General features: G+C 38.4%; 2 protein-coding genes and 4 long non-coding RNA genes across 11 annotated transcripts; 5 read left to right on the forward strand and 1 right to left on the reverse strand.

The window, feature by feature from the left end:
• Positions 1 to 4,306: 4,306 nt before the first annotated feature.
• Positions 4,307 to 6,036, forward strand: LOC112181547 (pectin acetylesterase 10-like). Its single transcript, XM_024319917.2, has 4 exons — positions 4,307 to 4,612; positions 5,255 to 5,337; positions 5,536 to 5,665; positions 5,966 to 6,036. The coding sequence occupies exons 1-4, from the start codon at positions 4,426 to 4,428 to the stop codon at positions 6,019 to 6,021; spliced, it is 456 nt and encodes a 151-aa protein (XP_024175685.1). The 5' UTR covers positions 4,307 to 4,425; the 3' UTR covers positions 6,022 to 6,036.
• Positions 6,037 to 6,801: 765 nt separating this feature from the next.
• Positions 6,802 to 9,298, forward strand: LOC112182041. 3 transcript variants are annotated; one of them, XR_005804392.1, is made up of 4 exons: positions 6,805 to 6,879; positions 7,437 to 7,488; positions 7,571 to 7,713; positions 8,027 to 9,298. It is a non-coding gene; the product is annotated as an uncharacterized LOC112182041 (long non-coding RNA). The 3 variants fall into 3 exon arrangements; XR_005804393.1 differs by having other exon boundaries at positions 6,811 to 7,244; XR_002929255.2 differs by lacking the exon at positions 7,437 to 7,488 and having other exon boundaries at positions 6,802 to 6,879.
• A 1,544-nt stretch (positions 9,299 to 10,842) lies between these two features.
• Positions 10,843 to 11,872, reverse strand: LOC112189734. Its single transcript, XR_002932073.2, has 3 exons — positions 11,741 to 11,872; positions 11,492 to 11,604; positions 10,843 to 10,945 (listed from the first exon to the last, which is right to left on the reverse strand). It is a non-coding gene; the product is annotated as an uncharacterized LOC112189734 (long non-coding RNA).
• Positions 11,873 to 12,162: 290 nt separating this feature from the next.
• Positions 12,163 to 35,047, forward strand: LOC112186184 (cyclic nucleotide-gated ion channel 1). 3 transcript variants are annotated; one of them, XM_040514230.1, is made up of 8 exons: positions 12,163 to 12,336; positions 12,579 to 12,659; positions 21,526 to 21,889; positions 22,042 to 22,239; positions 33,549 to 33,672; positions 33,751 to 33,865; positions 33,975 to 34,250; positions 34,359 to 35,047. In XM_040514230.1, the coding sequence occupies exons 4-8, from the start codon at positions 22,191 to 22,193 to the stop codon at positions 34,926 to 34,928; spliced, it is 1,134 nt and encodes a 377-aa protein (XP_040370164.1). In that variant the 5' UTR covers positions 12,163 to 12,336; positions 12,579 to 12,659; positions 21,526 to 21,889; positions 22,042 to 22,190; the 3' UTR covers positions 34,929 to 35,047. The 3 variants fall into 3 exon arrangements, with proteins under 3 accessions (XP_040370164.1, XP_040370168.1, XP_040370171.1); XM_040514234.1 differs by lacking the exons at positions 33,549 to 33,672; positions 33,751 to 33,865; positions 33,975 to 34,250; positions 34,359 to 35,047 and adding an exon at positions 22,704 to 23,326; XM_040514237.1 differs by lacking the exons at positions 33,549 to 33,672; positions 33,751 to 33,865; positions 33,975 to 34,250; positions 34,359 to 35,047 and adding an exon at positions 22,734 to 23,325 and having other exon boundaries at positions 12,164 to 12,336.
• A 4,842-nt stretch (positions 35,048 to 39,889) lies between these two features.
• LOC121051040 lies at positions 39,890 to 42,276 on the forward strand. The gene is made up of 3 exons (XR_005804889.1): positions 39,890 to 40,586; positions 41,339 to 41,432; positions 42,120 to 42,276. It is a non-coding gene; the product is annotated as an uncharacterized LOC121051040 (long non-coding RNA).
• A 5,911-nt stretch (positions 42,277 to 48,187) lies between these two features.
• Positions 48,188 to 50,047, forward strand: LOC112181812. 2 transcript variants are annotated; one of them, XR_005804321.1, is made up of 4 exons: positions 48,188 to 48,370; positions 48,764 to 48,907; positions 49,377 to 49,666; positions 49,903 to 50,047. It is a non-coding gene; the product is annotated as an uncharacterized LOC112181812 (long non-coding RNA). The 2 variants fall into 2 exon arrangements; XR_005804322.1 differs by lacking the exons at positions 48,188 to 48,370; positions 48,764 to 48,907 and adding an exon at positions 49,101 to 49,170.
• The last annotated feature ends 22,042 nt before the right edge of the window (positions 50,048 to 72,089 follow it).

Below are 72,089 nucleotides of genomic sequence, written 5' to 3' on the forward strand. Positions count from 1 at the left end.
AGTTAAGGAAGGAGGCTAGCTTGGTGGAAGAGAAGACTGATCCAAGGCCTTTTGGATTCTGAGAAAAAGGTTTTGCTGGGGAAGGGAATATTTTGACCAAAAATGAATTTTATGAAGAGATTATTAATCTAGATTTTTTTTTTTTTCATTTAACGGAGTTGGCTCTGGTTATGTGAGATGACACGTGTCAAAGAAGTTTTGGGTGGGACAGAATGGGACAGGCGTATTCGGTGGAGGGGGCTGGAATACGCAGGCTGCAACTTACAGCCACTGACGGGGCGCGAGGAGAGCCGCTTAATGGGTCAATGTAAGGGCTCATGGTAATTTTGCAGTTGACGGTGCTGTTAGAGTAAAACATGTTTTACAGCCTCCTCGTTGGCGCATCAGCCACCACAATCGAATTTGTTCATCCCATCCTTTCCTCTCTTTTCTCAGACCCAAATCACTTCTGTTCTTTCTCTCCTCTCACCACTCGACTTCATAACCAAACCATTCCCTTTCGCTCTTTAACCAAAATCCAATCTTTGAACACAAACCAAGGCCATAATTTTCGTGGGTTTTCCGGGAAAGCAATTGGGTTTTTGTTTGAAAGGAAGTTAAGGGTCGTGTGAGTGCAAAAGAGGATGGCGTTGATGAAGCTGAGGAGCAAAGTAGAGAGGAGAGTACCACTAGGCCAATAACCTCAATATACAACACTTTTTACACAACGAAAATTTTTTTTCCGTTGTGTGTTGATGGAAATTGCTTCTTACAACACATTTAAGAAACTTTCGTTGTACAAAGATGCTACAGTTCAAAATTTTTCAGATAGAGCAATATTGCACAACAGTTATAAAGAATGTTATGTTGTCTGAATGAAAAAAAAATAGCGGGACATTTTCCCCCTACCTTTACTCATATTTGGCTCCAATTTCTGACTCAAATGCACTACCAAAGTACTACTTTGCACAACAGAATAATTATATGTGTTGTAGGATCGAAACTTGGAAATTGTCACACAACATGTATATTCATTGTGTTGTCCAATTGAGGGAGATAACATTGAAAAGATTAATGTGCCCCAAAATGAGTTTCATTCCCCCCAAAATGACCAAATTTTGGCAAATGATTTGCAAGCTCCTACAACGGAATGACATTTTTTCTGTTGTGTGAATGGGAAAGCCATCCGAGCGCCAAAAATGAGCTTGTGCTTACACATAGTAGGTGGGAGTTTTCATTTTGTGTCCCTCAGCTGAAAGTTTAAAGAGAAGACAATCAGACAACACACCATCATTTTTGTTGTCTGATTTTATGATAAAAAATAGAAGACAAACCATATCTCGCATCAGGGCAAACTCAATACACCTTGCCATTTTGTAAGACCATGTCTCTCCCAGTCTTCTTCTCTCCCCGAAACACAAGTCACTGATTACCTCTTCGTCCACAGCCAATCTTCGCGTCTGACTCAAAAGCTAATTCAGCATCCAACTGAAGCACCCAGCTCCTAGCCTGAGCGTCCAGTGGATTTCACCTTCTCTCCACTGAAACCTGCATCCCTCACATCCCTAATCATCAAACTCTCAACTCCCGCCCCCTACAATTTCTTCAATCATCAAAACCCTAACTCGCTCTCTCTAACTCATTCACGACCCCCTCGTACTCCACCATACTCTGAAGCTCGTCTCTGACTTGGCATCGGGACAGCCCACCTCTCCGGCCTCGTCTTCGCCTCTGTTCGCTCCGACTCAGTGAGTGAGCTTCTCAGAGATTGATTCAAACTCTCCACTATCTCTATCGCTGAAGCCGAAGGTATTACCGCAAATTCACTAATTAATTGACTTCGATTTCGTTTATGGTTTTCTCAGTTTTCAATTCTCGTTCTCCTAGCAGTGAAGAGAAGCATCTTCTTGGGCTATGAAGCCTCGAGTTGGGGAACGATTCTGAGTCGGCCTGAAGAACAGTAGTATCTCCAAGCTGTGGCATGAGGACTTTGAGCTGGGGGCCGATTACGGCAGTCAGGGCTTTGAGCCCAGAAGGGTCGTTACGAGAGCTCGATGATTCACCGGTTTCAGTGGAGCTCGCGCCCTTCTGCAGCGAAGCCCAGTTTGATCGTCTCGTCACTGAGGCTCAACAGCTCCAGCAGTTGTTCGTCATCATTTGGTGCGTTTCTGGATCTTAATGGGTTTTTCAATTTAGTTTTGGGTTTTTCATTTGTGATTAGAAATGATGTTCTTCATTGCAATTTTGTGTGGAATCAGAATGGTTGAGTGATTCTATGCTTTCCTTTTATATTATGCAGGGCAAGCATTACTCCTAGAACTGTCTTCATTATTTTGGCTGGAAGCTTCAAAAGCAACGAAATTATCTTTTTCAAGCACATAAATTGCAGTAAAGGAACAAGGACAATAAGGTCAGTGAGCCAGATTCAGATGTAAGGGAAGTGTTAAATCCCCACTCAATTTCATGTCTTGCATTGACATTATAGTTTCTAGTGGTTTGGTTGTGTGTGTTCTGAACTCTCTTGGTCATTTTGTATATAAACGTATTATAGGTCCTCCCTGCAATTCTATTTGTGAAAGCAAGCAATGCAGAGTTGTGGGAGAATATAGGTTTAAGAAGCTTGCTTACACTGACCCCTGCGACCAATTTGAAAAAGAAGAAAATGAAGGCACTTATTCCCCAGGTCACACAGATTATATATTTTGGAGGGTTTTCTATGCTGTGTGTTGGTCCAATGATGTTGTGTAGTAGTTCCATCAATATCTTTGGCATAGTTTCAATCCAATTCAGGTAATATTATCTGATGCTTTTTCTTTGTGTGTGTTAATGATATGGTATAAATTCAACTTTTTATAGTATTATTGAATGATTTGGTTCGTATACAGGTATTTGGGATTTTTAAATCCCTTGAGCTTTATTATATGTTCTTGAACTCACCTTTATTTTAGTATATATACAAATTCCTTTTGGGAATTATCAAGACCAGTGTCTTTTAACTAATTAGCTATTCAGTAAAAGGCCGTTTACTTGGCACTTGTAATTGATATTGGGATTCTGTCCTTGTTCTTCTTCTTCTGCTTGGTATTTGATTTCCAAAATTGAAATTTTATTTAACTGAAATTAGTCAACTACTTTGAGTTGATAACTTTTAGACTAATTTAATTGGTCTATTCAGCCATTATCATATACAATCTAGAAAAGGGAATTTGACCAAGTGTTATACGAAACAGTAATGGAGAGATTTGGTAGTCATGTAATTTCCATCAGGTTCCTATTGTAAGTGTAGGAGTTATGTAACCAGCTCTTTCCAACTTTTTTTCAGCTATCACAAGAACATTTTCAAGGTGATGTTGGAGTTATGAGTTTGGCAAATGGATACTCTGTCCTCAAAACTGTCGACTTGTGCAATTGTGTTCTTATAACAGGTATTTTGCAAACAATGTTGATAAGAAAATTTGCTGGTCGTATGGTTGGTTGTTGTAGCACATATAAGCGTTGATCTATAAATTGCAAAAGAATAGCTGCTGATATCATGACAAGTTGCTTATTGTTTAGTCTCTGTCATTATGTTTTTGAGTGATCTATCACTATGAGACTGTCCATTGTTGATCACTCTATGCTAGGTATGATCAATATCAAGATTTTATGAAACCAGAACATGACCAATATGTTTATCGCCACCCCAATGGGTAACAGCCCCATCTTTTTTTAAACTTTTTTGTTCTTTTGTTCTGTTGTGCTTGTTTGTTAATGTGTGAATGAAGAAGTTAGATCATTTTTCTTGAATTACTGCCTTATATATCAGATTGTGTGTGATTGGTTTGGCTGCAACACATGTGGCTCTTAAGGAAGAAGGGGATATCACAACCATTGATTTCAATGTTGGAAATTCGGATCGCAGTGGGCTTAAGGTTATTGGAAAGCGCAAGAAGGTATTTTCTTCTTTAATCCCAGAGAGAGTATTTAATCTCTTTCTCTCTTTCTCTCTCTCTCGGTTAGTAGCTTGTATTGTAGAACATGTCAGAAAATAAAAAGTAGAAGGATAATTTTTATATTGTTCTAGTTGTTTTCATTATCTTTTCTGCGAGATCTCTCCACCATTCTCTCTCTCTCTCTCTCTCTCTCTTCTCTCTCTCTCTCTCTCTCATTTTGAGCCTTTTTCCATTTTTTGGCTACACATTTTGAATTTGATTGCCTTTCCATACTTGCCACATTACTCATTTGTGGCCATGTACCCTTCTATCTTTAGCTGGATTTGCTATTGAATGTGACTAATTGCAGCCAGCTAAAACACTCACTATATATATATATATATATATATATATATATATTACAGCAAGAAACACAAATACACGAATGCAATATCAAAGTTTGCATCTTTCTGTTCTGAAGTTCAATTTTTCCATTTCTTAGGTGGTAGAGAGATTGAAACAGAGCAGACCCAAGATGAAGTTTTTGTGGGTTGGCATTGTTGTAGTGCTAGTTTTCACCAAATGGGCTAATGGGTTTGAGGAGCATAGTTTTAATGAAACAGAGCTGTCCTGGTTGGAGGGCTATGGAGAATCCAAGGCTGCTGTAACTGGGGTGATGGTAGGACTAACCCTTATTCCAGGAGCTGGTGCCAAAGGAGCAGGTACATTCACTCCTATAATTAGCTAACCATTACTGTGTTTTTCTTTATTTTTTTTATCCAAATTTTGGACTTTTTGCTTGGTCTTGGTAGATAAAGATTGTATCTTTTCTGTGTCTAGTATCATTTCTGGGTTTATTTGAGTTAATAGGATTGCATGTGGTTTGTGGTAATCTAAATCTGGATTGCTTTGTCCCTCCATCTATTTATTGTTTACTGTAAATTGCATTTACATGATAATAGTTGTCCTGGAAACATTAATTGCAGTCCTGCTTGTTACCTGAAATTCTGTTTCCTTTGCTTTTCTCCTTCCAATTCAAGTTTTCCTTAATTTGTAGTTCACTGTGTGAGACTGTGAGTAAGATTCTCTCTTCTGCCTGCTGGAATTGGTAGCATACTACTTTTCAGACGCTTTCATAAATTGTTGTTAGATGTGTTAATCTATGTGTGGCCTGACCTATCTTGTGATGTTGTTTTCATTGTAATTGTCAATCTATTGTTTTTGGGTTCATTTGGTAAATCCTCTCTTAATCACTGTTCAGTTGATCATTGAATTGACTTGACACGCTTGATGCTTTTGTATTTTGAGATCTGTTTCATTTTTTTTTTGTCCTAATTTACCTACTTTGCTTTTGACCCTTGCAGTCTGCCTCGATGGAACCTTACCCGGGTATCATTTGCATCGTGGGTACGGGTCAGGAGCAAATAGTTGGCTTATTCAATTGGAGGTGTGAGATAAATCTGAAACAGTGACATCATTTAGTTATGCACTTACGTATAGTTGTTGACTGTTACATAGCAATTCCTGATCATATCATTTAACATTTACATTTATGCTTAATGAACTTGTGATAAGAAATATCTTTAAGATGGTATTTTAAAATTCTGACTTTATAGAACTTGACTTGAATAAATATCTTGTGTAGGGGGGAGGATGGTGTAACACCATTAGAAATTGTGCTTACCGCAAAACAACAAGGCGGGGATCATCAAAATTTATGGAAAAACAGTTGCTATTTACCGGAATACTAAGCAATAAAGCTGAAGAAAATCCAGGTTCATTCCTCGAACTAAATTTTAAATTGGCACACACTGAAATCTTCTTATCCTGCGTGCTTGGGCTATATGTGGATTTAGCAGTCTTACAGTTATCTTATCATATGGTGATGCTTTAATTAATCATTTGTTTGATCAGATTGTATTATTTGTTTGTTATGCTTACACATATATTATAGCTCTGCTTCTCTTAGTGTACAAGGCTTGGTAATGTTACCTTGCAATGTTTTCTTCTATTTTAGCTTTAATTAGTTTGAATCATTCCTTCATAACCTTGAATTTTGCTTATTCTGTTTGCAGGTTTGGGAATATCTAGTGAAATGTTGCCTAAAGAGTCACTAAGTGATCAAGCATAGAATACCAAGCAATGAAGCAAAATATATTTTCTTTCATCATGTAAATTCAGCTAGCTAGGAAACTTTATAGCAATGACATGTTACTTGGATTCAATATTTGGTGGATATATTGGAATTTTATTGATGTATCACATTTCTTTTGGCGTAAATATTAATCATTGTTCATTGGATAATGATTTCAATCACTAATATAGTAAACTTCACACAATTAGTCACTGTTCATTAGGTAAAATGGAGCATTATTATCAATGCACAAAATCCAGAAAAGACGATTATCACACAATAGAATTTTTAATGTTAATAATGTTGTCTGAAGTAACAATTTGGATGTTCACACAATGAATCCTTATATAACATGCAACGGTTCTAACAAACATACGTTGTCTGATTTACAATCACACAACTGTAATAACTAGAATACGTTATCCAAAATTAACACACAACAATAAAATTTTCAAAAGTGAAGTGTGAGGATAACTCATACAACAGAGAAAATAAAATGCTGTTGTCTGATTCGCCTTTTATACAACGGCTCGGAAACAACTTTCGTTGTGTGAATGATGCCAATGACATGTGCAGCATGACTGCGAGGCAACTATAGCTGCCATCTGTCGAGAGAAGGCACAACAGTTTTAACCAAATAAGTGTTGACTGTTTGTGATTCACACAACGGGTTTCCACCTTTGTGCCATTTTTCATCACACAACGCTCCGATACACAACGGAGATCGTCCAAATCACACAACGAATTTGGTCCGTTGTCTGTTAGCTTTTTTGGCCTAGTGTACTATGCTGGAGCGGTTTAGGTACTTGACCGAAGAAGCTCCAGACCCTCATGTGAGGTGGCCTTGGTTTCTGGGTAAAATGCTTCACTATCTTTGTCTATCTTTTTTTGTGTTTTATGAGAAATTGGTGATGATTGGAAAAGTGAGCAAAATGAAAGATGGAATCTTTGGGCTTGTGTTGAATTGGGGTCTTGGTAGTGTGGAATCATTGTATTGTTAAAACTTGTACTGGGAATTTTCCATTTGGTATAGGCTCGGCATCCTTTGTAGCCCAATTTCAATTTGATAGATTTGAAAAAGAATTAGTAGAGAGTCTTGTAGATATTCCTTTAAAGAAGATGGTTTGAGTTTAAAAAGAGTTGTGCAATAGAGGTTAAGGACGCTATTAGGCAATTACAAGTGCTGGCAATGTGTAATGGATTGGAAGCAAATGGTTGTGGTATATGCCCTCCTTTTAGCATTCATGATTGTTAGTTTTGTTGAATTTCAGTGGACTATGATTTGTTTGTGGTCCTTTATTGCTCTAAGATTCTTGCAATTCATTATGTGATTGCCTAAAATGATAGTGTGAGCACTGATTGAAATTATTGATTAAGTACTTGGCTTATTAGGATTTCCATTTACTTCTCAGAAAAGCTTCTTGTGTTATTGCGAGATGGGCAAAAGGTGTCGGGATTACTACGGTATTTTTAGCAGTTTGGTAGTACTAATTTGTTCATCTTTTGTATTTAACCTTATGTGTGGTCTGATCCGAACATAAAACAGGTGAACTGGTGCGGTAAACGGTAGCAACAAGCAAACGGGTGGATGGAAGAGGCATGGAAAAGAGAGAGATGGACAACAGACATGTATAAAAGAGTTTGTGATGCAACCCCAAGCAAAAGTGGAAGTTCATGCAGTTCAAACGAGTAAGTAGTTTATGTCATAGAACATTGTTTATGTTAAAAAAAAATATGCAGTCATATGCAGTCAGATTTTGCATTCATAGTGAAGAGAGGATGTTACTATTAGACTGTCACTTGTTTCATCTGATTTGTAGTTGTGAAACATAGCCTTTTCTTTTTGCACAGACTGGGTATACACTGGCCAGATTCAACCAGATGCATGCTACTAGATTGGGAGAAGCATTCCAATATAATTGAAAGTCATTCATATAGATCTCAAATCTAGTAACATACTACTAAATGAAAATATGAACCAAAATTTCTGATTTTGGTACAGTAAGGAGTTTCATGCTTAAGTGACTCGTATTGGATAAGCCATCACTTATCACAAAACCAACACCAACAGAGCCCCATGTTTCATCTAGCCTTTGTAGAGCCCATATCAAGATTCAAGCGTGAAGGTCGCGGTCACTGAAATCAATATCGAGGAGCTGACGAAGGCTTAGCCTTCGCAGAAACCATACCAATGCCGATGGTGTAGGCGAAGACGATGAAGGCGTTGAGGACATGCTGTAAGATCTTCGGTTAGCGAATTTGAAGAATTATCTCATCCTATCTCCCATCATCTTGGCTGGTAAGTCCTTGTTATAATTACAAATATTTTTTATATCTAGATGTAAGATATCTGATATTGCTATGACAATTATTTTCTAGTAGAGGACGGTTACTGAGGCTGGTCTTTAATTGAAACTTGAAAGACATCGGGTTGAACTGGTATATGGTAATCAACTAGGTTAATAGGGTTTCTATGAATGGAGTATGCATGAATTTTTTCCTTCAATTTATTAAGTTTAAGAAGTTGTACTACTGTTCACTTGCAAGTAGCCAAAAACCAAATTTGAAATTGATCGTTGTTGTTGTTAGTAGATGTGTTAAGTAAGATCCTAGTAATGTAACGAAAATTAATCCTGGAAAATAACAGGAACGAAAGCAAAAAATTATTTTTCTTGTCATCAACTCCCAATTTGTGGTTGTACAAGATTGTCTCATTCACTATCCAAAACCCAAACAAAGACGATTGGGTGACCAAATCAGATTGACACCAAAGATAAATACAATGAAAGCATGTATAAACTAGTCATCCTATTAATTTGTACAGGATAGTATGATAACTTATTTGATCTGTAATGGAGATTAATCGGAAATGTTTAGGCTTTTCTTATTTTATTTTATTTTATTTTTTGCTGTTTTATAACAATGCTAGTTAATACTTCTGTCATTCTTATCCTGATGCAGGAGCATCCAAGAGGCTTTCCAATTTAGTTTAGGGTTACAGTAGTTCTTGTCAGGGTTTTGTTTCCTTTCCCAGTTCAGAGGGCTACGGTATAATATTTGGGCAGTTTTGGTTGGATGGGAGGTGGTACAGATGTGCCTACTAGAAAAATTCTCAGTTAGTTTTGATTGGATAGGGGAATATGTACCTACTAGACTAGGCTTGTTGAACCTTCAACTGTTATGCTATATTTTCCGAACGAAGTTATTGTATGTATACATATATTTAAGTATACTGTGGTTTTATGTCTAGCAGATTCCAAACTGATGCGGTTTAGATTATGTGTTTATTCTATATTATGGTTGTGATGGTTTGATGAAGTGCTATTAGAATATATGAAGTGTTAATGACCACCATGGTTGTAACATTGTTTGAATGAAATTTTGATGAGCATGACCAAGGTGTCATTGAAATGGTATAAAGCCCAGTTGTTGTCATACTTATACGAATTTGTTGTCCATGGTTGTGTTATGGGTACATATTAATAGCCATATGGTAAGCTGTATGTAATTGACATGTCCATGCAGAAGCAAAAGTAGCTTAAGCCTCTTTCCTGATTTGGAGCTCCCTGCATATATGAAGGAATGAATTTAATTTGAAGTAAATTATCTGTAGCTACAATAAAATGTAATTTGCTGCAGGTCATCCAGAGTCCAGACCTTGATCTTCTTATGCATTTACAAATGTTCTGTGGTGAATTTATATCATTATGCATTAGATTTTTTTTTTCCTGAGTGTGAGGTTTCATGTTCTTTTCTTGGTGAACTTCTATAATTAATTTTTCCTTGTATCTGCATTGTCTTGGGGGGAAGATTATATTCAACCAGTGTACCAAAAGACTGAAGAAAGATGCAAGTCAAAATATCTAAATTAGAATGCAACTAGCAAGTTTTCTAGGGAGTTTTGTCAACTTCTTTGCTTTTTATACCCAAGCTTTATATGCATGGAATCCTCACGTTAACAACACTTCAACCAGCATTCCGGATCAGTTGGGAGAGGATTGTTTTCGTGGTTTTTTTTTTTTTTTTTTGAGGAGAAAATGAAAATTACAAAGAAAACCCCCTCGGGCAACCGAAGCTAAACTTGTCTCAGTAAAGGGCAAGGAGAGCCATAACAGGGAGACACTGCAACCAAATTCTTGGAGAGGAGCCTGTACTTGTAGACGTAATAGCATCAACTAAGAAGTTCACTTCCCGAAAAACATGAGAGAAGGAGATGCTTGCGAATGAATTAGCAATTGAACCTATGTCTTTAAGGAGAGATTTTATCATCCAGGGAGCTTCACACTTGAGGTTGACACACTTGATAATTAGGGACGAGTCACCCTCCACTAAAATATGGTCCAGGTTGAACCGTTTAGTAGCTAACATGCCATCTTTAAGAGCCATACATTTTGCCATAGGAACCGTGGAAGATCCAATAGATCTTGAACCAGCAATAATGGGGTCACCGAAATGGTTTTTGATAACAAAGCCCGCAGCAGCCAAGTTTGATGAAGAAACCGACCCATCAAAGTTGAGCTTGATAGTTTTCAGGCGGAGGGTTATGGGTCCTGTGTCGTGGTTTTGTTTTGTAATTTTCTTATCATTATTGGAGAAAGAAAAAACCAACGACACTTTTGAAAATAACAAATTCTCCTTTCAAGCAGTCAAGAGGCCAACAAAAGGCCATTTTACATTTCTTCTGGGGCTTCTTCTGAATTAACACCCTGCTCATGATCCTTAAAAAATGTTTTTTTTTTATTTTTTTGATGACATAAAAAATGTTTTTTTTCAACATTCCACATTTTTTCACATCATTAACAAGTAGCTAAAAGTTTAGTCCACTTCAGATGATGCTAATATATTCTGCTTCATTGGTTAATGACGTACTCCATCTTAACTCGATAGGATGTGGTCCTCATTAGTTACATCCACAGCGAACCTGCAAAATCAACCAAGTCCCATCACAAAGTAATCAAATTCGAAGTTACATAAATGTAAGAATCACTGTGCCATTATAGAATCAAACAACCAGGGAACTTTCTCCCTCAATTTCTCCAGTTTAAATATAAAATCTCAGGTGTTTATCTTCCTTTTGTCTGAATCGAAAAATCTTGAAACTGTATTAAGTTTTGACTCATCATAAATAGATATCGGAAAGATCCATTTCTGAGTAATGGAGGTCATCTAAAGTACAACTCATATGCCAAAACCTTATTGTACAAAAATTGAAATTGCAATGCCATGTCTTCGAAAGTATCCAATAACACTAGCAAAACCTAGAGCACATCTGAAGTTCCCGTACACACCATTCTAATATTGAGGAGAATTAACACACTCAAATTTCCTTTCAAAGAGCAGATATCTGTCAGCAAATTGTATTACTAGTTTACCTAGCTTATATGAGTTCTTCCTAAAATAACTCGGTCAAGTGGCCCAGAGAAATATAGCTAGATCAAAACAATGTCCTCCGACACAAATTACTTACTCGTCTGAACTGCATGAACTTCCAGTAATGCTTGGAGTCGCATCGCGAACTCTTTTCCATGTCTTTTGCATCGTGCCTTTTGCTTGTTGCTGCCGTTTACAGCGCCGATTAACCTGTATTTAAGTTTGGACGGACCACGCATAATGTTAAATACAGAAGACAAATTTGAATCAACCACATAAATGCAAAACTAAATTACGCCCAGATCGAATACTGTGTTCAAACGGTTAAGAGGAAATTTTAACTTACACGGATTCCGGTTAAATTACATACGACGTTCCGACCCATAACACCGTCAACTGTTAAATTACATTCAGCCCCTACTTTGACCCATTATGTCGCTCTCCTCGCGCCACGTCGATCCCTGTCAGTGGCTGTAAGTTGCAGCCTGCGCATTCCAGAACTCTCCTTATTGGGTTAGTGATCTTACTAGTACCACTGCAAGTCTCCGTCCTTCCACAATCACCTTCATAAATGTTCACTTGATGAGCATTAAAATTCTGTTCTTACTAACCCTTCTCTTGTCCTTTTTGTGTATAGTGATCTTTACTGGTACCATTAATAACAAAAATATCTTGAATATGGAAGATAATGATTGAATTAACTGATAAATATTACGTGGTTGCCATTTAATGGAGGCTATGGAGACCTTTATACTTGGACAGTTGGACTCCGTGTGTGTGTGTATAATTATATCTCAGTGGAAGAATGAGCCTCACAGTAGCAGTGATCAAGTTAAGCTGAGTCAGCTAGCCTTTATTTTGCAATCATTCAACCAGTTTCTGCCTCCCTTCTTTTCTTCTATCTTCTGTAAAACATTTGCTCCTCTCAATCTGCACCATGCTGTAAGTTTCATCTGATGTGGTAAAACTAACTATCTCTCGTAAATGAATTATTGATCTATCCAGTGTCGACTGCAGGTTTAGTAAGGCTTAGTTCATGAATACGTACACATGGACTAGATTGGAGTTTGAGATATAATTCTCGGACTTTCTGTTTGATCACTATATATGTATATTTGCATGGAGTCGATATTATTTTGGGCGAATCAAGTAATAAGTTTAATCTCTTTGGGTGTTCTTGACAGTTAACACGGATACATGTATCATTAAAATCCGGACAATATGAATGAGTGGCCAACCAAAGATGCAGTGGCAATTGAGCTACGGTTAGTTCTTTTTAACCCTTAAAGGCCTTTAATCTTCGGGATGAAATCAGCTGTTTCAATTCTGTTCCCTCAACATGAATGGTCTACAGAGATTAAAAAATGGAAGAAAAAATTAAGAAAATATATTTTTTAATCTATGTGGACCAATCATGTTGAGGGAACAGAATTAAGATAGAATAATGGAGACAGCTGATTTCATCTTTTTAATCTTCCATCGTTCCAAAACAAGGGGATGTCTTGTATTTGGGTACGGTGATTGATTAATGAATTTATGCATGGCTGCAGGCCACCATATAAACGGTAATTGATTGTAGTCCGATGTAATTATTCAAATTTATCTACCATCGTTTTGGTATTGTAATATAAATGTAGGCATTTATTAGTTATTTCACTTATGATGATGATCATAGACACGTTGACTAAAACATAAAATGCAAAGAGATAGCGGCTATCGCTTTCATTGAGCTCTCAGATATGAGGTAATATTCTAGCAGATTTCTACTAGGGTTTTGGAAACGGCTCCATTCTCAGGGTCGTCTTGTCCTACCTAATCCATCCTTATGGATCTCTGGGTAGGCTTTGGCCTGCTGCAGGCCCCTTTGGTGAATTTAGAATTCGGGAAGCGGTCAAGCGGCTGCTTTTTCAATCGGGCGTGACATGATGGATTTTCTACAGAAGATTGCTGCTTCTGCAGATTCCAGTGATTGTGGATCTGGGATCATAGCAGGTGCGGCCGAAGTGGCAACGCCAAGATGTCGGACTTGTGTTTTTGGTGCGGGTCATGTCCAGACCTGAACCTAGAATCTGGGTGGGCTGTGGCTCCAATTGGGCTTCGGGCTTGGTTCTAGGCTTTGGGATGTTAGTCCTACAGCTCAAAGGGTATGTGTGTTAATGTCTGAGATTCCCCTACAGCGGAATTCTTGTTAACGCTGGTCCAAGTTCGGACCGCAACTGATGGAGTTGTAGCGCTAACGCCACTTGTCAAATGAAATACAAAGGGCGTCAGAGGGAGACCGCAGTTGGCGGTCTTCTCTACTCCAATGCCCAAGTCAGTTAATGTATTTATGTTGACAGAAAAATGTTAGGTAAAATAATGAATGCATAATCAATGAGGAGAGAGGAGTGAACCTTTTTATAGGTGAGGGAGAGACTAATCTTTCCCTTGTTTTCGATGTGGGACTGATGTGCTTCAGTCCCCAGCTACTGATGCTTCAACGAAGTGAACTTGGCGCGGCGCGTTAGTGGTAGTCTCGGGGTGAGCCGAAGTCTTGGTGATAGCCTGCTTGGCGTGTCTCCGTAAGTCACACCCTTGCCAGCGGTCAGCGCCACTGGCGGCAGCATGAGCGTGACTCATTGTAACTAATTATGCTTGGACAAACACTTATGTAAGTACAATGTGCTTATGGGGAAGCTCCCTTTATGTAGGGAGGTCCTAGAAGCTTTATGAATAAAGTGGGATTTGAACTTGGCTTGGTTCGGTTTATTTCTTGGTAGCGTCAAGGTTATTTGATTTTACTTGGTTTATATCCCTATCGAAGGTGTCTTTACTTAAGGTTCTAGACTTTCTAGGTCTCTAGGCAGTTGCTCAATTCAGACGAGCCCAAAATGGGTGGGTTATTGTGTATTGTATGCATTTCTCTACTTATTTAATGGATTGACACCTCCTTTTGATAAACAAAAAAAATCATAAAACTAAAAACATAGATGGAAATGCAACTAACCCATACATAAACAAGAAGTATACTATATTGACAAAGGTCATGACTAAGATCTACTTATACAAACAAGCATGCGGGCGCGCACACACACTTGGCCCTTCTAGTGAGAGATCCAATTTTTTTGCCATTTTAAAGAATTGATTATTTGACTAATTTTTCGATCACTTATCAATATCTCCACCATTCAGTTGTTAGGTATATATGAGTAGATCAATTATGTAAATTTTCAGCTAAATTAATAATCATTAATAAACATGATCGTTTCAGGTTTGTTGAGTTTGGTACGTTCATTGATTTAATCTAGTTCGATATCTTAACGGTCACCAATTTAGCTAAAAATTTACATAAGTGATCTATACACTAGGACCTAAAAACTGAAAGGTGGAGATGTCGAAATGCAATTGAAAAGTACATCCCACAAGGAATCCTTTAAAATAAAAAAAATAAAAAAAATAAAAAAAGATCTCTTAATAGAACAGCCCACTATATATATAATAGCTAAATTTCATCCATATATATATATTGCTTGAAATTTCCATTTGTCACAAGTACCCATTGATATTAGATGCACAACCTAATTATTTATGTTATGTTTTAGACTTTAGTACAATTTTAATTGATTCTATAATCTTTTTCTCAAAATATTAATTTAATATATGATACTGTTGTAGAGAAACTGAATTGGAGAGAAATTTTCTGTGTATTCTCATTGATAATAGGGGCCTCTTTATATAGAGGATTACAATGCATAGAATCTCAATCATACAAGGAAAGTAATTCTACATTGATTAGGATTCTAGATCCTTCTAATTAAATCCTATTACCACTAGGTCAAGTAACCTAGAGTTTGGGCTAAACACAAATTAGGTTTTCCTTCAACACTCCCCCTTGTGTTGCCCAAACGCGGTGCTTCTCTCGTTGCCTCGTTAAAAACCTTGCCGAGTAACAAAAACCCAGTGGGACAAAAATAACCTCGGTCGAAGGGGAAAAAGAGCACAACACACCCTTCACGATTCGAGACAAACATGTAGACATCTCCCCCTGATGTCTGCACCTCCCCCTGATGACTACGATCATGGGAGTTCAGATAATTTCCGCAAGCCAATTCTTGCCACATGTTTCTCGAACGTGGTATTGGGCAATGACTTAGTAAACAAGTCTGCCTCACTATCCTCAGATCGAACCTAGTTCACTTTGATCTCGAGGAGTGTCTGTTGTTGCTAATTATGCTTGGTGTTATCGCTTTTGATGTAGCCTTGCCTCATTTGTTCAAAACAAGTAGCATTATCTAAATGCTCGTAGGCTCATCTGTGGTAGACTTCAAACCACAATTGTTCGAACATGCGTAATTATGGATCCAATCCATATACATTCACGAACCACTTCGTGAAGAGCAATGATCTCTGCATTGTTCGAAGATATAGCGACTACGGTCTGTTTTGTAGACCTCCAAGATATCACGGTCTTTTCCCATGGTGAACACTTAACCGGATTGGGAATGACCATTGTGTGGGACAAACAGATACCCAACATCAGCAAAACCTTCCAAAACACATGTCGTTTTGGGATGGGGATAATGGACGCAAGCCAGGGTTGGCGACGTACCTGGTGTGCGATGGGTCCGAATCCATCATCTCTCTATAGGGATAGAACAAGCCCATATCATTCATACATCTCAATTATCAAAAGATATCTTTTACACCAATCCAATGGCGTCGCGTTGGCGCAGAGCTATATCTAGCTAACAAGTTTACAACATATGAGATGTCCGGCCTTGTGCATTGAACTAAGTACAATAATGCGCTTATTGTACTCTAGTAAGACACTTCTGCCTCTAGCACATCTTCGCCATCATCCTTCAGACGAAGAGGATCCTTTTCAGGATCAAGACTATGGATGATCATGGGGGTGCTTAAAGGCTTGACCTTGTCAAAATGCCTAAGCATCTATCGACACGATGCTCAAGTTCCAAACCGAGACATAATCGTGTTCTCCCAAAATCCTTCATCTCAAACTCAGATTTCAAGTGTTCAGCGGTTTCCCTTAACTCTTTAAGGGCTTCTAATGAAGATCATGTCCAACATGAACCGCGATGGAATCCGAAACTTGTCATAGAAACGCGTGGGCATATCCCTTCCCAATCAAGTAGTCACTTTAGTGAGCATTTCAACCTTATTGTAAATGCGCTCCATGGTCTAGAGCCACTTGACTTGGGTAAATGAAGTTCACCATGAACCTTCATGTATATTCCGTATCTAGATCCCTATAGAGATACGTAGTGACCATATTTGTAAGCTGCATGTTCAGTTATTCGGAAACTACCAAACTGACAGGGTAGTGGAGTGTAATGACATCCATTACGAGAGAATATGTCTCATCGTAGTCGATTCCAGGGCGTTTTGTGAGAAGCCTTGCGCCATAAGGCGAGATTACCATCTCTTTTTCTCATTACGCTTTCTAACGAAGACCCATTAGTCAACAGGTTTTATGTTAGGAGATGTTGGCATCTCTAGCTCGAAAACCTTCCTCTTCGTTAGAGAATCCCTCTTAACCTGGATCGCATCTTTCCATTTAGGCCAAAAACTCTCTACGTTGGCATTCATTCATCAACGGAGCGTGGTTCGATATCATCTGACTCAACAAACTCATGCGCAACAAAATACGCAACTACATCATCAATTATGATAGAGTTTCTATCCCACGTCTCATGTACACTAGTGTAAGTTTCATAGAGCTCTATATTCTCAGGAATAGGGTTTGACGTTAAGGCGTCCCCCAACGATAACCATAACCCGGAAGATTCTCATGAGACGGATTTTGAGTGTCAATGATCGAGGATTGGTTTGTGCCAATGTATCCTTCGAACCCATGGGCCTCCCACGCATCCTAGCTGGGGCCATGGCCTGTAACGCCAGAGTGCCACTCTCTTTGGCATTGGTGCCATGCCTACCTCCGTGTAGGGTGGCGCAACGTCCTCTCGTAGGGACGTCCTTCCTTGCAGGCATGTTTGCAGCATATTTGTGTGATCTCGTCACTGTAATAGGGATCGAGATGAGACATAGTGGGGACAGGCCACGACAATTCCTGTCGTTCCTGTTGAACATCCGTGTTCTTATCTCCCCCTAACGACGGGAAGACTGTCTCATCAAAGTGACAACCCGCAAATCTAGCGGCAAAAAGATCGCCTTGCAAGGGCATTAAGTGGCGGACGATTGTTGGAGTCTCAAATCCAACGTAGTTGCCCATTCGTCTGTAAGGACCCACCATAGGGCGCTGTGGCGGCGCAATTGGCACAAAAACGGCTCACTCAAATGTGCGTAAGTACAAAAGATGTGTACCCAGTCACTAGCTGTAACGCAGAGGTACATTGAGTGGCGGTAGGTCGTAGACGAATTAGCATAGCTGCATGCGATATCGCATCACCCCAAGCGGATGTAAGAAGATTGGTGCGCATTACCAAAGTTCGGACTACCATCGTAGTCGTTTCCGCGAGACCAATTGGGTGTGTACATGGGAATGTGATGTCCAACATCAAGCCCATTGCAATATCCATCGAAAGTCTTCGATGTAAACTCACTAGCATAGTCAAATCAAATTGACTGAATAGGATGATATGGGGAGTGAGCCCATTGTCATATGATATGTGCTAGGAGTGTAGCGTAAGCAGCATTTATATGTGGACAATGGCACAACACGTGACCAGCGTGTTTGCGTGTCAACCAACATCATAAAATATTTAAGCGTCCGCAAGTTGATTGAATCAATCCACAAAATCCCTACGGATTCTTTGTAAGAACAGAATGAGTAATGTTATATCCTTTGCATAGGACGGTCTCAGTCCTAATTTCCCTAAGGAACAGGCTTAGTAAAACGAGCGAGAGGCTTTAGAAGTAACCAATGAGAATTTTGGTTAGGCCTGAGCGTCTGAAACACTATTTTGAAGCAAGTTGGTGATTGCAGCATCACCTAGGGCGTCATCACCATGATGGACGCCATCCATGGAGTCATGGATAGGGACTACACCAGCCCTAGGCTGGTGGTGGACGGAGGTGGTGCCCTAGGCAGCAACGTCGGTCACACTTAGTCTAAGAATCAACTTTTGATTCATGCTTCGTTTCGCTCGAGAGAAAAGATGTCCGTGTGAAGTCTTTTTGTAGACGGATCATCATATCATGACTAGGATGACCTATCCTGTCGTGACAAAGCCAATATGTGTCTAAATCCAAGAGATCTTCTCTCATAACATTATGGGGTTAATAACTCGAATAGTGACATAAAGTCCACTAGAGCGACACATAAACTTCTCTAAGATGCGTCTTTGTTCGCAATCATTAGAGGTAATGCAAAGGAACTCATTTCCGTTATCTACATGCATTTTCGCATGGAATTCGTTGGCTATTCATAGGGTACTATTTACCCTAAGAGCGTAGAGAGTTTCTGTGACAACCGTAATCAAGGCGCCATTTGGCAAGTGGAACTTGGGCTATTCCATATCCTTAAATTAATACTGATGGTCTAGCCATCGTAGTCACAAAGTCATATGCTCAGAATCAAAATTGAGCCATAATGAAAAGAACTCGAAATTTTATTCATAAGCCAACGGAGTACATCATTTTTTCTATGATCAAAGAAAATCTAATCCAATAAAAAGTAATATGGCAATCGCCTACATCTCTTGGAAAATAAAAAGACTTAATCAAAATCGCCAATTTCTGGGTTTTGATCCTTGTAGTCTTCCACCCTTAGATCTAGATCGCCATCTTGATCTTCTTGTGCCATGTAATTCGCTTCCCTTGCTTCACGATACGTCTTGTATGCGTTTGCAACATCTTGGGGTGCGGTACATGTTTTGGCCCAATGTTCAGTTGATCCACATCGAAAAAAAACATCATTATGGTCAGGCTCCCTTGATCGAGGCGCCATTGGGGCGCGATTTGGACGACCTATCCTCTTGGTGGCGTTACCACCATGGTCGGAGGCTCCGCCTCTCTCTCTCTTTACACGTTGACCTCCACGGTTCCGTGCACGCCTCTCTTGGCGATTTCCTTCCTCTTTAGGGCGAACATATGGACCAGAACGTCCAGAATTGTCCCTATCTTTAGGGTTTCGCTCCTTGCGTCCTCCATTGGGGGCGCGACTATAGTTAGACTCCGGAATAGGCTTAGTTCCCACGGGTCTAGCATTATAGTTCTTCACAAGGATATTATCGTGCTTTTCAGCTACGTTCATGGCGCCAATGAGCTCATGAAACCTTGTGATACGTCCTGCATTTACATCAATCCGATAATTCTTTGAAATCATCAGTGCAGAGACGGGGAAGGTAGAGAGAGTCTTCTCGATCAACATCGTATCAGTTATGGCTTGGCCACAATACTCCATCAGAGACTTGATACGAAGAGCTTCCGAGTTATAATCAAGCACAGACTTGAAATCACAAAAGCGGAGGCTATGCCATCGCACTTCTAAATCAGGAAGCAGGGAGTCACGAACGTTGCCAAATCGCTACTCTAGTTCTACCCATAGCTTTCTTGGGTCTTCCTCATTGAGGTATTCATTTTGGAGCACGTCATTCATGTGCCTTGTCATGAGAATTATGGCCTTAGCTTGTTTTGCTTCAAAAGCAGTAGCTTGCTCGATTGAGAGCACGTTCTGACCAGGCTCTTGGATGGTTTCCAGAATTCCATCAGCCTTAAGATGTTGGCGCACATCTCGGACCCACCTATGGTATCCTGCGCCAGTTGTCTCGAGTGGGACAAAGCTCAACTTGTTCAGGTAACTCATCCTGAAAAACAACACAAGATTAGGGTTAGTTTCGGAGCGAAAAAGGCTACCACGAAAAACTATTAAATTTCTGAGCGTAGTCGCTTCCAAGAAATTAGGAATTTTCTGAGCGTAGTCGCTTCTAAGAAAATCCGATTCCAAGAGGGGTTTTGGATTAGATCGAAACGACGATGTACATGGTCAATCGTTTTCTTCTCAACAAACTCTAAGTTTGGAGGACTCTACAAGCTCTAAGCTTGGAGTAAGCACGAACCCCCACAGTTCGGCTATTGGTCTCCCCTATGTAGAGAAAGGGGGGTAGAAGAAGGGATGTTGGAAGTCCCCGAGAAAAGAAGAAGAAATTGGAAGAAAAACTTCAAAAACGGGAACTTTTAGAAAAGTTTACCTTAAAAGATGGCCGGGGAAAAATGTTACCGAAAAGTACTGTAGCAGCCGGAGTACTGTAGCATTGGTACTGTAGCAGCCGGAAGCACTGTAGTACGTACTGTAGCTGACCGAAAAGTTGTCCAGAAAAGCCCCCGGAAGTCGGTCGGAAAAGTTGCCGGGTACTGTAGCAGCGGGGGTACTGTAGCTGCGGAGGTTTCTGGGATTTGAAGGCTACGATTATAGGGTTTCAGGGTTAGGGCTCGTGCTGATAACGTGTTGTAGAGAAACTGAATTGGAGAGAAATTTTCTGTGTATTCTCATTGATAATAGGGGCCTCTTTATATAGAGGATTACAATGCATAGAATCTCAATCATACAAGGAAAGTAATTCTACATTGATTAGGATTCTAGATCCTTCTAATTAAATCCTATTACCACTAGGTCAAGTAACCTAGAGTTTGGGCTAAACACAAATTAGGTTTTCCTTCAATAGATACCTATTTCTTCAACAATTTAATTGATTCTATAACTTTTATTCCCAACATTAATTTAATATAAAAATTTGGTTCTATATGAGCATATAATTTATGCAATTTTTCATCAAATTGAAAATCATTAAGACATACATAATTGTAAGTGAACTGATCAACAGAAGTGATTCATTCATTTATTTAATCTAATTCGGTACGACCTCAACCATCACTAATTTGGCTTAACAAAGGGATCCCTCGCAGATATATTTGTATTTTCAAAATTGTTCCCATATCTTGAATTAGGTCTGGTAAAAAGACCTGTTATCTATAACAAGCACAAAGTATTTAACTGTTCCTATCCTATTTCATTTTAAAAATTAATAATAATATATCTGCGAGCTTAGCAGCAGTTGGATCTCAAGATATCAACTCAGGAGGGAGCTAGTTTCTGCAAAAGTCAAATCTGAAACCATTGATTCTACTTTTTAATTAGTAAGATGATACTGTTTTGTTGTATTAATCTTTCAGTATTCTCGAAGAAGATCGAGGAAAAAGTACAACAGTGAGGGAAAAGCTCACAGCAGAAACTCATCAGGCCAAGAATTGGTGGAATACAATCTTTATTATATTATGTGCATGTGCTGTCTTCAATGATCCTATCTTCTGTTATATCACGGCCATTGACAACGAAAATAAGTGCTTCACGATGAACAAGAATTTGGCGAAGAATTATGTTTATACTCGAACAGCCACAGATGTTTCTTACCTGCTGGACTTTTTTATTTCTAAGTGTGGATGTTGTTGCTGTAGAGGTAGGAGATCATCCAAGTCATGCGTTGCTAAGATGTTATCCATTATGTCTCGCATCTTCGTTTCTCTCCCCATTGCACAGGTACAGACTCAAGACCATCCTTTATTCTGTGACTTTTGGCTTTTTTCGTTGGCAAATTGTAAAATCCTAGTGACATATTTGACATCACAGATCAGTATGTTCAATTATTTCACACTATAGATTGTAATGTTGGCGTTATTTCATTTGTCCAGATATATGCAGCAGGGGGGATGAATGCAGATCTACACCCGTTTATTAGAGAGTATCTTCTTTTCACTTGGCTTCAATATGCATTACGGATTTACTACATCCATGATTGGTTAAAGCGGCGTCCTATCATAGACATAACCCGAGTTAAAAGATGGATCAGACCTATATTGGGTTTTTTACCCTTCATCCTTGCTTCTCATGTAAGTTTAATTTTTATAAATAGTCTTGCTCTCTTAATGGACAGTTTTAAGGGACTATGAGAAATAAATGCATCTTAACTACATGTTTTAAGCCGTTTAAAAATTGAAAGTATAAGAACTTAAAACTATGTATTTGTTTTAAGCCGTTTGATTCACTTGTCCCTCAAAATCCCTTAAAAACTGTCCCTTAGGTAAACATGCATTTTCTTATATCTATATTAATTAAGCAAATTCTTCTAAGGTTGGTTATATATATATATATATATATATATATATATATATATATATAGGTTGTTGCTGTCTATTTTCCTGGTTATGAACAAGAAAAGTAGAAGTATCAATTATAATCACTTAAATTGCATCTTGTTGGCGTTTTAATTTCAGAAATATTATTATGGAGTATAGGGTTTAATTAAATATTGTCAAAAAATTCATCTCCTTCTTCATTCTTCCAATGACGGCAGCTGCTTAACTCACTCTATCTTTCCCTTAAGGTGAGGGGCTACACGAAGAGGAATAGACGATACAATATGAATAGATGGAGGGTAAGCTATCTCAGTTGGGAGAGAAACCGTGATATGAATATATCTTTGACGTGAAAATGGAAAATTTGGAACTAAAATTTTTTATAAAAAAAAATTAGGAGGTTTAAATAAAATCGTGCCTATTGGTTATAGAAATAGGGGGGTCCAAACGATTGAATCAAGACACAGTTCTATAAATTTGTAAGCCATATCAGTAATAGACAATTATGGGAGGGGTCCGGAGCCCCTTTAGCCTGACTATGGTTTTGCCCCTGCCCACAATTAAGAACTTTTGTGCGAAAAAAAAAAAATTTAAAATCTATTCAACCACAACTATATATAGCAATTCTTTATCTCTCTCAAATCAAGTTTGAGTTTCCTTCTGGCAGAGAATGAGAGAGCCTTGACTTAGTCTCTTGTACATCTCAATTAAGTGTCCAACTAATGCATTAAAAAAATAGATAAAGAAAGAGACTAGGATAGTTGAGAATTGCTTTAATCTTCAATGGAGTGTTTGTTGTATGATGTGGCGAGATTGTTCACCAGATTTTTTTTTACTTGGTGTTTTGAATTTATGGCTTCTCAGTATGACTGCAAATTTCTTAAAGTACAATCTCTCTTATAAATTTTTCTAAGGTTGTTCAACTGTACATACGACTACCATATTCAAGACTTTCACTTTTTTTTTTGAATCAAGCCCATTGGGCGAAATATTATATTCATCACAAGCCAGAATAGGCCATTACTTACCCTGCCGTTGTCATTTAAGGACATAGACAGACAAAGAGGTAGTGATAGTACTCACAATGGTACGTAGAAATAGACCCACTTATTTTACATTTCAGATCGTAGAGAGAGCGGAGATTCTCCTTTGGTACTACGCCGGAGGTGTTAGAGATCTAGGTTCTTAATACAAGAACATTATTGAATTTAGATAAAACTAAAAACATAAGGTTGGGACAAGAGCCTAAACCCTAGCCCAAATAGTAATGGACTAGGGCAGAACCCCAGCCCAACAGTTCGTGGCCCAATAGGGTAGTCCACCAAAGAGACTTGCTTCAGGCCCGTCATGATGGTTCGGGCCAAGTCCACCTTCCCTCGCACACCCTCGTACCATCACTGTCCGGCCACGCTCCGTTCGACCCACATCGCCTGAACCGCGTCTTCCCGAGTCGGCCCTCCACCGCCGCGACCAAGCCACCCTCGCTGACCTACATCAGCACAGAACAAACCCTTTCCGGCAATCTAAGCCGTCCTGAGTCCACGCCGCCACCACGATCTGCACCAAACCAGAACAGCCTTCCCGGAGCCCGGCTTCGCCACTGCACTCCATGGCACCGTCGATCCAACAAAACCCAATCGCGGGGATCGACAAACCTGACCGTGATGCCACGATCCACCCTTCACCACCATCCTAGCCGAACACAGTGACGAAACCCGAGCAAAGCCCTTCGACAACCCTATGGACAGTAGGCCTCCCGTCCGACAGCAAACCCTATAATGATGGTGAGGCCGGATGTCATCTCCAACTTCCGGGCGCCGCCGGACGAGAACAAGATTGCAACCAGAGGCGGCCTTAGGGTTTCTCGGACAAATCTTTTTGTTTTCTCTCCAAATCTACTCACTCAAGACTTTCACTTTGAGAAGAAAAGAGGTCTGGATATTGATGGTGGTTTTTTTTTCTTTCTTTCTTTAATTACTCTTAATTTTATATTTTTAGGTTAGAAGAAAAAAAAAACAGTTTTTCTAACTTTTGAGAGTAGAATTGAAACTTTAAGGGTTACAATAAAATGTAGGGTGAATTAATCATTTGGTAGGATGGCAATAGCCGCAACCTAATATTTTTGTTGTTGGAACATATTAATCAATCAAAAGTAACATCTGGGTTTTTGAATATTTAACATTTTAATTTTTGTTTGCTTAATTAATACTAGAACTGTGTTACACACCAGATGGGGTTTGGTATAAGAGTGGAGCAATTAGATTTAGAGGCAGTTATTGATTTTTTTTATCTCATTCTTATTAATTGTTTTATTGTATTTTGACAATTTTATTCTTAACGGTTAAAATGATATTAGTAATTATCTATTATTTGAGGGCTATTAAGAGCATCTCCAGTAACATTACTTAAAATCTTCTTAATTTGTTCAAAAGTATTCCTCAAAATTATTTTGGCTAACTATTTGTGAAATTTTTCTTCCAACAATAATGTGTATATATTTTTTAATCAATCCTATATCGGGTTTCAATTTCATTCATCACGAGCCAGATTGACCATTATATACTCTTCCTCTGTCTTCTATAGACGAATCAAGAGGTTGTGGTAGTAACCACAGTAGTACATATAAATATGACTACTCATTAGATATCAAATTCATAGATATAGCTTAAATCCTCCTTTGGTACTACTCTAGAGGATTCACTAGATACACACAGAGTGCATAAAAAGAGTGTCTTGCTTCCTAAAAAAAAACTAGAAAATTATGGAAAATAGACAAAGCTATTAAAATACTATAGGCCTAGGGCTAACACCCAGGCCCAAATCACAGAGCCCAATTGAGAGCAGCAACAAGCCCGACACCTCCCTTCTCCTAGTAAAACCAGTGCCGCCTCTGCACCACCTATGAGCAGTCGCCGATCCATCTACCATTGACCATTGTCAACCATAGGATGCCGCGACGCCTCGGCATCTCTAGCAGAGAAATCCAGCGCACAAGCCTCCGCCATACCTTGCTATATTGCCATTGATCATCGACGATAAAGAGAGAGCACCCTTTATACCCTCAACTCCACCACTCAGACTCGGTTAGATATCCTGTCCGGCCGCACCTGCATCACATTGATGAGGCACAAGATCCACATCTACTCAACAAGACTCGAGATCTGCATAGCATTGACATGGCTCAAGGACTGCATCGCATTGATAAAACTCAAGGCCCACGCCATCACAGAGGGCCGCCGGACAAGCAATAGGATCTAGGGAAGAAAGCTTTGATCATGGGTGGCTTAGAGTTTCTCACAGAGAGAATGTGTATCCATCTACTTGAGGAAGTTGAAGAAGAAGCTTCACTGAAATAATTCCTACAGTAATACTAAAAATTTAGCTATACTTAGATACATCTTTATTTTTAATCGGTTAATCAAAAAGAAATTATTAAATATCTTTAGTTATTATTGCTTTTCCAACATAAAAGAAAATAATTGATGTGATGCTGGCTATTGTAGTTACCTATATTCTCTCTTTTAGGTATAGGACTAGGTGATGAAAACATGAATTTAGGGATTCCCTAAAATATAAGTGATATAGAGGAATTGTTGGAGTTGATATTTAAGAGAAATCCTTATATTTTTGGGGAAAATAACAGTTAGTAAATCTGTTAATGATGCTCATTATGTTATGACAGACAACACATGTTCTCCTTATTTTTTAGATTAGTATATTCATTGAAACTCTCAATCATTTTTAAAGAAATCAAATCATGTTTTAGGGAATCAGATATTGAGAGAAATTTGCTGTGTATTCACATTGATAATAGGGGCCTCTATATATAGAGGATTACAATGCATAGAGTCAGAATCATACAAGGAAAGATAATCTCTAGATTCTTCTAATTGAACCCTATTACCTCTAGGTCAAGTAACCTAGAGTTTGGATCAAATACAAATAGAGATATCCTTAAACACTCCCTCTTGTGTTATCCAAACGCGGTGCTTCTCTCATTGCCTGGTTAAAAACCTTGCCGAGTAACAAAACCCAGTGGGACAAAAATAACCTCGGTCGAAGGGGAAAAAGAACACAACACACCCTTCACGATTCGAGACGAACATGTAGACATCTCCCCCTGATGTCTGTGCCTCCCCTTGATGACTACGATCATGGGAGTTCAGATAATTTCCACAAGCCAATTCTTGCCGCATGTTTCTCTAACGTGGATTTGGGCAATGACTTAGTAAACAAGTCTGCCGCATTGTCCTTAGATCGACCTGATTTACTTTGATCTTGAGGAGCTTCTGTTGTTGCTGATTATAGAAGAATTTGGGCGATATGTGCTTGGTGTTGTAGCCTTACTTCATTTGTTCAATGCAAGCAGCATTATCCTCATAAATGCTCGTTGGCTCATCTGTGGTAGACCTCAAACCACAATTGCTTCGAACATGCGTAACTATGGATTGAAGCCATATACATTCACGAACTGCTTCGTGAAGAGCAATAATCTCTGCATGATTCGAAGAGGTAGCGACTAAGGTCTGCTTTGTAGACCTCCAAGATATCGCGGTCTTTCCCATGGTGAAAACATAACCAGTTTGGGAGCGACCTTTGTGTGGGTCAGAGAGGTACCGAGCATCAGCAAAACCTTCCAAAACACTTATATCGTTTTGGGGTGGGGAGATGGAACGCGGTCCACCATATGTGGCGTCTCTGACACTAGATGGGTCCGAATCCATCTTCTCTCTGTAGGGATAGAACAAGCCCATATCGATCGTACCACTTAGGTATCGAAAGATATCTTTAACACCAGTCCAATGGCGTCGTGTTGGCGCAGAGCTATATCTAGCTAGCAAGTTCACAGCGAATGAGATATCTGGTCTTGTGCATTGTGCTAAGTACAACAATGCGCCTATTGCACTTAGATAGGGAACTTCTGCCTCTAGCACTTCTTCGTCGTCATCTTTTGGACGGAATGGATCCTTCTTTGGATCAAGACTACGGATAACCATTGGGGTGCTTGAAGGCTTAATCTTGTCCGTATTGAAACGCCTAAGCATCTTTTGGGTATAAGTTGACGGATGAATCAGGATACCATCTCTACGGTGCTCAAGTTCTAAACTGAGGCAAAACCGTGTTTTCCCAAGATCTTTCATCTCAAACTTGGATTTCAAGTGTTCAGCGGTTTCCCTTAACTCTTTAAGGGTGCCAATTATGTTTATGTCATCAACATAAACCGCTACTATTGCAAATCCGGAACTTGTCCTTTTTATGAACACACATGGGCATAGTTCATTGTTGACATATCCCTTTCCAATCAAGTATTCACTTAGACAGTTATACCACATCCGTCCGGATTGTTTTAATCCATATAGTGAGCGTTTCAATCTAATCGCAAACCCGCTCCGTGGTTTAGAGCCACTTGATTTGGGTAACTGAATTCCATCGGGAATCTTCATGTATATTTCTGTATCTAGATCCCCATATAGATACGCAGTAACCACATCCATAAGCTGCATGTTCAGTTTTTCAGAAACTACCAAACTGACAAGTTAGCGGAACGTAATGATGTCCATTACAGGAGAATAGGTCTCCTCGTAGTCAATTCCAGGGCGTTGTGAGAAGCCTTGCGCCACAAGGTGAGCTTTGTATCTTACAATCTCGCTTTTGTCATTACGCTTTCGAACGAATACCCATTTGTGACCAATTGGTTTGGTGTTGGGCTGTATTGGTACAACTTTGCCAAATACCTTTCTTTTCGCTAGAGAATCAAGTTCTGCCTGGATCGCATCTTTCCATTTTGGCCAATTAGCTCTACGTTGGTATTCATCAACGGAGCGTGGTTCGATGTCATCGGTCTCAATAATCTCACACGTCACTGAATACGCGAATACATCATCAATGATGATGGAGTTTCTTTCCCACGTCCCATGTACGCTAGTATAATTTACAGAGATCTCTACGTTCTCATGGATAGGTTGTGACATTGAGGCGTCCCCTAATGATGTCTCTTGGACGTAACCATAATCCGGAACATTCTCATGGGATGGATTTTGAGTATCGATGATCAAAGGATTTGTTTGTCCCTCATTCGCTTTATTTCTAGGGCGAGTATCCTCAAACCAATTGGTCTACTGGGCTTCCTTGCAGGACCTGCGGCCATAGATGCCACATCATTGCCATGCTGGGCAATGGCACCATCTCCTGATGTCACAGGAGTGGCGTGATGTCCAGTATTTGGGACATCGATCCTTGCAGGCACGTTTGCAGCAGGTATGTGTGATCTCGTCACTTTGGCAACATCAGAAAACGCATCAGGCAGAGTGTCTGCTACGTTCTGGAGCTCGATTATTCTTCGCACTTCAAGTTCAGACTGTGCGGTACGGGGATCGAGATGAGACATAGTGTGGAAAGACCACGACAATTCCTGTCGTTCCTGTTGAACATCTGTGTTCTTATCTCCCCCTAACGATGGGAAGACTGTCTCATCAAAGTGACAATCCGCAAATCTACCGCAAATCCGCAGATCGCCTGTCAAGGGTTCAAGGTAGCGGACAATGGTTGGGGATTCATATCCAACGTATATGCCCATTCGTCGTTGTGGACCCATCACGCTGTGGCGGCGTAATAGGCACATAGATGGTACACCCAAAATGCGTAAATGCGAGATATCAGGCTCATACCCAATCACTAGCTGTAATGCAGAGTAAGATTGGGTTGCAGTGGGTCGTAGACGAATTAGCGTCACTGCATGCAATATTGCATATCCCCAAGCAGAAACAGGGAGATTGGTGCGCATAACCAATTTCCGTGCTATCATCTGTAGTCGTTTGATAGCGGCTTCTGGGAGACCATTTTGGGTATGAACATGGGGAACTGGATGCTCTACATCAATCCCCAGTGACATGCAATAGTCATCGAACGTTTTCGATGTAAACTCCCCAGCATTATCAAGTCGAATGGACTTAATAGGATGGTCAGGGTAGTGAACCCGTAGACGGATAATCTGGGCGAGGAGTTTAGCATAAGCAGCATTTCGAGTGGACAACATCGCGACATGTGACAAGCGTGTCGATGCACCAACCAATACCATAAAGTATTTAAAAGGTCCGCATGATGGTTGAATTGGTCCACAGATATCTCTTTGGATTCTCTGTAAGAACTGAATGAGTATTTTAGGATCCTTTGCATAGGACGGTCTCGGTCCTAATTTTCCGAAGGAAAAGGTTTTGCAAAATGAGCGAGGGGCCTTAGAAGCAACCAATGAGGATTTAGGTTGGGCCGGAGCATCTGTAGCGCTATTAGAAGCAAAGTGTGTGACTACATCTCCCATTATGGCGTTAGAGCCATGGAAATAGGTTTGTGTGGCATCATGGCCACTAGGAGGAGCAACCATGGCGTCATGCTCATGGTTGGTGCCATTTATGGCATCATCACTAGGGACAAGGGCGGCCTTTTTGCGGCGCAAGACAGCAGCAGCGCTAGAAGCTGCAATTTTTTGCGGTCTTGCTAAGTCCTGGAATCAATTTTTGATTCTTGCTTCTTCTCACTCGGAAGAAAGGATGCCCGTGTGAAGTCTTAAGTATACGGAGCATCATGTCACGACCAGGATGTCCTAGTCGGTCAGGCCAAAGCCAATATGTGTCGGAATCCAAGAGATCTTCTCTTATGATATTATTGGATTCAATTGGTCGAATTGTAGTGACATAAAGTCCACTGGATTGACACATAAGTTTCTCTAAGATGCGCTTTCGTCCGCAATCATTAGATGTAATGCAAAGGAATTCTATTCTGTTCTCACTATGCGTTTCCGCATGGAATCCGTTGGCTCTTATATCTTTAAAGCTTAATAAGGTTCGATTTGCCTTAGGAGCGTAGAGAGCTTCAGTGACTTTAATCAAAGTGCCATTGGGAAAAATAAATTGGGCCATTCCATGTCCTTGAACTAAACTTGATGGCCCAGCCATCGTAGTCACAGAGGAATATGTAGGCAACATCTTTAAGAATAATTGCCTATGTCGTAGAATGGTGTGCGTAGTCGCACTATTCGCAAGACATTGAAGTTCATCCATTCCTAAAAGAAAAGCTCGTAATTAAAAAGGAGTCATAAAGAAAAGAACTCAACTTTTATTAATAAGCCAAACAGAATTACATCATCGTTTCTTTAACCAAAGGAAATCTAATCCAATAAACTAGTTAATGCAAAACAATGGTAGTCATCTAACTCCTTTTAGTAATTCCAATGTAAATGTGACCAGGTGAGTAGAGAGATGTCGGTGGAGCAAAGCTCGCTTAAGTACCACTTATCTCAAAACCTTCCTAGACATCACACTTACATTAAGTACGCCTACTTTGAAGAAAGACTAATATCATTGGCATCTACTACAAAAGCAATATGGCAATTGCCTACATCTCTTAGAAAATAAAAAAGACTTAATCAAAATCGCCAGTTTCTGGGTCTTGATCCTTGTAGTCTTCCACCCTTAGATCGAGATCGCCATCTTGATCTTCTTGTTCCATGTAATTTTCCTCCCTTGCTTCACGATACGTCTTGTATGCGTTTGCAACATTCTGGGATGCAGTGCACTTCCTTGCCCAATGTCCACTTGATCCACATTGAAGACAAACATCTTTATGGTCAGGCTCCCTTGATCGAGATGCTTTTGGTGCATGATTTAGACAACTATTATTCTTGGTGGCGTCACCACCATAGCCGGAGGCTCCGCCTTTCTTTCTCTTCACACGTTGACTTCTACGGTTCCGTGCACTCCTCTCTTGGCGATTTCCTTCCTCTTTAGGGCGAGAATATGGACCAGAATGTCCAGAATTGTCCCTACTCTTAGGGTTTCGCTCCTTGCGTCCTCCCTTGGGGGCGCGACTATAGTTAGACTCCAGAATAGGCTTAGTTCCCACGGGTCTAGCGTTATAGTTCTTCACAAGTATGTTGTCGTGCGTTTCAGCTACGTTCATGGCACTAATAAGCTCATGAAATCTTGTGATACGTCCTGCTTTCACATCAATCCGATAATTCTTTGAAATCATCAGGGCAGAGACGGGGAAGGTAGAGAGAGTCTTCTCGATCAACATCGTATCAGTTATGGCTTGGCTACAAAACTCCATCAGAGACTTGATACGAAGAGCTTCCGAGTTATAATCAAGCACAGACTTGAAATCACAGAAGCGGAGGCTATGCCATCACACTTCTAAATCAGGAAGCAGGGAGTCGCGAACGTTGCCAAATCGCTGCTCAAGTTCAACCCATAGCTTTCTTGGGTCTTTCTCATTGAGGTATTCACTTTGGAGCGCGTCATTCATGTGCCTTGTCATGAGAATGATGGCTTTAGCTTGATTTGCTTCAAAAGCAGTAGCTTGCTCAATGGAGAGCACGTTCTGACTAGGCTCTTGGATGGCTTTCAGAAGTCCATCAGCCTTAAGATGTTGGTGCACATCTCGAACCCACCTATGGTATCCTGCGCCAGTTGTCTCTAGTGGAACAAAGTTCAACTTGTTCAGGTAACTCATCCGGAAAAACAACACAAGATTAGGGTTAGTTTTGGAGCGAAAAAGGCTACCACGAAAAATTATTAAATTTCTAAGCGTAGTCGCTTCTAAGAAATTAGAGATTTTCTGAGCGTAGTCGCTTCTAAGAAAAATCTGATTCCAAGAGGGGTTTTGGATTAGATCGAAATAATAATGTATGTGGTCGATCGTTTTTCTTCTCAACTCTAAGTTTGGAGGACTCTACAAGCTCCAAGCTTGGAGTGAGTACGAACCCCCACAGTTCGGCTTTTGGTCTCCCCTATGAAAAAGAAAGGGGTAGAAGAAGGGATGTTGGAAGTCCCCGAGAAAAGAAGAAGAAAATGAAAAAAAAAACTTCAAAAATGGGAACTTTTAGAAAAGATTTACCTTGAAAAATGGTCGGAAATTCTTGACCGGAAAAAGTCGCCTGAAAGTTACTGTAGATGGCCGGAAAAGTCGCCTGAAAATGGCAGGAAAAGTCGCCGGAAAAAGGTTGACCGGAGTTGACTGGTCGTTGACCAGAGGGTTGACCGGAGGTGCTGACGTGGCGTTTGGTTGCTAACGTGGCACTCTGACGCTGACGTAGGCTGCTGACGTCAGAGGGCTGCGTTGATTGGGCTTCTGGGCTTCTACCTGCTACTGGGCCTCTGGGCTTCTTTTGCTACTGGGCTGAGGCTTGATCTCTGGGCTGGGCTTCTTGGGACAGAGAGAACCTGCAGATGGAATTTGCAGGCAGCGGTTCACGGTGCAGTGGTATTCGGTGGGCGGTTCGGGTACTTTCCGGCCGGTTCCGGGAAGGATTTTTCCGGTTCCCAAAAACTGGGGTGGCGCTGCAACTTCTGACAGAGGATGGCTGTGAAAAGTGGACTGAAAGGATGTGAACCAGGTAGGGAACCAAAGGATTCTTCTTGGGGCTGGTTCAGTCACTTCCGACGGCCGGTTCAGGTGGATTCCGGCCGGTTCTGGGGGTGGCGCCGCCAGTTCCGAGTTCCTGGAGTCTGTGGCTTCAAGGAGGGCGGTAGAGGTTTCTGGGATTTTAGGGTCTCAGCTGGTTATGACTTCGTGCTGATAACGTGTTTTAAGGAATCAGATATTGAGAGAAATTTGTTGTGTATTCTCATTGATAATAGGAGCCTCTATATATAGAGGATTACAATGCATAGAGTCAGAATCATACAAGGAAAGATAATCTCTAGATTCTTCTAATTGAACCCTATTACCACTAGGTCAAGTAACCTAGAGTTTGGATCAAACACAAATAGAGATATCCTTAAACAAATCATTATCATTGTTTTCATTTTCCTCTTTAATTATTTTCCAAGAAAATTGATTTATAATGTTCGTGTGGGTCTTTTAGCTTTTTGGAGCCTTCTGGTACCTTTTTGCAACTCGGAGACAGCTTCGCTGTTGGTTATCCACGACCCATAAAATCATCCTTGATAGTCGAACTACTCTAGGTCCAGGATATATGACATATATGTGTGCAATGAATCCTAATGAAACCTATTATAATGATACTAAAATCTGGCTTTGGGATGAATTATGCCCTTTGAAAGAAGCTGATCCAAAGGCGTTCGACGCTGGCATATATTTTTACGCTCTGCAATCTAATGTGGTTAGTCCATCGCATCCTCTCTTACAAAGAGTATTCCAGTCTTTTTGGTGGGCTCTACGAAATATGAGGTTTGCATCTATGCCACCCTACACATGTTTCTTTTATTTTTTGGAGAAAGATATTGAGTATTCGTTTTCGTTTTTCAGTTCTTTTGGCTCAAATCTATGTAGCAGTATGGATACGTTGGAAATCTTATTTTCTGTTATGATATCTGCAACTGGCATGGCACTGTTTTTAGTATATCTCAATGCAATGGTGCAGGTTTGTGTTCGATATCCTTTATATGTGTGTGTGTGTATCGAATTTAATCAAATTATGATCATCATGATAAACTTATTATTTTTCATGTCATGGAAACATATATACAAAGGAGTCGAAAGAAAGGTCAAATAAGCGTATGTTGAAAGAGAAGAAGCAATTGATGAAACCAGATGTCGATCTGTGGTTATCTAAATACTACCCCTCCAAGGATAACGAAAAAATGGTGACCAGAGAGAAAAATGAAAATTTAAAGGCAGCGATCATGGAAAACATACACAAACTCAGAGAAAACAGTGATCTTGATGTGCAAAATATCCTTGGTATTCTTCCCATAAAAGACAAACAAAGCATCATGTCTTTTCTCTTCTCAGCTTCATTGAAGAAGGCAAGAACTTCCTCTTCCTCTACATATATAAGCTCAAAGTGCGTATGAGTACTTATAATACATGCTTATGTATTATTATTAGGTAATATATATGATTAATATGTGCAGGAGCCAGTGTTTCAAACCATACATAAAAAGGTGCTAAAAGCAATTTGTCAACATCTTGTGCCATTGACCTACACTGAAGATAGCTATATTGTCCAAGAAGGGAAACCACTTGGGAAGATGCTCCTATTCATTCAAGGCACTGCAGTAACCTACTCCCATGGTGAAACCAGCAGTGACTCCTCAAGCAACAAGTGGCTTGAAAAAGGAGATTTTTATGGCGATGAACTCCTAAATTGGGCATTCAAATCTCCCTTGTTTTCTGACTTACCTATCTCGACTACGAATGTCGTCGCCCAAGAAAAGGTTGAAGCATTTGCTATTAGAGCCAAAGACTTGAAGAGTATTTGCTTTAAATTCTGGTGGCTTTTTAATAGAGAAGTAAATGCCTCTCAATTGGAGCAGTGGAAGCATTTGGCAGCATCTTCCATACAAACAACTTGGCGCCATCGTCAAGTAAAGATCCGTTTGGCAGCGTCTTATGTACAACCAAACAGTTGCCTCCATCATCGTGCAAAGCCTATAGGCCCAACTCACTGGAACAGAATTGTCGTAGATGAATGCATACATTAGCTTTTTGGGTTGAAGTACAATAAATATTTTATTTCGAGTTGAGTTTAACTATTTGTATAATTTTTTTGTTTTTTTTTTGTTTCATAACTATTTGTATAATAAATTATCGATACTCATATAGTCTATTTCAGTTCATTATTGGGACGTCCATAAGGGCTGATCATTTTATCGCGAAAAGGCTGAAAAACCAGCTTGACCCGTCTCGAATTTAACTGGACGGTCGGGTCGCGTCACCTTAGAGAACAAATAGAGAGATGGGTCGCCGTAAGGGTGCTGGGTGGTGGTTCAAGTCACACGCCCACCACCCAGGGGCGGAGGGAAGTAGAAGGCTATATGGGCTCAAGCCTAGACAATATTTTGGGCCAAAAACTCTGAAGTGTGTGTGTGTGTGTGTGTGTGTCTACCTTCAATTAATTTTGAAATTCCATCAGAACCAGCCAACGTGGAATTTCAATCTGGGAGAGTGGAGGTGGTGGGTTTCCGTTTTTGATTCTTTGGGTTTTTGTGGTGGGTGTAATGCGATGAACGCCCAAAAGTTCCAAATCTTAGACTTTGTTCCTGCCTAGCTAGTCTCTCTCTAACTATGGCAAAGCGCGTCTACCAAGTCTGGAAAGGAAGTAATGTAAGCCTCTGTTTTTTTCTTAGGGCTCAAATTTGGATCTTATACCGGAATTTCATTTGGATTTGTTGGGTTTCGGAGAATATTAGTGGGGTTTTGTGGATTTAAGTGGTTTTTGTTTAGGGTACAGTGGGGAATTGGGTGAAATTAGGTTTTTTCTTTTTGAAGTTTCCATTAAGTTTTTGCTTGGTTGCATATTGTGGATTTCAAGAAAGTTTTGAAGTTTGGGGAAGTTCATAGAGTTTGGGTGGTATTGGTTTTTGGGTCTGTTTGTTTGTTTCTCTTACTACTTACACTCTTATGGGCATTCGTCATGAGCCCGTGAGTCCATGATGTCCGGCAACGACCCCGAGCTGCGCCGGTAATTTGGGGTTTTAAGTTCGATTTGGGGATCACAGATTCACTGATTCAGAGAAACTCTATCTTTCATCTTCATGGAGATTTAAATTCCGATTTGGGAAATTAGAGTTGCTTTTTGTTTGTTTAATTGTTTGTTTGTTAGATTGTGGGCAGTGGTGGATTTTGATTACAGGACTTGACCTTTTGTGTTTTGGATCTTCGTTGTTCTTGCTGCTTTATATATTCTCATATCTAGGTTTCAACTTTCAAGGTTAGCACAACTTTTGGAATTATTCTGTTTAGGTTCATATCTTTCATGATATATCGCATTGGCTTGAAGCTGTGAGTATATACCCATGCACTTCTATACATTCAATTTTGTGTAGAAAGCTATGAGCTGTTATCATTGTACCAAAAAAAAAATCTATAGAGAAATTAGTCTAATTTAATTGATTGTCTAATTAGCCTAGACAGGTTTTGGATCCTGGATCCGCCACTGCCACCACCACAAGAGTCCAGTCCGCTTTCGCTCCCTTGACTTCGGCAAGCAAACCAGGGCGTCGTGGATGATCTCGGTTGCGGAGCCCCGCTTTCTCGCTTCAACTTCCCTCATCCTTTCCGGTACAAAAAGCAGAACGAGCTCTTCATCGCCGCCGAGGGGATTTACACCGATCAGGTCATTTATTGCGGTAAAAGGTCAATCTTCTCGTCGGCAGCGTTTTTCCGATTAGATCTATTCCCGAGGGAGCCGTCGTCTGCAACGTAGAGCACCACGTTGGCGACCGTGGAACTCTCCTTGGGATTGGAGAATTGTGGGTTTGGAGGTACGAATTGTAGGGCAGGTGAGTTGGTTTGTTATCCAAGTAACATTGAGCGAGTTTTAAGTGGTGGCAGTGAGACTTTGAACAGCTTTGGTAGCAGTGAGATTGGGTTGTAGGTGGTTGCACCGACTCTCTCTAAGTTCAAAACACCAAATCTGAAAAGAAAAAGAGAAAAAAAATTAAGAACAGTGTATCTGGGCCCGAAAGCTCAAAATTTTGGGCTTGAATTGCTCCGGTCCTTGTTGAGACAAACTCTGTTTTGGGCCCGACCCGTTGTTTTTCTGTCCGGTCGTGGACCTAAGAAAAAGTATGTTGGGTCCGACCCATGCCCAACTCTTATTTATACAACTTATCTTACCCTGTTGGTTGAGTTTTGTTAGCTAATGTGCAAAACTATTGACTCACTTGAAGGAGCACGATAGAAAGAACTAATATATTCCCAAACAACTTGAGTAGATGTAATCGACTGTAACAAGTGTTCAGCTCATGACTCATAAAGTTTACGGTAGTTCCACGCTTTTACTAAAGGAAAAGGAAAGAGAAATTTGGACAAGTACACGGACGAAAAAATTCATCCCATATTCACATGAGCAATTGATGGCCATCAAGTTTTTACCAAGCCGCTACCTATAGTAGGATTTCTTAAGCTCTGCCACTAGCGAACACCAATAGTCCCCATGAAGATTAGCCGCAAATAAAGCCGAAGAATCCCAAGTGACAACCACTAACCGTTAACCCCAACATACCCCCTTATAAACCACTGTGAGTTGTGAATATCGACAGTGAAGGCTAAAGAGAGAAGCAGGAGGCAATCAAGAGGAATTCTAGAGGTGACATCAAATGTGATTATCGAGTTTTCTCAATTATTTAAGTAAAAATCGCAAATTCTATTCAGGGATATTTTCACTAAATGATCTCTTTTTGCGTCATTTTATGTGATTCCTTGTGAGACTCACTTTTTTATCACATTTCGATATCTCCACCTTTTTGTTTTTAGGTCCGAATGTGTAAATCACTTATGTAAATTTTTAGCCAGATTGATGATCATGAAGGCAATCATAATCGTGATTTACGTTTATAAACATGAATGGTTCAGATTGGATAAATTCGGTTCGTTCATTGATTTTAACTAATTTGGTACCTTTTTTTAACCATTTTAAAGGATCACTAGTAGCACTCACATTGAAATTTCAAATTAAACTTTTTTTATATACGAGCTAAGCTGAAACGAGTTGAAAATGGGGCAAGCTAATATATACTCGAGTTATGTTAAGTTGATTTATAACACTATTAAGGACAAAAGTAAAATAAGAAAATGGTCCATTTAATCCATGTATGAATCAAAATCGAGTTTTCCCGACGATATAAAGAGTTTGAAAGCACATCACTTTGTTAATTAAATCACTAGGCAAAAAGCTGTTCAAAATCCACGGCCGACAAGTTGTTGAATTCTCCAATAATTCTGTTAAAGTACAGAGCCATGAAAATCATGATTACAAAATTGAGAAACTATGAACATTATTTAGGTGACGCCTTCAGCAGCAATCTTGGCCTCGATCATCAATTCACCAAAGAAGCATATAGCTAGTGGTCGTGGATGGAAGGGTATAGTGTCATCAATTACTCCTTAGTATGTATTAAGGTCGTCCTACAAAATTGAGTGCCAAAGTTGCGATGAAATGATTTAGACTTGTTAATCCCAAACTAATAAAACCACATACAATTTGGGACGTCTCGTCTTGTATCGTAGATGCTAATTAGTTACCTTGGGCTTGATTTTTTTTTTTTTTGAGAATATAAGAGACCTTTATTGAACATAACCAAAGATTACATATGGGAATGACCGGTGATGGACATGAACTCCCCACTCTCCTCCCTAAAAACTGAACCAGTTACGGGTCTGTCATCAAGAATGACTTCCATGAGCCAAAAGAGCCCAACCTCTAACCAACAATGTCGCCTAATCTCACAGGCTACAGATAATCCTGAGAATATCGATAACACCTCACAGAGAACCGCCATAAAAACCAACGCCCTCTTCCACACCGTGTCCCAATAAAGCCAGACCACGTGCAAGAATCGTTTGTCAGCACATTGACCATAAGATAAAACCGAAAATAAAACAACTCGTCCCCAGGAAAGACACCACCTCTATGGCACATCAATTTGACCCAACCCTCGCTCAACAGAGGAGGGGCCAACTATTGACCAAAAAAACCTAGCCACCAACCTAACTGAAAACAAGACTCTAACCAACCTAACCAAAAACAAGACTCTAAACAATAATAGAGAAACGCTGCCACAGTACTCCTCTCCGTTGTCATCAGGAACCCGGCCGGCAGGCCACCACCACAATTCCATGTCTTCGAGCACCCCAAGTTGATGATACCATGTGGCAAGCCACATGTGAGCCCCCGAAAATTTTATTTAATTTTTAGAAGGTAATTTTTCTCCAATAAGATTTTTCCGCAAGTTGATTTGAGTGAAGAAATTGACCTTGGAGGTTAATTCGGTGTCGAGACTTCGACTTGGGCCTTACAATTTAAGTTTGGGCCAGAATCCTTCGTTTTGGGCCTAGTTCATTGAAGCGAACGATCGTCGAAGCAAATTTGAAAGGAAGGCAAATTGAGCTGTAGTGAAGATTTGAATTTTTAATTTTAACAAAATTGAGTTTTGCGCCTAGGACAACGTTGAGAAATAAGTTAGGAAGTTTCTGACGAGAAACAAATAAAAGAAAGTTACAAGCCCAAAACCGAAAGCAATTAACTAGGAGAGTTTTGTAACTCGTCGCAAGGGCAAATTTGACTTTTCGCGCACATGAGTATAATTAGGATACTTAGAATACCCTTGGATCCCAAAAACACTCTCTTCCTCTCACCCGGCCGAACTCTCTCTCTCCCCCCACGACCTCTCGCTCTCTCTCTCTCCCTTGTCTCTGCCATCACCTGAAAATCCCACCTCCGGCCACTACCTCTTGTCACCACCACTACCAATCGAACCCACATCCAACTCCGACCTAAACCCAGCAAGAATCACCGACATGCACAACCTCCAGCTACCGCATGCGACCACCACAGTTCCCGCCACCATGCCCGGCCGGGAAGGCTACTCCCGCTCACTTTCTCCATTCACCGCCACCACCAACTGATTCAACAACCAAAAAAAAACCGACCCAGCACCGCCATGCAGCAGCTCTGGGCTCCGCACGCGACCACGACAGTCGCGACACCACAACAACTCCTCCACTTTCTTCGATCTCCGACCACCCTAAGACTGCGCACCAGCATCAATCTCTTCGTCTTGGTGTCTCCATCACGTCCCCTACCTTCGTTCACCGAATTGTCAGCTATGGAGAGAGAATCGGCGCCAAGAAGCTTCGACTGCTCCGGCGGCTTCCTGGCGACTCCGGCCACCGATTGGACTGCTTGTGGTATGGAACTCACTCCCCGTGTCGTGCTCTACGTTTTAGTATAATTAGATTTTCGATTTGATCAAGTTTTGACAATTTCATTTCTGGGTTCATCTTGGTTCCATCGCTGTCTCGGATGCCGGCGACTCTTTCCGGCATTTCTGGGCTTGCTTGCTACATGGAAGAATATCCATTCTTTGTTCTCTACACGCTGGTGTACGTAATCTTTGAGTTCGACCAAGTTTTTGAAGAAGCTACGTTTGGGAACACTCGGCCTCCACCGAGGTTCTGTTTTCGTGACCTGTTCTGGTTTATCTTTCGACTCGGTTTTAGTACTGGAATGTGGATTGAGGCTTAGTTGTGTTGAACACATATTTGGCAAGGTTGGGAAATAATCGAGAAAAGTGGGAGGCTCCTGGTTGCTGTGTTCTTCGTCAGTAGCATTGATCCTGCAAATTGTACCACTGAAGGTAAAAATCGAAGTTATGTGCTTTGGTACTTTTCGACTGTTTGGATGAGTTATTAACCTGGTGTTATAACCTTGAATTGGAGATTTGGTTTATTGAATGTTGAGTATGCTTACTGTGAATCTGTGGTTGTGAGAATAATAAATTGGATTGGAAATGGTGGTTTGAGATTGTTTTTGGTTCTGTGAGTAAATGTTTTGGTTAAGGTTTGCTAAGACATTTTGTTATGTTAATGGTCGTGAAGAGAATGATTGTGGGTGTGCCGAAAGGTTGGAAGGTGTATCGGGTGCCCATAGTAAATTCGATAGAATTACTATGTGATGTGACATAGAAAGAAATTGATAAATGAGAATGGACCGTTAATGAAAATGATCGAGTTATGTTGTGAACAAGGTTAAGGAAAAATTGATAATGAAAATAATGGATTTTATTTAGTCAATTAAGATTCATGAAACAAGGTCGTTCGAAGTACTCTAATGTACCATATCCCAAAATTAGTGTAGGAATGTAATGATTTGGGAATGGTGGTTGATGTTTAATTGCTTAAGGTTAAAAAGCTAAAGAAAGTGAGGTCAAATTGATTGATCAAAATTTTAACATGGAAAGAAGTGTGATCACTATATCCCGAATGAGCTTACTACGTTAAGTGAATTGTTCGGGAATGGTTGCAATTAATTATTGGTTAGAGATAAGTTGGTAACTTATAAGGGAATTGAACAATATGAAATTATGAATTAATTTCTTATCGATTATAGTTTTGTTAAAGGACTCGAGCGTGTGCACTTGGATTTGGACAAGGAATCGAAAGTCGGGAATGAACCCAAATGTGGACGAGCACTCCAATTCCAGGTAGGGTGAGCTGTCCCTTCCTTGTTAGAGGCTTTTCAGTATATGTAGAATGCTATACTATGATAGTATGTTGCCTGCAAGAACGTTTTTGGTTGTTCATTAGTCGATGCCTCGTGATATATGTGTTTTCAGAACTGATAATTGCTAATTACGAAAACCGAGGCTAGGCTTGCATGTTGAGATACTGTACCCTTGTATGTTTATACTTGTGACCTGAAAGTGAATGGGACCTAGACGCTTAGATTCCTAGGGATCCCACGGTGTCGATAACCGTGAACCTCCGGAGGGGGCTGTGCTCCTATGTTTGTTGAGGAAAGATAAGTATAGACAGTGAACCAGTCATAGGAGACTCAGGGCCAGGAAATGGACACTTTCGCTACTTGTAGTCAGAAGTACTACAGAGTAGTTGGCCGGTTCTCGAATCCAGGACGAACCAGGTCGATCACCTATTTGTTTTATATTAGCCGGCAGGTAAGTATCTCGGAGCTCCAAATTGTGTGAAGCATACTGCATATGCTTTATAAAAGAAATAAATGTTTGTGGTTGCCTATTTTTAAAGTATTTTCGATAAACGTGCACAATATTATGTAGTAAATATTTTCGATTATTATTATTATCTTTTAAACCTAGCATGGTTGGGTTGGCCCCTACTGGGCATGCGAGGACGAAAGCTCACCCCTACAATAGTGTGCAGGTTTTGAGCATGTGGTCGGGGAGCGTATAGGAGTGGCACATGGCCCGGCTTGGCGTATTCCTCTTTGTCTTTACTAAAGTACGGTTTTGGGTCCATTATCAGATTTCGAAGTAACTTATTTATTTACTTTCTTACTAATTTATTTATTTATTTATTTCCTACTCGCTTACAAAAATTTCGGAAGACCCGTAACCCTGGGGCGCGTCTCCCATGCTTGTAGTTACTTAGTGATTTGTTTTATTTTCCAAATTGGGCTCCGATTGCAAGCCCAAAACACTTTGCCCATTTCAAATTCCGCTTTTAAAAATGTGTTGTTTGGTTGCTAGAACGACTTGTCCAAGAAAGTGTTTTGTAAACCAACAGTCTGAACCTAAAAGGCCTTGCGATTTCGGGTTGATGAGTTATCGGGATGTCATTCGGGACATGTCGGTTCCTCATTGGCTCGGAGCCGTGGCCCTGTGGGACCCCCCTTTTGGGTCACCACACCACACCAATTCTATCACCGAGAAATCGGTGAAAAAATTACCTTACCGTGCCGCCGCCATGCCCACCATCTTGGGCTTGATTAATCCTTAGTAAACTAGATTAACTAATTAATTATTTTTTTAACAATAGATTAATAAATTAATTAGCAATATAAGGTTAGGTGAACCACTTTTTTGGAACCACCTGTATCTCTCGTTATGTGGCAGCTAATGTGTTACAACCACGTCATTTAATGAAATTCTGTGATAGGTTGAACTTTTGGGCACATCAGCTGCCACCTAAGATGGGGTGCAAATGGTACCCATAAAAGTAGTTCACCTTGATAAGTACTAAGAGCAACTTCAACAGCTTCCCCATATTTTGATGTTTATCTACTTTAGGGAAAATGAGCCTCCTTTCCTTCAACAGATTCCCTATAACTATCCCTATTTTAGGGAAAGTGAGGAAAGAGAAAATCAAATTCCCTATATTTACAGCAATCTCTAAAATTTTAAGGAAGAATATGGAGATTTTAGAGATTGCTGTAAAATAGAGAATTTATTAGAGTTAGAAAAGGTAAAAATGCTAAAACTTTGACTTTTGCTTCCCTATTATACATAAATTATAGGGAAGCTATTGGAGTTACTCTAAATAGAAAATTAATAACGTTTGCTGAGATGTTGTACCTCAAAAGTAAAAACACACATACACGCATTATCAGAGGTGAGCGAAATGTGGATCCGAGGTTATATATTAATGAAATAAGAATTGGCGATGACATGTTGATATTCTTGCTTCTTTCATTTTAGTTTTTTAAAATAGGAAATAGCAAATTGCATGTCTTTAATTTTTTATTTTATTTTATGTTTTTTTGTAAGTAAATGAGAAATTTTAAATGCAGATTGTGGAGGTGCTGGTAAATTTTTTTTTTTTGTTATATCAAGGGCCCTGATTTAAGTCAGTCATAACCAATTCCTTCCCCCCCCCCCCCCACAACACTGGATGGAGGTGCTGCTTGAAGGTCCTTAATCGTCAGATCAAGCGTGTAAGATATTTAATATAAGCAATAGGATTTCATTAGAACATGTGGAAACTTGTGGTTAGAAATTGAGCTCATTCTACTCATAATAATGGTAATTGCATTAGGTTTAAGTTTTACGTTCTCCATTGTTTTTTTTTTTTTTCTGGCTGATTGAATAAACTTTTTATTGTAGGTTATGTAAATTTATTAGAATTAAGCTACTTTTTCTGCTTTATTCTTGGGAAGAAAATTTTGATGAGGGGCTACTTGCTCTACTTGCTCTCCCTTATTTTTGGTACATACATTGGGTTCGCCCGTGTTAGGACCCACGGCCCATTTTCATGGTCAGTGTTGTTCTATAGGCCGTGTATATCTAGTCTTATCATGTGAGCGGAAGCCCACATTTAGTTTGAAATTGTAAGAAAACTCAGAATGTAAACTATTCTTGGAAATTAATCAGAAATCGACTCTATTTTCTGAGTCTTTTGCGGAGCTACAATGCTCATGTCTTGGAAATTAAAATGTTGATACAGCTTAAAGGCATTAAAACCGGTACAGAATATACCCCAGAAATCAAAGACGTAGTTTTACCTCTAGTAAAAGGAGCTTAAAATACTCATGAATGGTGACAAACTGGGTACTTTGTTTCTCAGGTTGACATTATCACTAATCATGATTGAATATACGAGATCGACATGAATCATGATTGACAAAACTGAAAAACGACGTAGAATCGTATGTGACGCCTTCAGCATTCAGCAACCTAGGCCTGACCACAGAAGTTAGCGCACTGTGCGCTTAGTCGTGGATGCAAAGTTATGTAATCATTAATTTATTAGTTCCTCGGTTTCAGGTCGTCTTATTACATATAAGTGCCAAGTCGCAACGAACAGAACATTAAAAAAGCTATCAATCAATCGTCAGTTCCTCAGTATTATGGTTGAGGAAACTAATCCTCACTTTTAGAGAGAGAGAGAGAGAGAGTTGTTAAACTTGTATTTGCAGAGACTTTACTACCTTGAAGTAGGTGTAGTACTAAGACATGCATTTTCCTATATAAAGTATTGATAGAGGTCGTTCCAAATTTGATTTCAAAGAATAACAACAATATATTTGCATTACATAGCTTAGCTGCTGTTGGATTTCGAAATACTAACTCAGCCAGTGGCGGAGCGAGAATTTTGAATTTACTGGGGCACAAATCACTACTAGCAAAATAACAATTCACACGGATTTACTGTAGTTAAAAGCTACAGATATCCGTGTGAAATAGAAATACTAACAGAAATCCGTGTGAAATGAGCATAATCGGGCCCACAATAATTTATACAATAATAATATCAACGGAAATCCGTGTGCATAAACAATAGCAACAGATGTCTGTGTAAAAACTAAAACATTTTCACACGGATATCTGTGTGAAAATCATTTCACACTGATTTCTGTATGTATTATAAATTAGTTTATTTCAAAATCATTAATTTTGTTAGAAATGTGAATTATGGAGGGACAGATTTCCGTTACAAGAAGTATTTAATACTGATTTCTGTGTGCAATGAGTAACACACAAATATCTGTGTGAAATTTTGACACAGATATCCGTGTGAATAAACAACAGTAACAGATATCTGTGTAAAAACTAAAACATTTCACACGGATTTCTGTGTGAAAATAAATTCACACTGATTTCTGTATGTATTATAAATTATTCTATTTCAAAATAATTAATATTTTTATGTTATGTGAATTATGGAGGGACAGATTTCCGTTACAATAAGTATTTGATACATATTTCTGTGTGAAATGAGTAACACACAAATATTTATACAATAACAATATCAACGGAAATCCGTGTGCATAAACAACAGTCACAGATATCTGTGTAAAAACTAAAACATTTTCACACGGATATCTGTGTGAAAAACAATTCACACGGATTTCTGTACGTATTATAAATCAGTTTATTTCAAAATCATTAATTTTTTATGTTATGTGAATTATGAAGGGACGGATTTCCGTTACAATAATTATTTGACACAGTAATCCGTGTGAAAAAGGAGACTACACACAGAAATCCGTGTGAATAAACAACAGTAACTGATGTCTGTGTAAAAACTAAAACCTTTTCACACGGATATCCGTGTGAAAATAACAATTAGCTACAAAATTTCGTTTGAAAAAGTATAGGTTATAAGGTTGACCATTTATTTGATATCGAAACAACGGTGGATTGAGTTAATTTGTTTTACACAATACCTATTAATACACTATAAATAGATGGGTAATGTCAAATTTATTGATTTTCAATTTTGATTTTTTGGTTCGCACAAAAATTCTTATATGTTTAGTAATGTGGTATAACTAGTTTATTAGTTGTAATGAAAAGTATACCTTCCATGAGCAACAATGTTGAGGAAATTGAATTTATCAAAATCGACCATTGGATGTTATCATGATTAGAATAAATAGTTATGGACAAAATTTCAGCAATTTTTGTTATCATTTAGGTCGCGATCTACTAGATCAACCATGAACCCTAAATACCACATAAAACTAATCTGCTCATTCGCAACTTATTTTTTCGATCTGTCAGCTCTCATACTCTCATGAATATGAGGTATACCAAATAATGTAAAAATTTTACAAAATTTATCTCCTCGTGATTTAACTCCCCTTAGGGAAGTATCGGTATATATAAGGTTAACCACTTTATTTGATATTGAAATAATGGCTTTAATTTGAGTTAATTTTTTTACACCATACCTATTAATACGCTATAAATAGATGGGTAATGTCAAATTTATTAATTTTCAATTTTTATTTTTTGGATTGCACAAAATTCTTATATGTCTACTAACGTGGTATAACTAGTTTATTAGTTATAATGAAAAGTATACCTTCCATAAGCAACAATGTGTAGGAAATAGATTTTATCAAAATCGACCGTTGGATGTTATCATGATAAGAATAAATGGTTATTTTCAAAATTTCAGCTATTTTCGTCGTCGTTTGGGTTTCGATCTAGTAGGTCAACCCTAAACCTTAAATACTACATAAAACTAATATGCTTATAACCGCTCACTCGTAACTTATTTTTTTTATCTGTAAACTCTCATGCTCTCATGGGTAGAAGCTATATTAACTAATGTAAAAATTTCTGAAATTTTATCTCCTCAAGGGTCGGCTCCCCTTAGGAAAGTATAAGCATTTAAAGGGTTGACCGGTTTATTTCATGTCAAAATAACGGTGGATCGGGTTAATTTTTTCACACAATACCTATTAATACGCTATAAATAGACAGGTAATGCCAAATTTATTGATTTCCAATTTCGAGTGTATAGATCGAACGAAATCCTTATGTGCCTACCAATGTTTAACTGGTTTATTAGTTATAATGAAAAGTATACATTCCATAAGCAACAATGCGTAGGAAATAGACTTTATCAAAATCGACCGTAGGGTGTTATCATGATAAGAATAAATGGTTGTGTTCAAAATTTCAGCTATTTTCGTCGTCGTTTGGGTTTCGATCTAGTAGGTCAATCATAAACCTTAAATAGTACATAAAACTAATATGCTCATAACCGCTCACTCATAAATTATTTTTTTGATCTGTAAACTCTCATGCTCTAATGTATCGAAGCTATATCAACTAATATAAAAATTTCTGAAATTTTATCTCCTCAAAGGTCGGCTCCCCTTAGGGAAGTAGAAGTGTTTAAAGGGTTGACCGATTTTTGGTACAGACATCTGTGTGAAATGAGTAATACACACGGATATCTGTGTGAAATGTTAACACGGAAATCCGTGTGAAAAGAACCATTAGCTACAGAATTCCGTGTGAAAAACTCTATTAGCTACAGAATTTCGTGTGAAAACTCTATTAGCTACAAAATTCCGTTACAATAAGTTTTTAATACAGAATTCTTTGTGAAATGAGCGACAAACGAATATCTGTGTGAAATGTAGACACGGATATCTGTGTGAATAGAAAAATTAGCTACTAAATTCCATGTGAAAAGATATAATAGAGACAGAATTCCGTGTAAACAATAATTAACATGACAGTTATATATTACTGAGATAAATACACACGAATATCAGTGGTAAATATATATGTATCTCACACGGATTTTTGTGGTAAATTTTTTCCCGCTCACTATTTTGGAACAAATTCAATTTCCCTCCCCTAGTAGTATTACACACGGATTTCAGTGGATTACTGAGCCACATAGACACGGATATCAGTAGCAAAATTAAATGTATTTCACACAGATTTCGGTGAAAATTCCGGTTATAACCAGCAAATTGATCCAAATCTGAAGCATATCGATCCATGTTTCAGCCCTTTTTTTTTTTTTTTTTTTTTCTGACTTAAAGCCCCCAAATCGAAGATAGGGTTCGATTTCTTTCTCAATTCTCAGTCTCTCTCTGCCTCTCCGTCGTTTTGAACCAAAACTGGAGGCTCCTTGCTCCCGTCTCTTTCTCTCAGTTTCTCTGCCTCTCTCTGCGGTCCGGCCGCACTATTCTCAGCGGCTCAACCTCTCTCCGACTGTCTGAGTCGACGGTGACTCCTCCTTTTTTTTTCTCCTTCACGTCTTCTTAGTTCTTCCTTCTGGTTCTCTGATGGGTGGCTGATTAGATCGAGTGAAACAGTGAGAGAAAGTACCCAGAAGCTGAAGAAGGAGAATGAGAAGGTTGGTGTTGTTTAGAGGAGCTGTGTTGTGGGTTGACTTTGCTTCCTGGAGGCAGCAAATGGTACGCTTCCTCACTAAAGTTTATGCTTTTTTGTTAATTCTCGTATATTTTGCATATGTATCAGGGATTTTTGATGGGTTTTAGTTGGAATTTTCTTGTGTGTCAGTGTTATTGATGATCAAATTGGACTGTTTTTCATATTGTCTGCAACAAGTTTTGAACTTTGAGCAAAGAAATTGATGGGTTCTGGAAATTAGATATCTTTTGGAATGTTACATTTTCAAGCGTTACATACAGAAAGTATGGATTTTTGAGAATTTGTAATTGCCTAATTGGCTTGGAGATTGATTTATAAACGAATTTGAAATTTTTAATTGGAACATAAGCTGTTTGATTCATGTCCTAGATGATTTAATTGGAGATTTGAAGTGAGAGTTTTATTTCTTGTTTTAGTTGTTGCTCAACTCTGCAGCTCTCACTGGGGCGCAGCGAGGACAGCTGCGGTCGGTGATGCAGGCGCAGGGGCTGTCTGGCTAGTGAGGCCGATCAAGCAGCAAAGCAGAAGACTTGGTTTGATTGCTGGGTTCTTCAAGCTCGGTGAGTCTTTTAATCTCTTGTTAAGTTGCTGGGTATTGTATGAAACTGTGAATGTTATAATGTAATCAGTGTTTGAAACTGTGAATGTTGCTGGGTATTGTATGGACTGTTCTGTTTTGCAGCTTTTGCTTAATTGAATATAGAGACTTTTGATTAATTGTACTGGAATCATTAATATAGAATTTTTTGTTAGTTGCAGAGAAAGGGATTTGCTGACTGATGACATTCTGCCCATCTTGGATTTTTTTATGGTTCTACACAAGGTTATTAATTAGGTGTTAACACCTATTTTTGTTTTTCTTATTTGATACAAAAGAGCTAGCTTGTTGGCCCCAAGCAATTCAGATATGTTCATGTTTACAAAAAGTAAAATTTAGTTTCAAATAAGATACCAAATGATCCCAAAGCTAATTCAGATATCATGATCATTCTTGTAACCCTATATGACTGTTAACTTTGTTTGATGAAGATCTTTAAGCTCCTCAAGATCAACACTTGAGCAATCAAAGTGAACATAAACTGTGATGGGAAATAAATTCCTTCAGAGAATTGAAGGTGTTTACCAAGTCAATATTGATGCTGAACAGCAGAGTCACAGTTTCAGGAGTCATAGACTCTGCCACTTTGATCAAGAAACTGCTATGAGCTGGGACACATTCTGCGATCCAAAACCAGGAGCAAAAGACCATCAATAATGAAGCAGACAAGGCAAGTAAATGAAGCAATGCAGCACCAACAACCACAAATGATGTATCACAGGTTCCCATTCATTCCTCTAAGTACTGGCAATTAATTACTACCCTACTGTCGTGGTCCTAGTCCTAGTTCTGCCTCATATCCTTACTAGTGCTGAGCCTAATTACAGTGGTGATGGCCGGAAACATCATAAGTAAACTTAACTAGAGAAAAGTTTAAGTGTGATTATAGTACTTATGGTTCATATTGCTGATATTAATATGTTAATGTTATCTGAGATGCGTGCTCAATAATTGCAGATATGTCCGACATGGATTTCCAGTTGGATGATGATGCCCTACCATCGATGCATGACAACGTCAAATTTGTTTTTTGTAATCCAAGATTTTGCTATAAATGTAAAGAACATCTTGCTATGAATGTAAAGTTTTAATATTTTCGATTCAGTTGTGGATTTGTTCATTTTATAAGCAATATTTGAAGTATATTTATTATAGAAAAATAGGTTCAGGTTGCAGATTAATTAGTAAAATTTTTTTTTTTTTAAAATGCCGTCACTTTTACACACTGAAATCAGTGCAAGTTAGATTATATAGATTTTACCCGAAAATTTGTATCAATAATGTTATAGGTTTTGACACAGATATCAGTGTGAAATAGAGTTTATATATTTGGCACAGAAATCCGTGTGAAATAGAGTTGGTAACAGAAATCCGTGTGAAATAGAGTTTATACATTTGCTACAGAAATCCGTGTGAAATAGAGTTGTTCACACGGATTGCTTTCCATTCCGGTAATTTATATTTATGGAATTATGGTGGGGCCCACGTAACCTTTTCACACGGACAACATAATCCGTGTGAGATGAGCATTACCCCCCTCCAAACCGCACGGTAACACCAATCTGTGCGTGTACTGTGTGTAAAGGCTATCACACACTGATATCCGTGTGTAAAAGTCTTATTACCCACAGATTAAAATCCGTGGGTAATTGTTGTTTTGCTAGTAGTGAATAGATTAACCACTATAATATATAACTGGAAATTTTCATCTTCTCCAACACCCACCATGCATTCAAATATGAAATTTAAAGCTAATCTATAGAATCATTTAGTGTCTCTCGCAGCAAAGATATTAACTTTTCCCTTGATCTCTATCCAACTACAGCCCGTATTCTTTTTCAAACCTCGCCGATCAATCCTCTCCCCCAACTTCTTCAACTCTTCCCACTTTTCTGCCTCTGCATAATATTTGCTAGAAGTAGACCCAGTGTTTTCTGGCTCTAGCTCAAAGACATGCTCTGCAACTTTCTCTGCTAGTTTCACATCATGGTGAATCCTACATTGGTACAAGTGTAACCACGGAGCAAGGAACCCCAGATTGTGGCATCTGGCTCAATTGGCATCATGTTAATAAATTTATATAGCCTTGGTTAGATTCCCAGTGCGAGCAAGAAGATCTACCATGCAAGCATAATGCTCCAACATGGGCTCGATTAATTTTGTAATCATTTCTCATAATATCAAAGAATCTCCATCCTTCCTAAACTAATCCAGAATGACTGCAAGCATAAAGTATAGAGATGAAGCATGGTGGGTGTTGGAGATGTCTGAAGCAGTAAATATATGTATGATATCTACAAATATTTTTTGTTCGTTTAGTTAATTGGGGCACGGGACCTAGTCGGTCCCTTAGTGGCTTCGCGCCTGAACTCAGCAGGCAGTTTCTGCAAAAGAAAAATCTGAAACCATTGATTTTAGTTTTAAATTAGTACGATGAGCGTGTCTGTGTGTGTTCTGTTTTGTTGTGTTCTTTCAGTATTCTCGATCCGAAATTAGCAAAGGAAGAAGATGGAGAACATAGAAGAAGAAGGACATCGGTGAGCGAAAAGCTCAATGCATGTCATCACAAGGCAAAGCATTGGTAGAATACATTCTTTCTCATATCGTGTGCATTTTCCGTCTTCAACGATCCTATCTTCTGTAACCTGAATGCCATTGACGATGAAAATAAGTGCATCACTACGGACAACTCTTCTATATTTACTCTCGAACAGTCACAGATGTATTTTAGCTAATCGACTTTCTTATTTCTAAATGTGGATGTTGTTGTTGTGGTAGAAGGAAGAGATCATGTCGGTCATGCTTCCCTAACCTATTATCCACCCTTATCTCGCATCTACGTCTTTCTTCCCATTATACAAGCACAACCTTTTTTTACAGTCAATTTTTTATCTCATTACAAGAATCAATAAATTGCTGGTAATAAAATAGTAAATTCCAGTGACATATTTCAAATCAGGACAAATCGGTTTGTTATACTATTTAATATTTGTTACACCATTTTATTATGTTGGCGATGTATATGTGTCCAGATCCTCGTGAGCCGCATCAAAGACAACCAAGATCCTAATTCTAGTAATTTTCTTTTTCTCACTTCCCTCCAATATACTATTTGGATTTATTACATCTACGGATCGTTAGAGTGGCGTCCTATCATAGACAATTAGACATAACCCGAGCTGAAAGATGACTTAGACCTATATTGGGTTTTGTTCCCTTTATCCTTGCTTCACATGTAAGTTCTCATAGTCCTTATTACAGACACCCATTATATTTAAGTTCTTATTTTGTTCTATGTAATATGATTAATAATTTTCTTGGGGATCTTGTAACTATTTGGAGTCTTCGGGTACCTTCTTGCAACTTAAAGACAGATCCATTGTTGGGTTTCAACGCGTAATCAAATCAATCCTATTGTCAGTCCCAATAAAACGATCATTTATGTATCGAGCTCAAATCTTAGCGGATATGTGGCGTGTGTCGCTCAACATAACCTCACATATTCTAATATCCTATTGAGTATAATCTCGCATTGGGATGACTTATGCCCGGTGAAAGACACTAATCCAAAGATCTTTGACTTTGGTATATATTTGTACGCCTTTAAATCTGATGTGGCTTTTCAATTTTTTTTCAATTTTTTTTTTCAAGCAAGATATAGATTGGCTCTTTGTCTTTTGGTTTTTGTTTTTTCAGTTCTTTTGGTTCAAACCTAACTAGTAGTATGGATATATATGTTAGAAATTTTCCTCTCTATTTTGATACCTACAAGTGGCATGCCGCTGTTTTTAGTATACCTCAATGCAAGAGTGCAGGTTTGTGTTGTGTGTGTGTGTGTGTAAAGTTTAGTGAACCAATGAATAATCATAATAAACTTATTTTCATGTTATGGAAACACATATACACAGGAGTTCCAAAAGAGATCAAATAAGCTTTTGCTGAAAGAGAAGAAACAATTAATGAAACCAGATATCGATTTGTGGTTATCAAAAAACAAACTCTCTAAGGATATGGAAACAGTTGTGACCAAAAAGAAAAAGGAAAATTTGAAGACACTGATCATGGAAAACATTCACAAACTCGAAGAAAATATTGCTCTTGATGTGCAAAATATCCTCTCTGTTCTTCCGATAAAAGATAAACAAACCATCATGTGCGTTCTTTTCTTAGCTTCACTGAAAAAGGCGAGCACGTACTTCCTCTTCCTCTTTAAGTGCATGAGTACTTATAATATGTATTATTATTTTCTGGGTTATTATTACTTAATATATGAAAAATTATTGGGTGCATACATGTATGTCATACACACATTTACATACATGACAACAAATTTGTTGTCATTGTGGTAACGTGAGTTTTTTTTGTGTAATATTAGTTCTATACATCCTCATTACAAGTTTATGAACAAATTTGTTTTCAATATTGTAACTTGGTTCAATTATATGTAAATAACATAAAACAAATATGATAAATATGTTGTCCATGTAGTAAATTACATTGTAATATTGGTTCGGTTAGATGTCAAATGAGTGTATAGTAGACATCATAATATCATATACAACTCCCTTAATATATATGATTAATATTTGCAGGTGCCGGTATTTCAAACCATTGATGAAAAGGGGTTGAAAGCAATTTGTCTGCATCTGCTGCTAGCGACCTACATTGAAGATAGCTATATTGTTCAAGAAGGGAACCACTTGGGAAAATGCTCTTATTCACTCAAGGCAGCGTAGTCACCTACTCCCATGGTGGTGGAACTAGCAGTGGCTCTTCAAGCAACAAGTGGCTTAAAAAGGGAGATTTTTATGGTGATGAACTCCTAAATTGGGCATTCAAATCTCCTTCATATCCTGATTTACCCATCTCGACTAGGAATGCCATCGCCCAAGAAAAAGTTGAAGCATTTGCTATTAGAGCCAGCGACTTGAAGAGTATTTGCTTTAAATTCCGGTGGTTTTTTAGCAGAGTGGTAAATGCTTCTCAGTTGGAGCAGTGAGAGCATCTGGAAACTTCTTCCATACAGTCAACTTGGCTCAATCATCAAGCAAGGATCCGTTTGGCAGCTTCTTACGTACAACCCACTAGCTGGCTTCGTCGTCGTGCAAAGACTACAAGTCCAACTCATTGGAACAAATTTGTTGTAAATTAGTGCAAAGATTACCTTCCATGCTTGAAATACAATAAATGTTTTCTTATGGATAAGTTAGTTCTGTTGCTTAATAAATCTGTGTAAGTTTAACTATTTGTACAATGAATTCGAGATATTATCATACACCCATTCTATTTTAATTTTTTATTGGATGTGCATACAACTCATCTTACTGCATTGGTTGAGTTTTGTTTGTTAGATGACAAAATTATTAACTAACTTGTAAGGGTTTAAGAGAGAAGAGAATTTGGGAGAATACTTGGATGCTTTCATTCATAATAGGGGCCTATTTATATAGAGGATTACAAGTACAATATTTTAGAGTACAAGGAAACCTAATCAAATATTGATTAGGAGATTAGAATATACTACCCTATTATAACTTGGATAAGTAATCATGTTTGGATCAGGCACACATAATTTGGGTTTCCTTCAACAAAAATGACAAGACAAAAAGTGATACTTAAATGACTCTATATGTTCTACTCGTGATAGCAATATGACAGATGACTAATTACATAAAAATTGAGCTCATGACTCATTAAATTTACGACGGTCACTAAAAGAAAAATAGAAAATATTAGGACAACTACGCGGACAAAAAAACCCCATCACATATTCAAATTCCAGGGCATCACAACCTCAAGGTGTACATAAAGAAGTCTGAATTGGGTTTATGAACCCAACCCTAGTAAATGAACCCCACAAATCGTCCTGGACCACCTTGGAGCTAACATATGCAAAATTGCAAAGAGCAAAAAATCAAGAACAAAGGCCAAGAAGGCCCAACTCATGTGTACAACTCGAAACAAAAGGTCCAAAGACTTTTTATGGATAAGGCCCATGTAAAATAAGAACTAAACCCTAGGTCCACAAGACCTGTCAAGCCGCTTGCTCTAGTAGGCGCTTAAGCTCTGCTTAATTTTTTTCATATATAATTTTCAAATAACATTTAGTTAATAAATATTGATGGCTCTGTCGAGCATGATTGAAAGAGCAAAAATTAACATGACGTTTGATGTAAAGTTTAATGTGCTACACTGAAAATCTGAAATTATACGTGCATGGGTTAGGGAACTTATATATGTGCATGAGTTAGAGAACTTACGAATTACAATAAACTCATGAACCACGACAAAAAATTACGCAGGAATCGCAAGAAAATACAACACTATGCAATATAGATTTGTGGTTTTGTAAGGGCTTCAACAATTATCTTTTATGCACCCATTGGATAATTGTGACAACCTTCCACGCAAAGCCAAATTTGGACGGGATGTATGTAAGAGTTGACCCATAATGGGTCAAAATAAACTTTTAATTTGAAAAAAATAAAAAAGAATATATTAGAATTAAACTATTAATCAAGCACTCTTACTTAAATAAGTCTAAGAAATTATTAAATGGTGTTTCGGCTCTCCCCAAACCCTAACTCTCAACGCCCCGCATTCCAGCTATGGCGGTCGGTAATACTCTCCCTCCTAAGCCATATGCAAATGGCCCTAAGGCTCCAATCCCATACGGCCACCACTTAATCGGGCAAAGCATTTTTCCCCAGAGCTCTCATCACCCGATCTGTTCCTCACAGGAGTTGACACATTGATGAGATGAAAATTGATCGGCGGTCATATCCATGGAGACCCAACGCTAGATGGGTGCGAGAATTGGCTCGATTTAGTTCACCGAGGGCTCAGCTCAAGGCTACTATCCACTGGATCTGGGAGTCAAAACCATGGGGTGGTGGGTAGGGCTGTCAATTCCGACACGACCCAATAACACGACTCGAAACCCGCACAAAATAAAGTGGATTGAACCCGCACGAAATAAAGTGGGTTGAACCCGCATGATTAAAAAGTTGGTCGGCAGCGGGTCAACCCGTCATGACCTATTTAATAAACGAGTCGGCCACGGGTCAACCTGCCAACACGAAGTGAACCCGTATAACCCGATTATGCTATACTTCTTCTTGAAATTTTGGACATTTGGAGTATTTAATCCTAAGATTGGACAATTTGAAATATTTTGCTTCATCATTATTAGATTTAATTATTTATGAATTATATATAATTATTTATATTCTTCGTCTTATAGAGTTTTTAGTGAATTTAATCAATTTATGCATTTTTTTAGTTAAATGGGTCGCAGTGTTAACCTTTAAATAGGTCATTTTGTCCAACAAGACACGACCTATTTATTAAATGGGTTAAGCGGGTTGGAAACGGGTAACCCGTTTAATAAATAGGTTGGGTTTGAGTTTAAATTTTCGACACGATTAATAAATGAGTTGAGTTTGAGTTTGTCTCTTGTGACACGACATATATCTTGACCCGACACGAACCCAACCCAACACGACCCATTGACAGCCCTAGTGGTGGGTTCCTAAACGACTTGATTGTAATGGCGATGCTGAAAGATTAGAATCTGTCCTGAGGGCTGTGCGACGAGCGAAGCAGTGGCCGTGAGGCAGGATATCGGCGACTTGAGTGCTCATCTCCGGTCTGTGCCCAAAGCAAGATGGAGTCCCAACTTGGTTTGGTACCCTAGCTTGTCTTGGACAGATCTGGTCTCGGGCTCTAGTGGGCTAACTAAGGCTGCAGATATTGGAAGTTGGAATTGGGCCCTTTCAAGGTTGTTTTTCGCTGCTGCCATGTGGGCTAATGTGGGGCCCACATATTTCGGGTTTCGGATTTGGGATGCGGATGATTATTTCAAATAACTACGCTTATGTGGTTTTTTAGCTGGCATGTTATGATGTTTCTTTTACGAGTTTTTCTATTGGAAACTCCATATTTGCTCATTTGACCTCCCATGCTCTTTACACCTCCTATTTGCTTTTTAAAAAGTAAAATTTGCTATCTAAACCTCTTTCAAATACCTAACTTAACCTTAATTATAAATGGAATGTTCCAAATATTAAAGATGAGTTTTATTGCTCCCATAATTGTTTGTTTGCCAAAAGAAGAAAAATTGAAATAATTATTGAAAAAATAAGTCATAGCTTGATAACTAATTAAAAAATATTACCATAATCGTTTTCAAACCTAATTTTTCATGTTTTATGGTTAAAAAATAAATAAATTTTCTCATTTAATTATTTTTATATAACGTTATCTTATGCCGCTTCACAAGCTTAATTATTTGGTTTAGTTTACACTCAGTTTCATGATATTGTAATACTAATGAGAAGAACATTAATCTAATATTTTTTCTATTCTATCATAGTTTTGTTCTTGTATAATTCACCAAGTAATTTTGAATGCATTATCTTTTGAATCTTTTTTTTCTTCATAAGCTTTCATGAACAAATAAAATCATAAATGAGATTTGAAAATGGAAATGAAATTGTGTTTCTATTCTTATAAAGTTTTGGAGAGAGAACAAAAAACTATATTTTTTCTTAATATTTTGTTGTCTGTAACAGTCTTTTCATATAAGGACATACATTTCATTTAATAATTAGAAAATGGGGGAGGTCTAGTAAGTAGATTAGGAGGTCCTAATAGAAACTCTCTTCTTTTACATCTTGATAATGGAAGCTTTTGGAGCACCGCAATTGAGCGCATTGGCAAAGGAAGTTTTTGCACAAAAATTATTTCTTTGTAGGGTAATGTTATAGTTTGTTAGCTAGGCTACTTGATTAAGTGAGTTTCGATGTCTTAAGTGAATGGTGCATGATTCTCGTTTCTGGGAAATTTGTAAGTGCCGTTATGGCCTGCGATTATCAACGAAATCTTCATTTACTCAAAAAAAAAAAAAAACTATTTAGCCAATAAGGCTTAGAGCAAGTTCACCCGTAGTCAAGAAATGTCAAGGTCGAAAAGTCGAGGGGTCGACCAGTCAAGAAACTATTCACTGCCACTGGACATGGGTTTCCACCCGTTCAGTTCTTGACCAGTCAATACTGTTCATTATTTTATTTTTTAACTGTTCATTGAAAACAATTTTTTTGGGTGTGAGATGTTAGAAAAAATTGTAGGTATTTATAGAGAAATTTTTACAATTTTTTTTCTTATCGTTAAAACCCCATAAATACATATTAATTGTTTGCCGTTGGATCCTCTTCTTAATTGAAACCAACGACCCAGATTAAAGGATCGTTGGATTCAAAAATTCTGTTCAGCCAACAGCTCCTGTGCACGTGTCAAAGCCCTGACCCCTTCTCTGTCGCTATGCGACAAAAAACTGCCTCACACGCGTTGCGGCTTCACCTGCGTCTTGCGTGTGTTCCACGCTCTCGTCCTTCGCGTCTCTCTCTGGGCGTCAGTGGCTGACGTCAGCCATGTGGGGAGCTCAGGCCGAGCTGACAGCAAACTTGACTGGGTAGGAAAATAGTCACGGGCTTGCCATTTTTTTTGGCCTGGGTCATGCAAAGCCAAAGCTTGGCTGGTCAAGCTTGGCCCGGTGGAAGCAATTTTTTCATTCTAGCCGGTAAACACATCATCAAAATGACATGGCAGCTGGGCAAAACCATACCGCTGCACTTGCTCTTATGATTAAATTTAAAACTCACAATTTGCCCTTCCTTGATCATAGTTTAAAAATCTACAACTTATCAGAGGAAGGATAAATTGATAAATATGAAAGAAAACTGAAATTAAAAGAAATTTTTTTTTGGGAGTTGGCAGTTTAAATAAAAAAACTTACTGTATTTGAGCGTTGTCCATTTCGATCATCAAATACAGCTTCACTCTAATCTTACCCACCTTAAAAAGAGTTCCTAGATCCACCACGGATTAAGAATTTGATCATTTTCACTGTATAAAAAAAAATGGCATGAAAAACATGCATGGGCACTGCTTTTAGTAGGGCTGCCACTTGGTTTTTTAATTACCAAACCGACCGAATACCAACCGATGTTTTAGGTTTGGTAAACCGACTTTTTGGTAATCGAGACCGATAAAACTGAAATCGAAAATTACCGAAAAAGTTGGTTTAGTTTTGGTAAATACCGAATCTACCGATTATCTAAATATTAGATTTATTTACTACAATTTTCAATACACATACATGTATATTAAGAAATAAACATAAAAACTTTTATAATAGTATGAACATTACTACATATACTACATTAATAGTAAATGTATTTTAAGTAACCTAGTCAAAGATGGTTAAATAACCTAGTTTTATTGAAAATTGCTAGAACTTGATGTCATATATACAAAAGAAAGCTATAATTAGTAGATGAATACAACGTTTATGACTATAAAATTCAAAAACCTAGTTTTGTTCATTCTAATTTATATTATAAAGAATTAGTTATTCTAAAGTTGGTAATACCAAAAACCGAAATACCGAATTTGGTAGATATAATTAAAAACCGAAAATTTTGGTTGGTAATTGGTAACTCAGTTTTGAAACCGAAAGCTTTGGTTTTGAAGTTAGTAATACCTATAACCGATTCGAACCGACCGAGTGACAGCCCTAGCTTTTAGCCAACAAGACCCGTCTACTTCCCAGCAGATAAGATCAACATTGAGTGGTGTTGAGGAAAATTATAAAAGAATCATGCATAATTTGGGTCTGCATGATTGTGAATTTGTGATGTAACTAAAACTTTAGACGTTCAATGATTGGAATTAATCGTAAATAATTAGTCGATGCCAGCCGGACCAATAGTACGGAGTCGCCAATAGTATAGAAACAACAAAGCTCCACGTCAATTAAACTTTTGTTCACCTCCGTCACGTAGCTGACATCATCACCCATCAAGCATGATTAAATCCACTAATGAAGACATTGTTTTTTCTTTTTCGCCTTTATTTCTTTACACATTTGTTTACACATTTTCGATCATTAAATAATTATATATTTAGTTAAATTTTTGTAGACACAATTCTTACATAAAAATTTAAGAAAGTAACAGTTGCAATTGTTGAGTTAGGTCACATAAAAGTGAAAAATAGTATATATAAATCCTCATATTTTAAATTTGAGGGATATTTTTTTTTTTGAAATTTTAGTGGAGTGAGAGAGAATAACTATTACTGGTTGTTTACCATTCAAAACACATATTCAGCCCATTCGTCAAGCAGACAAGCTCATATATACAATTAAACCTTACAATTCACCACCAACAACTTCTTTATCAGCTCATTTTCAATCTTTCACCTGCGCCTTTGAACTTGAATTAAGGGATCCCTTGTGGGAACCACTTTTATATCACATATCGGCATTTTGACCATTCAATTCTTAAGACTCCTTGAATATATCATTTCAGCAAATTTTTAGCTAAATTAGTTACCGTTAAGGTATCGAATTAAATTAAATCAATGGACGAACCAAGTCTGTCAAATCTGAATCGTTCATGTTTATAATTGTAAATCACAGTTTTGAATGCCTTAACGATTATCAATTTGGCTGAAAATTGGCATAATTAATTTACTCATATAGACCTAATAACTGAACGATGAAAATGCTTATAAGTGATCGAAAAAGTTGGTCAAATAATCAATTCCTTAAAAAAAAAAAAGATCTCTCACTATAATAGCTCTATATATATATAGACACACACATATTTATGTTGACATGTTGCTGTTGCTCGCATTATTTAGAAGGGCAATGATATAGGGCCTCAATGAGGCCTAAGATTTGTGGCCTCAAATCCTAGGTGTCATGTCATGTAAGCAAATACAATTTTTTTTTTAATTTCACATAATATATCTTGCCACATCATACTATTGCAACACCAACTTTACCCTTTTACATTTCCTTTTAGATGTTAGGGGGTGAATCAATTACATTAATAAATTTAATTAGGTGATGAAAAAAATATTAGCTATTCATTATGTACTAATTTAAGAGATATGTCTACAAATTATTTGACCAATATTTTTCTTCATTTAATTAAGTTCTTTCCTATAATTTTTCTTTCCAAATAGTATTAATATATTGAATTAGGTGTCAAGAAATAAGCATTAAATTTTCTTTCCAAATATTGATTAATTTCATCAAAAAAATAGCATTAGTAAATTGAATTTGGAAAATACGTGGTCTAAATTAAGAGGTAAGAAAAAATTCCATGTTAGTACCAGTCATTAATTACCATCTACAATCTAAATATTAGGGAAAAAAACCAACAAAAAATAATAAACTCAATTTCAATGTTTAAACCCTAGCTACATAAAGAGAAAAAAATGAACAAAAGAATATATAATAATCATATGAATATGTATTTTTCACATTATATTTTCAAAATTTGCAGGAACCCAATAAAGGTTGAATTTATATACATGTATGATGCAAATATTTTGTTTGAATGTATGTGCAAATCTATTGACTAAATTACATGAAATTTTTTCTGTTCTTAATTGAAGAAAAAAAAATTATTGTTTAAATCAAAGCATGAGTGTAATGAAAAGGAAAAATGAAAAAAAAAAACTAAAATATTTTTTTTTTAGAAAAAAATCAAACTAATTTAGGGTCATTAGATTTTGAAAGGATAAGATGATCTTTTTCTCAAGAATTACATAACATGATTTGACAAATAAGTGACGTGTATAGGTGACATGGCATGACACCTAAAATTGAGGTCATAAATCTTAGGCCTCATTGAGGCCACAAATCATTTTCCTCTTTGGAAACACTTGAAGGTAGTTCCCCAAAACTCTCCATAGCAGTGCATGCAGTTAACATGAGGCCAAGAATGACCTCGCAAATGTTGTTAGATAATAACATTGGGAACATGTTTTGGTGAACTCTAGTGTTACTAGATATTCCAGATGAGACCACAGAACAGAGTGGTGATCATGAACTATGTAACTTGGTGAACCAGCTTCGGGAATCCCTCAACATAAAAGTGATTACTTAGAAACTCTGAAATGTGAAGAAGGATATAAAGTCATTTGTAACTTGCTAGATTCGATGGAGGAGGAGACTTCTCTAGAACCAGCACTAGAGGTTTATGCATTCACTAGCTGGACTAGAATTCTTGACCAAGAATTTAATCATTTTCACTGTATAAAAAAAATGGCATGAAAAACATGGGCACTGCTTTTAGCCAACAAGACCCGTCTACTTCCCAACAGATAAGATCAACATTGAGTGGTGTTGAGGAAAATTATAAAAGAATCATGCATGATTGTGAATTTGTGATGTAACTAAAACTTTAGACGTTCAATGATTGGAATTAATCGTAAATAATTAGTCGATGCCAGCCGGATCAATAGTACGGAGTCGCCAATAGTATAGAAACAACAAAGCTACACGTCAATTAAACTTTCTGTTCACCTCCGTCACGTAGCTGACACTCATCACCCGTCAAGCATAATTAAATCCACTAATGACGACATTATTTTTTCTTTTTCGCCTTTATTTGTTTATACATTTTCGATCATTAAATAATTATATATTTAATTAATTTTTTGTAGACACAATTCTTACATAGAAATCTTAGAAATCAACAGTTACAATTAAGGCTGTCAATGGGTCGTGTCGGGTTGGGTTCGTGTCGGGTCAATGTATATGTCGTGTCACAAGAGACAAACCCAAACCCAACCCATTTATTAATCGTGTCGAAAATTTAAACCCAAACCCAACCTATTTATTAAACGGGTTACCCGTTTCCAACCCGCTTAACTCATTTAATAAATAGGTCGTGTCGTATTGGACAAAATGACCCATTTAAGGGTTAACACTGCTACCCATTTAACTAAAAACATGCATAAATTGATTAAATTCACTAAAAATTTCATAAGACGAAGAATATAAATAATATATAATTCATAAATAATTAAATCCAGTAATGATGAAGCAAAATATTTCAAATTGTCCAATCCTAGGATCAAATACTCCCAACGTCCAAAATTTCAAGAAGAAGTAGCATAATCGGGTTATACGGGTTCACTTCGTGTTGGCGGGTTGACCCGTGGCCGACCCGTTTATTAAATGGGTCATGATGGGTTGACCCGCTGCCGACCCGCTTTTTAATCGTGCGGGTTCAACCCGCTTTATTTCGTGCGGGTTTCGAGTCGTGTTATCGGGTCATGTCGAAATTGACAGCCCTAGTTACAATCGTTGAGTTAGGTCGCACAAAAGTGAAAAATAATATATATATATATATATATATATATAAATCCTCATATTTTAAATTTAAGGGATATATATATATATATATATATATATTGAAATTTTACTGGTGTCAGAGAGAATAACTATTACTGTTTGCTAACCATTCAAAACACATATTCGGCCCATTCGTCAAGCAGACAAGCTCATATATACCGTAAGGTTTAATTATTCACCACCATAAACTTCTTTATCAGCTCATTTTCAATCTTTCACTTGCGCCTTTGAACTTGAATTATCACATATCGCCTTTGAACTTGAATTATCACATATCGGCATTTTGACCATTCAATTCTTAAGACTCCATGAATAGATCACTTCAGCAAATTTTCAGCCAAATTATTTATCGTTAAGTTATCGAACTAGATTAAATCAATGAACGAACCAAATCTGTCAAACCTGAACCGTTCATGTTTATAATTGTAAATCATAGTTTTGAATGCTTTAACGATTATCAATTTGGCTAAAAATTTGCATAATTGATTTACTCATACAAACCTAATAACTGAACGATAAAAATGCTGATAAGTGATCGAAAAGTTGGTAAAATAATCAATTCCTTAAAAAAAAGGATCTCTCACTATAATGGTTCCGTATATATATAGACACACACATATTTATGTTGACAGAGTGGTGATCATGAACTATGTAACTTGGTGAACCAGTTTAGGAATCCCTCAACATAACAGTGATTACTTAGAAACTCTGAAATGTGAAGAAGGATATAAAGTCATCTGTAACTTGCTAGATTCGATGGAGGAGGAGACTTTTCTAGAACCAGCACTAGAGATTTATGCATTCACTAGCTGGACAAGAATTCTTGACCAAGTTGATTTTGGATGGGGAAGGCTATTTCAGATTAGAGTCGTGGGAAAAGTTGGACATGCAGTTAGAAATCTAACAATATTCGTTGAAACAGACTGCAATTAAGAAATTGAAGCATTGTTGGAGAGGAAAGATCCCACATTGGAAAAGTGATAAATAAAATATAACTTATAAGTGGGTGGATCTCACCCAATTGTACCGAGACATTTTGTGATTAAAACCCAACACCTATCGGGTGGTTAAGTTGGGACAGTATCGGTACAATGGTGGGCCACGGGACACGCTTGTCGCTGTTTAACATGGTATCAGAGCGAGTCTCTCTTCAATTGCGTCTCCAATTGTCATGGGCCCGAATTTGGGTTCCTTATATTGCCATCGGAAAATTCCGATTGGATTGTTATCAAGTATCCGATGTGGGTCTTGGATTGTTATATTGGCCGAGTCTCGTATTGAGACTTGTGTCCCAATCCCCAATGTGGGAATTGGATTGTTAATTAATTTCACGTGCAGACCTAGAGTTAGGTTGCACGTGAGGGGGCGTGTTGGAGAGGAAAGATCCCACATTGGAAAAGTGACAAATAAAATATAACTTATAAGTGGGTGGATCTCACCTAATTGTACCGAAGCCTTTTGTGATTAAAACCCAACACCTATCGGGTGGTTAAGTTGGGACAATATCGGTACAATGGTGGGCCACGGGACACGCTTGTCGCTGTTTAACATGGTATCAGAGCGGGTCTCTCTTCAATTGCGTCTCCAATTGTCATGGGCCCGAATTTGGGTTCCTTATATTGCCATCGGAAAATTCCGATTGAATTGTTATCAAGTATCCGATGTGAGTCTTGGATTGTTATATTGGCCGAGTCTCATATTGAGACTTGTGTCCCAATCCCTAATGTGGGAATTGGATTGTTAATTAATTTCACGTGCAGACCTAGAGTTAGGTTGCACGTGAGGGGGCCTGTTGGAGAGGAAAGATCCCACATTGGAAAAGTGACAAATAAAATATAACTTATAAGTGGGTGGATCTCATCCAATTGTACCGAGGCCTTTTGTGATTAAAACTCAACACCTATCGGGTGGTTAAGTTGGGACAATATCGGTACAATGGTGGGCCACGGGACACGCTTGTCGCTGTTTAACAAGCATGGGTGACTTTGGATGAAAAGCAAATGTCGATGCTAGAGTTTACCATTTACATATGCAAAACCCTAATTTCCAAGCAAGATGCTTCATTTGGTGATGATTCATTAATTAACAAATAAGTTCACTAGTAGAATATTTTGAATATGTAGTAAAGAAGGTTAAGTAATTATTTTAAGTAACTTATAAGTGACTAATATTACGGGAGAGGTTAGAAGAGTTTTTTTTTTTCTTTTCTATATTTGTCTTTTCATATGAGTTGATAAAGTCTCATAACAATTAAAAAAATAGAGGTTCAAATATTAAATTTGGAAGTGTTGTAAAAAAATATGGGACGGAATTTCTGTAAAATAAAAACACAAAATAATATGATAATATCTTGGGAAATAAGAAAAATGATATAGATAAGAAAATAAAATAAAGTAATAAAATAATATAATATATAGATTTTTATATAGGAAAACTTATCGAGTCGAGGAATGCAAGCGCACTGTCCTAAGAGAAAATTCGTCCCCTACTGCACAGGGTTGAATGACGAACATCCCCCAAGATACAACAACTCTTCGAGCTTCGTCGTGTAGCTAAGAAACCCCATTGAACCTTAATCACCCGTGCACTCAAAACGGTATATACTTAAAATAGATATATTATATACTATACATAAGATCGAGTGTTGCACATCATGTATACCCTCATTATCTGACAATCTTAATTCCCACACATGTGCATGTTTCATGCCTCACCATATGCCTTCCAACTCTAGCCATGCACCCTTATATAGGTCACACCTACCATGATCATAATTAGCCTCATAAACCATATAACGGTCAAATAATAAGCATATATTTAAAACATAAAACCGTTAAACCATAAATAGAGTAATAAACACATAATGAAAATAACCCCTAAAATAAATAAAGAAATAAATAAAATATATTTTAATTTTAAATCATAAAATTTCCAACCAAAAGTTCAACTAGAACCACCCAATTCGATATTAGTTCTCAATTGTAGAAAAAAAGATCTTGATTGGTATACGTACAATGTGCTATGCAATTTTTATTTTAGGTTCATTCAATAATATTTTTATTTTGATAGCCGATAATCTATTAATAAACCTAGCACTTTGCTAGGGTAGAGAGCGGCCGCCTTTGCAGTGGTCGTATCTGAAACCTTCCTCCATGAGAATGGAGGATCTGGGATGCTGACGAGTCGAGGAGTTGTTGGGCGGACTGTGCGTCGTTCGACTTATCTTCTCACGGTGGGGTCGTTGTTGTGAGGTTTGGAGCCAGAAGTTCTTCGGGTGGTGGTTTCACCATTCGGATCTGACGATAGAAAGAGGGGGACTAGATGTGGCAATGCGGTGTGAGAGTAGGTCATGTGGATTGCTGATCCGATTTGCCCGTCCACTGCGCGGTCGTGGAGAACAAATGGTGCTATCAGTACATGGCTGTTGTCGTGTAAGGCAATGGCGGGCGGTGGAGAATGGTTCCAGGATGAGCCGAATTGGAATTGTAGGCGTGGTGGTGTCACGTAGCAATCGCGGGCTTGACTTGGTTCCTGGGAGCTGGCCGGAGCGGCATTGGTGGACTGGGGCGAAAGGTTGGGCCAGAGAAGGGCAAGTCGGGCCGAGAGGCTGGGGGAGGACCCGGATCTGGGACCAGGGTGGTAATGGGGTTTGGATCCAAGTTCATGTTTGGGATCTGGGGTGGGTCTGGAATTGGGCTAGGGATCCTGATTTTCTTTGGGCCTATGTTGGTTGTTTGGGCTGGGCCCTTGATTTGTGGTACTAGCACTTAGGTGGAAGACTGTCCTCTATTTGGCATATTTGTTACTTTGGAAATGCATGGATGGTCACATCACCAGTTACATTGTTAGAAGATTGTTCTTTTATGGGCGGTCATACTACCGGTAACATAGGTGGAAGATTGTTCTCTTTTCGGCATATGATCTATGAAGAATATGCTTGGTCGGTCATATTACCGGTTACTTTGATGGAAGATTGCCCTTTTATGGTCGGTCATACCATTAGTAATTTTTTAAATAGCTTGGTTTACATCCGGTGCATCTTCAGATGCGTTTTCGCATCCAGTGGTAGTTCTATTAGGTTTTATTTCCGAATTTTTATTTTTGTATTTTTCATTTATGATGTAGTTTCTACATCTATCGTTTGTAATCTTTTTTTTTATTATTATTAATGAAGTTGTCATTTTCTCTCAAAAAAAAAAATTTAGGCCTCTTAGTTTAAAAAAAGTAATTCAATCTACGAAAAATCTCAAACGCTGTAAATTTACATCGCCATGTGCCCTCAAATTTTCAAGAGCACCAGTTCTTGACCTTCTCAATGGTTACGAAATGCATTATTGCCTTCCTTTGTTTCTTTGTGAGTGTGCACATCTGTAAAAGGAAACAAACATGGACATGCATAAAACATATGGGCACTATGCCGAAAACGTTCCAAATGTTATAGACAAAAGAAACCTGCATGATTGAGGGGGATGGTCCAGGAATTTCCATAATAGTGAACTGTAATTAATTCTTCTATATAAAGGGAACCGTGTGATTTATTATGGGTAAAAGAAAATTGATTTATTGCAAAATGATGTTTGATTCATGATTGACTTGCCAAATAGATAAAGGGTGCGGCTATTGCCACCCTATCATTTATTTTGTTCACCCTACTTACTCATTACATCCTACTTTTTAATTTCAATTATTAAATTTACTTATCTAACCCATTTTCCTTTTCTAGAAATATCCTTATATGACATATCCAATTAAAAAAGAAATTTTTTTTTTATAACGAAAATCTCTCATTTAATTTATACCAATAACAAAACTAAAATATATTAAAGTTTTCTACTAAAATCATAATTTGATTTACTTCCTTTTTTTTTTTTTTTTTTCAGTATCAATGTTCATCTATTTCATTCCATATCAAAATATTAGTAAGTTAACAACTATGAGCAATGAAGAAAAGATTGATTTTTTTCATGTTTTTATTTTTTTTACTTTCAATGTTCATAAAGAATATTGCAAAGATCTTGACGAAGTTAACACTAATGGTTTTGTAAATTGAATAATGAATTAACTATGAGGAGAGAACAAAAGGACAAAAAAAATAAGTAATAAATTCAAATTTGGGTGGAGAAGAAGAAGCTTAATGTTATCCAATGAGAAATTAAGTAGTCTTTGTATCTAATTAATTGGTTATGTATTTAATTTTATTTACAAATTTAGATTTTCGAAAATTAATGTACTTATTAGTCATTTTGCACTTGGGTAATATAGTCTTTCAATAATTCAAATATTTGTAAGGTTCAGAAAATGGTTTTTTTTTTTTTTTTTGAATCAAAATAAAAACGATTTTCATTTATCTCAAGCCAGAATGGCCATTACATACCCTTCCGATGTCATCATTGTTACGCCCCGTATCCGATTTACCCTTTTTCTGTGTATAAGTGAATTACTATACGTTTTATCGTCCTCGGTTTCAGTTTTTATAATTTGGGGGAGGGGGGGGGGGGGGGGGGGGGGGGGGGGGGAAGTTGACTTTTTATGAGTTAACAATTTGAGAAAATTTTCTTCACTTAAGTTGTAGGGGACGTTAAACCGAGTCCGTGGACGTCTGGTACACTTAAATCGGAGTTCGTATGTGAAAGTTATAGCTTAAAATGTGAAAGTTACTGTTTATGGTAATAAGTATATATATGGAAATTACTATTAGTAGGTTTCCATTTTCGGAAACCTCAGTAACTCTTTCTCTTTCTCTCCTTTCCCCGAGTTTCCTCTTCCCCTTCGGCCTCTCTTCAATTTCCGGCAAATTTGCTCCTTCCGGCCACCCAACGACGAACTCTGGACATTGGACGACGCTCCTCCTCCTCCTTGACACACCTGCGGCGGTGGTTCTTGACGATTTGGCTGGAATTTTGTAGATCGAGCTCCTACATTACACTGTAGCAGTCGACTTCAATCGCCGATTTCTTCCAATTCCGGCCACAAAACCAGATATAGTAGAGGCGCCTCGAGCCAAGGATCATTTCCCCTCAAGCTTCTAGCTTCAATTCGTGGTGTGGAGAGTGAATCGAAGAAATTTCAAAACTAGGGTTTTGAAATTTCTGGGCTTGTGTTCATCAGCCAAATTGGAGCTCTTCAAGATAAAATTGGAACTTATTGTAGTTGAGAAAGATGTTGGGTTTGTTGAGTAGGTGGTGCTGCCAAATTTTGGTGGCCATTGGAGGTGGTTGCTGTCGGCGCGTGTAGCCCACGTGCCGCCACTGTAGATGGCGCGTAGGGTGGAGTTTTTGGTTTCTGTTTTTAGCTAATTATAATGTACATGAGTTGTGGAGGTTGTCAATGTGATTTTGATGAAGATTGGAGAAGTTGTAAATAGATTATAAATTTTTGAATAGTTAAGAGTTTCGGTTATCAAATTTCGAGAAACCGACTATCGGAATTTCTCTTGAATTTTGCCTAGAATTTATATATTGACGAACCGACTTAATTGGTGTAGTTTGGATGGAATCCGAGGTGGATTGAAGGAGTTGGGTATAAGGAGATGTTTAGGAACTTCATTATCTAATTATCGTAAATTTAAGTTTCCGTCCTGTAATAATATTTTTATGAGTGCTATTCGTACAGGACGAGAGGAGTCTTCATACGAGGAGAATACCAATCGACGACTGGACTAGCCGAATACTGTGAGTGGACTTTTGTTTTTAAGAATTGATGCATGCGATTATTTTCCCGAAATAATGTTTTACTTATTTGTTTATCATTTCCTCATTTTGCTATAATTTGCCTTTGGGAAATTGTTTTCGAGATATCTTATGGATTTGTTTGCATTGTTGATTCTACGACGATTATGATTTATCACGATTATTATTTTGGTTTATGATTCATATTGATCTATATGATTTTTCGCCGATTTATAGTTACCGATTATCGCTCGGCTATATTGTGTTGCCCCGGAAATTCGTGACTTTTTTCGAGGATTTTGTGGAATTTAATTTAGTAATTATCGGATGGTTTCGTGGTTAGTGGATGGAGCGGAAGTGTTTCGGGCGAATAATTAATTGAAATGCACATTTTAGGGGGGGGGTTACGAAGTCAACTTTTTATACGCACGGAATTTGGGAAAACTTTCTTCACGAAAGTCGTAGAGCCCGTCGATACGAGTTCGTACATATGCGGAACGCAAGAATCGGAGTTTGTACGAATTAGTTATCGCATTTAGAAGAATTTCCAAATTTAGTATATATATTTTTGGAAACCTTCCCTATTTAGGGTTTCCATTTCTGTCAGCCATTCTCTCTCTCTCTCTCTCTCTCTCTCTCTCTCGTTCTCTCTTGTCCGAAACCACCAGAAAACAGAGCAAAGTTGGCTGAGCTCTCTCTCCCTCCACCGGCCACCAATCAACACCAGACCACTTCCTATAGCTTCGCCTCGACTTTGCGCAGCCGCCAGTGGCAGCCTTGCGCCACAACAAGTCCGACAGCGGCGGCGGAGGACTCGGCTCCGTTTGAGCCGATTTTGAGTCGAGCTCGATATCTCGAGCTACAGGCCACCAATTCTCTTGATTTTTGGCTCGTTGGACTCGCCTCAACTTCCTGAACAAGCACCAAGGAGGACGGGACCTGGGTAGATCGATTTCACGTTCGTCGGAGCTCAACCTGTGATGACCTGGTTTTCTGTTATTTAAATTTGGTATTTAATAATGGACCAGTTGTACGAATAATTGTTATAATGCTTTATTCGTAGATTTTTTATGGAGTAGAATGATTTTCGTACGTATAAATAATTGAATTTCACAGTTTAGGGGGTCGTGTGAAGTTTGACTTTTTATATGTTGGGATTCTCGGAAAATTTCCTTCACGAAAGTTGTAGAGCGCGTCGATACGAGTTCGTGGACATGTGGAACGCGTAAATCGGAGTTCGTATGAGGAAGTTATGGCTATGGAAAGAAGTTTCCATTTTAGTATATAAAGGGAAAATTAGAATTTTATTTCATTATTTCCCTTTCCTTTTCCGGAAACCATACCCTCTCTCTCTCTTCTCTCTCGTCCGCTCCCTCAGTATCGAAGATTTTCGACTGACCCGACCCGAACCCGGCCGATCCGACCCGACTTTTCCGGCCAACTGCGGCGGTCTCCGGCCTTGAAACTTGGCCAGCAGGGTCGCCTCTTCCGTCTGGTCGTCCCTCTGGTGGTCTCTATCGCCGATTCTTCTCCACGGCGGCGCTGCAAGGCGGTGCAGCCTTGTGTTTTCGGACCCGGCCGGAAAACACAGCTCCGACGTCGGCACGGCTTCGAGTTTTCTTGGTTGAGCTCAGAGCTGCCTCGCCGATCGATCCTTGGTGGTTGTTTGGATCGATTCACGTGAAAATTCGATCAACTCGGATTGGATTACTATTCACGGCTTGTGAGGTAGTTTTCGATCCCTTAAGCTTGTTTTCTGACTTCGATCCTGTTATGAAAGTTCACAAGCATGCTTAGATGAAGCTTTTTGATGTTGGGAGTTTTGTGAAATATTGAGTTTTGGCCGGCGGCGGTGCGCCACCGTCTGTGGCGGCGTTCCGGCGGTGTTCTGGCCATGTATGGAACTGTTTCTGCTATTATATGTCTTCTACTCGTCGATACGAGCGTTTCGATATATAATATGCAAATTTTGGAGTTCGATTGGATTTGTTAGGATTTTTGCAGTTTCATACCGATCAATTTATTTGATCCGTGAGGATTCGAGCGTCCGATCGATTTGTGGTTTGGTCACATCGATCGTGGACGTATTCCGAAGACATGGGGAGGTCTCGGATGTGGTTTTGCCTCGATTGGCGCCACTTTGGGGATTTTAGTTCAAAAACAGGGGTTTCGAACTAAATCAAATGTGAATCATTACTAAGTTGGAACCATATGTGATTAGGTACTTGACGAAGTATTTGGACGAGTGGTTAGTGATAGTT

Source organism: Rosa chinensis, chromosome 1 (genome assembly GCF_002994745.2).
Source record: "Rosa chinensis cultivar Old Blush chromosome 1, RchiOBHm-V2, whole genome shotgun sequence".
Classification (NCBI taxonomy): Eukaryota; Viridiplantae; Streptophyta; class Magnoliopsida; order Rosales; family Rosaceae; genus Rosa; species Rosa chinensis.

What these genes read in the sequence shown, in the direction of transcription:
- LOC112181547 (XM_024319917.2), top strand. Translation starts at nt 4,426, where the DNA reads ATGAAGTTTTTGTGGGTTGGCATTGTTGTAGTGCTAGTTTTCACCAAA. An exon ending in AGCTGGTGCCAAAGGAGCAG is followed by an intron (nt 4,613 to 5,254) that starts GTACATTCACTC and finishes TGACCCTTGCAG; the next exon opens with TCTGCCTCGATGGAACCTTA. An exon ending in TAAAGCTGAAGAAAATCCAG is followed by an intron (nt 5,666 to 5,965) that starts GTTCATTCCTCG and finishes TTCTGTTTGCAG; the next exon opens with GTTTGGGAATATCTAGTGAA.
- LOC112186184 (XM_040514230.1), top strand. Translation starts at nt 22,191, where the DNA reads ATGGATCAGACCTATATTGGGTTTTTTACCCTTCATCCTTGCTTCTCA. An exon ending in CCTTCATCCTTGCTTCTCAT is followed by an intron (nt 22,240 to 33,548) that starts GTAAGTTTAATT and finishes CTTTGAAAGAAG; the next exon opens with CTGATCCAAAGGCGTTCGAC. An exon ending in TGGGCTCTACGAAATATGAG is followed by an intron (nt 33,673 to 33,750) that starts GTTTGCATCTAT and finishes TTCGTTTTTCAG; the next exon opens with TTCTTTTGGCTCAAATCTAT.